The following is a 68,664-nucleotide window of genomic DNA, read 5'->3' on the forward strand; positions in this document are numbered from 1 at the left end:
GTCAAGAATTGTGAAACTTAATTTAAATGTATTTGGCTAAAACTCCGACTTCAACTGTGTGTGTGTGTGTGTGTGTATTTATTTATGTTAAATCGCATTTTTATTTGGCGTACCCCCATACCCCAGTTTGGGAATACCTGGCATAGACTGATTCACCAAGGAGATTTGAAGACCCTCAAAAGCACATGCAATGCAGGTGAAGTAAACATGCGGCTCCAGAGTGGCCTAAGGCACTGCATCTCAGTGCTAGAGGCATCACTACAGACCCTGGTTTTATTCCAGGCTGTATGACAACCGTCCGTGATTGGGAGTCCCATAGGGCAGCGCACAATTGGCCCAGCATCGTCCGGGTTTGGTCGGGGAAGGCAGTCATTGAAAATAAGTATTTGTTCTTAACTGACATGCCTAGTTAAATAAAAAAGGTAAAAAAATATATAAAACATGCTTTTATATCCTTACACTAATCAGACACTTGCTCTAGATTAAAAAATATATATATAATTTAATGCAATTGCTCCACCAATAATCCAAATTAGTGAGTGCATAAACTCAAATTGAAAATAATATCCAATACTGTAGTTTCTTTTATACATTTATTTCAACACCAGTGAATAATTAGTTCTCATCCACATTGACCGTCTGCAGACCTGTAGAGAAAAGAAAACAATCAGAATCAGTGACATCTTCAACAGGCAATTGAGGAACAGCACAGGACTAGCTCTGAGCTTGGGTTGGAGCATTTACAGGTCCTCCACTTTGTATTACCATTTGCATGCAGAAGATCTGAAAATAAGCCTGCCACAATTTGTTCATTAAGGTCACCCACGGGGGTATTTTGCACCCAGTGGGTGACATACAAGTATTGCTCATTTCATATACGCCAGATCACCAACCTCAGGAATGCAAGTACACTTGTGGATACTATTCAGCAGTGAGCACAGCACACAGCCAAGCAAATGTTGGACTTACCTTTGTATGTTGTGACAGGAACGTATGTGACGAGGGTGTACAGTTTGTTGGGAGAGTCCTCGTCTTCATTGCGTTTCCTTGACAGGCGCACGCGCATACGGTATGGGACATTCCTGAAATAACGTACAAAATATCAGTTAACATGGAGAAATGTGCTCAGTTTTAGTGCATGGCATTGTGGAAAACTTTACACGCCTCAACTTGTATTAATTGCGCCAACTCTACACCCATCGCCAAGCATAACAGGATATTACTTCGCTCTGAAGCCAGCACTGATGCTGGCTCGGTCAAAGTGGATATCCGCCCGGGCTAACTAGCCTCTACTCCTTGATATCAGAACAACACTGCATGAAGCAGATAGGACAGGGGCGAGTGTGATTTTTTCTGCTGAGAGAGGGATGGGGGGAGAGGGAAAAATAGAGATGAAATAGAGACTGGGAGAGAATCTGATTTTCAACTTTCAATTCAATTAGGCGTAATGGACAGACAATGTGCATCACTGAAATCAACTATCAATTGTCATTAGCACAAATTTATCCCCAACATTCATGGAAAATGAATGCGAGGCCCATGAACTAGTTTCACTATGGCAGCCATTTTGGCCAGTGCAGTCCATTGCAGAGGAAGCACTGAATTTGACAAGGCTGCACAGGAAATGTAGAATTCAATACAGTACAGTTCATACTACGGTTAAGTGCATATCATCCCAAAACTTATTTCACTTCAAGCATTAACTGTATTATACTGTACCCTCAACTCAGTGTCACTCAGATTTGCTAGGATGACAGTTTCAAGTATCAGTTTCGAAATATATCAGTCAACCAAGATAAGCTCATAACCTTTTCTGTACCAGTGACCAGCAGGCTAAGGCCTCTGTCGCAAGAAACACAAGCGTTTTCTTACCTCACACCCTTGGTCCATACAGCCTTGTTCAGGCGAGTGTCGATGCGTACATCAGGGGTTCCCATCTCCTTCATGGCGAACTTGCGGATCTCCTTGAGAGCACGAGGTGCCCTCCTCTTGAAGGACCTGACAGGATAGAGCAAGAAGCAACGTTAATTACAGGCACAGGATTATCAGAGGTTGATAAAATCACATTTGTCAGAGCAAGCCATGTCTGTTTTTCTAAGCAATATAACAACGGAAACCGTTAACCTTTAAGTCTTTACTGAAGACTCATCTCTTCAGTGGGTCATATGATTGAGTGTAGTCTGGCCCAGGAGTGTAAAGGTGAACGTAAAGGCTCTGGAGCAACGAACCGCCCTTGCTGTCTCTGCTTGGCCGGTTCCCCTCTCTCCACTGGGATTCTCTGCCTCTAAACCTATTACAAGGGCTGAGTCACTGGTTTACTGGTGCTCTTCCATGCCGTCCCTAGGAGAGGTGCGTCACTCGAGTAGGTTCAGTCACTGACGTGATCTTCCTGTCTGGGCTGCCCCACCCCTCCTGCATCAGCCTCCAGTATTTATGCTGCAGTAGTTTGTGTGTCGGGGGGCTAGGGTCAGTTTGTTATATCTGGAGTACTTCTCCTGTCTCATCTAGTGTCCTGTGTGAATTTAAGTATGCTCTCTCTAATTCTCTCTTTCTCGGAGGACCTGAGCCCTAGGACTACCTGGCATGATGACTCCTTGCTGTCCCCAGACCACCTGGCCGTGCTGCTGCTCCAGTCTCAACTGTTCTGCCTGCCTGTTCACCGGACGTGCTACCTGTCCCTCAACTGCTGTTTTCAACTCTCTAGAGACAGCAGGAGCGGTAGAGATACTCTTAATGATCAGCTATGAAAAGCCAACCGACATTTACTCCTGAGGTGCTGACTTGCTGCACCCGACAATTACTGTGATTATTATTATTATTTGACCATGCTGGTAATTTATGAACATCTTGGCCATGTTCTGTTATAATCAATTTGTAAGTCGCTCTGGATAAGAGCGTCTGCTAAATGACTTAAATGTAAATGTAATCTCCACCCAGCACAGCCAGAAGAGGACTGGCCACCCCTCATATCCTGATTCCCCTCTAGGTTTCTTCCTAGGTTTTGGCCTTTCTAGGGAGTTTTTCCCAGCCACTGTGCTTCTACACCTGCATTGCTTGCTGTTTGGGGTTTTAGGCTGGGTTTCTGTACAATACTGAGATATCAGCTGATGTAAGAAGTGCTATATAAATCAATTTGATTTGAAACAGTGTGTAGATCGCACATATCCATAACTCTACAGCAGCAGACTCAGTGCCATGCCCCCAGACAGTGTACTCACACGCCATGTATGCGCTTGTGGATGTTGACGGTGTACTCCCTGGTCACAACCTCGTTGATGGCAGAACGCCCCTTCTTTTTCTCACCGCCCTTCTTGTTTGGCGCCATCTAAGAAAAGACATCACATAAAACATTGACTAACCTTTAGCTCATAACCAGAGACAAGACATGCAATCTTCAAGTGTCCACTGTTTATTCAGTTAAAAGGAGAGTGGCCCCCTACAAAGTCAGCACTGAGCTTAAAATGGAACTGACAACATTTTAGCAACATTAAATCTGATTAAAATCTGTTCATATAGACCATTGTAAATAAATAAATAAAATTGTAAAATCTGTCTAGTCCAGGGCCAGAGTCTACGCAGAGTGGTTCACCATGGACAACCAGAGATACAGTAGGCATTTTGTACATCATTCACTTTGAACTAGACTGTGTGTTTACCAGCCGTTACAACAGTGTGACTTTAAGTCATTAGAACGCATTCGCCAAAAAATAAACCTGAATGGAGTTCTGCAAATATGTCATCTTACATATGGGAACTTTAGTCTTATTTATCAAACAACCCTGAAAAGGTATGCTCCCTCCCTCAGTTCTGCACATCAACAACTAATGCTAGCCAGAGCAAGATGAGCTAAAACCCCATCAACCGAACATTAGACAAAACCTCTCAAACTTTAAACTAGTTGGCCCTAAAAATTGCACTGATACACTACATCCTGACAACCTAACTGACTTGCCTAGTTAAATAAAGGTAAAATAAATAAATCATTCTGCAGCTTGCCTACAAACAAGCACCCAAGTTAAATTAATCAAGTTGGCTAGCTAGCTACTTCCAGGCACAAATTAAATTTGAGAACACCGCACTGACCATCTTTACTCGCCCTAGCAGAGCTGGTTAGCTAGTCTGTTTACATGTTATCCAGAGCATTCATGACTAACTATAAAAATGTTTTGCCTACGTTTACCGACACCAGTCATATTCAGCCGGTGTTGTGCCTTCAGTAAATTCATCAGTTATTCTACGCTCTGGTAGACTGGACACATTACATTTTTAACAACGCTTTTTATATATAAAAAAAAAACCTAGTTCATTGCATCCGCTGTGGAGTCCAGTTTCATAATATGACCATATTTCCCAGCTGCTTGCCGTCATTTAGAAGTAATCACGAAAAAGCAGGCCTAATTTTACTTCTATTGAGCACCGTGGCACCAACTTGCCTTCCGAATGTTCTATTCCCAGCTTATTTAGTCTACGTTACAATGTCTGCTTCACTATTCTTGGCAATGAGACCTGCTCACGTCATTTATAGTTAAAGTGTAAACAAAAAATTACTCACGAAACCTGGGGTGGCAGGTAGCTTAGAGCGTTGGGTTAGTAACCGAAAGGTTGCCAGATCGAATCCCCGAACCGACGAAGTAGAAATCTGTCTTTCGGCCCCTGAACAAGGCAGTTAACTAGGCACTGTTGCTAGGCCGTCATTGTAAATAAGAAATTGTTCTAACTGACCTGCCTAGTTAAAATACTTTTTTACAAATCTTGAGGTCGTCCCATTGATTCCTATAGGGGAAATATAGACATGTCTGTCTATTTCACCAAATATCTCACAATGTGTATATTTAGATTTTTTTTAAATCAGGAGAATCTCCTCTTTGTAATTATGTAAGTCTGGGTAGCGAGCTTGTTTGTCATCGAGCACTAAACCAGAAATAATCAGAAGTTCTCATGTTTTCTTTACTTTCTCATTACGCACACAATCGAGGTGTGGATGTTCACTTTCTACACGAGTAGTTTTTTCCCCCAGTTTCGTCAGAGGAACAGATTGTGGTAAAAGTAAAAAAGTAATATATTTTTTTGTTCCAAATGAAATTCTAAGCATCACTCCAGTCAAAACAGGCTCTGCTAACGTTCGATTCCATTCATTTGCCATGGGCTAGCGCTCCAGTTTAGCCAACGCTCTTTTCAGCCTTGGGTGAACGTTTACTCGTTCTATTGTCCAGCCTAGCTCTGGCACACTCGGAGGAGAGTGATCTGAAATCGGAGTAATTAGCCAGAGTGAATTTGTGAACGCAAGAGCTATGCAAACTGTACAACAGTCGTTCAAGTTCTTGCTAGATAACCAAATTACACCTGCCACCGAAAAATGAGGGAAAAAGTCAGTCACCTACTCCTCCAATGACATCCTCCTAGCAGCTAGCGAATGATACTCTAGCCCAATCAAATGGCTACCCATACTATTTGCACCCCCCCCCCACGCTGCTGCTACTATTGTGTTATTTATGCATAGCCACTTTAATAACTCTACCTACATGTACATATTACCTCAATACCGGTATTTACTGCTGCTCTTTAATTATTTGTTACTAATCTTGTTTTATTTGAGGTATTTTCTTCAAACTACATTGTTGGTTAAGCGCTTGTTAAGTAAGCATTTCACTGTAAGGTCTACACCGGTTGTATTCAGCGCATGTGACAAATACAAATTCATTTGGCAGATGTGATTATTGCCCTGCTAGTTTGATTGGATTGACAATTACAGCCTTGGTTACATTCGTTCATTTTGGTCCAAAATAAGAGTAATTGAAACTGAAACAGTGCATCCCGAATGGAAGCAGCAAACAATTTACCAGGCCATCTGTGAATGTATTGGCGAATTATATTAATCATGAGTTGAACTGCGTAAGTATATTCAACAAACAATGCCTTCGTGTACGTGACGTCATGAAATGTTAAATCAAATATAAACAATTTTTAAAACTCTTATAAAGTTGGTTTTGTAACAAACTGTTAATTTGATAGTTGAATGGTATGATTGTCTGTTTTATAACGGCAAAATAGTGAGAAGGCTGTCAGTTCCACTTAAAGCCTGCTTTCATTGACATGAACGTAAACAATCCCACGTGAAGTTTCATTAGTGATAAATTAGAACGTTGTAGAAAATACATTTCATGGGTTTACAATGCCATTAACTTTCACCATCTGGATACATGTTTGTGGGGCATAAACAATGTATACATAATTTGGCATACATCTGGCTGCTGACGCCAGGCAATATAGCCGGCTAGCTAATGACAATGGTATAGATCTGGATTGCTAGTTTAACTAGCGAGCTACAACAATTGGTTTCTGACTAACTTTACATCAGTAACAATGGAATGTTGTGAAACAGAAATTGGGGATCCCAGACAGACAGACCTAAACAAAGGACTAATACGCTTTACAACCGAGACATTTATGACACAATAGTTCCGTTTAGCTGACTACTGGTTGTAGACGTGTGTTAGCAGAGACTGCTTAGTGACTGACGTTACACGTTTCTATTTAAAAACGCACAATTGATAATTTGGGAATATTCAACCACAATTGAATTGTTTAGGGAGATCAGTGTTTCCTCTTGCAATTACGTAATTAAAACATTGGACTATATTAACACACGGTAAGGATGACGTTAGATAAATAACACGCATTTGTGAAAGCAGTACTCACTCTACCCGAGAAATGTCGGAAAGGAAGTTGCAAAGACTTGTGGGTACTAAAAGGCAACGGAAAATGGTTCACATCCGGGTCGTTCTAAACGCACGAAAGAAATATTGGTGGATACAATTTCAATTTAAGGGCTTTATTGGTATGGGAAACATATGTTTACATTGCCAAAACAAGATAAATAGATAAACACTTAGTGAAATAAACAATACAAAATTAACTGTAAACATTACACTTACAAAATAATAAAGACGTTTCAAATGTATGTACAGAATGTACAAATGTACAGTGTTGTAATGATGTACAAATAGTTAATGTACAAAAGGGAAAATAAATAACATAAATATAGGTTGTATTTACAATTGTGTAGCAAGGCTATACTCACTGAGTCTGTTCATAGTCAAAGATTTCCTTAATTTTGAGTCAGTCACAGTGGTCAGGTATGCTGCCACTGAGTACTCTCCGTTTAGGGCCAAATAGCATTCTAGTTTGCTCGTTTTTTTGTCAATTCTTTCCAATGTGTCAAGTAATTATCTTTTTGTTTTCTCATGATTTGGTTGAGTCTATTTGTGTTGCTGTCCTGGGGCTCTGTGGGGTCTGTTTGTGTTTGTGAACAGAGCCCCAGGACCAGTTTGCTTAGTGGGTTCTTCTCCAGGTTCATTTCTCTGTGGGTGATGGCTTTGTAATGGAAGGTTTGGGAATTGCTTCCTTTTGTGTGGTTGTATAATTTAACAATTATTTTCTGGATTTTTATAATTAGCGGATATCGGCCTAATTCTGCTCTGCATAGATTATTTGGTGTTTTATGTTGTACACAGAGGATACATCTCATTATTGTAATCCTTTCTTGAATATTCGATGTGGGTTGTTGACGTCAACCACCTGTATTTAATGGAAAGAGACGTTATGCTACTAGCCTCAGACATGAATATGCATAGCCATCTCAAGGCTATGACTACGATATAAAGTGCTTTTTCTCAAACTTGCCAGGATGTCACTACTTCTACCAGTATACTTTTTATAAATTCAGCATCAAGAAATGTCAATTTGATCAAAATAAAACCCACGTAGCAAACAAGCCATTCATTTTTTTGGGTGACCAAATTCGACACTCCTTAACATCCATACAAAAAATCCTTGCTTGATCGGGGCAACAAAAACCGCCACCTACTGGAGGGCAACAGATTTTCCGCCGAGTTGGGCCTCTCGGTTCCTCTTCCTCTCTGAGTTTACTCAGGCAAATAATATCTATTATATTGACAAGATAGGGGAGTGACCGCTCTAACAATGTAAATACAACCGTTAATACATGTCCTCAAAACACACTGGATTGGTCCACCCACACAGACAGCGTCGCGAAGAAGGCACAGCAGCACCTCTTCAACCTCAGGAGGCTGAAGAAATTCAGCTTGTCACTAAAAGCACTCACAAACTTCTACAGATGCACAATCGAGAGTATCCTGTTGGGCTGTATCACCGCCTGGTACGGCAACTGCTCCGCCCACAACCGTAAGGCTCTCCAGAGGGTAGTGAGGTCTGCACAACGCATCACCGGGGGCAAACTACCTGCCCTCCAGGACACCTACACCACCCGATGTCACAGGAAGGCCATAAAGATCATCAAGGACAACAACCACCCGAGCCACTGCCTGTTCACCCCGCTATCATCCAGAAGGCGAGGTCAGTACAGGTGCATTAAAGCAGGGACCGAGAGACTGAAAAACAGCTTCTATCTCAAGGCCATCAGACTGTTAAACAGCCACCACTAACATTGAATGGCTGCTGCCAACACACTGACAACTCCAGCCACTTTAATAATGGGAATTGATGGAAACTGATGTAAAATATATCACTAGCCACTTTAAACAATGCTACTTAATATAATGTTTACATACCCTACATTACTCATCTCATACGTATATGTATATACTGTACTCTATCATCTACTGCATCTTTATGTAATACATGTATCACTAGCCACTAAACTATGCCACTTTGTTTACATACCCTACATTACTCATCTCATATGTATATACTGTACTCGATACCATCTACTGCATCTTGCCTATGCCGTTCTGCACCATCACTCATTCATATATCTTTATGTACATATTCTTAATCCCTTTACACTTGTGTGTGTATAAGGTAGTAGTTTCGGAATTGTTAGGTTAGATTATTCGTTGGTAATTACTGCATTGTCGGAACTAGAAGCACAAGCATTTCGCTACACTCGCATTAACATCTGCTAACCATGTGTATGTGACAAATACATTTGATTTGATTTTCAATGATTGAAAGCAGGGAAGATCAGGTAGGACCATTCAAACCAATGATACGCGTGCGCACCAAGTAGTTTTTCTCAAAGTTGACAGAATGCCACATGCATGCATCCACTTATCAGCACATTTGTAACAGTCTAAGCATTACGAAACGTATAGTCGATCAAATCAGCCTCACGTAATTCGACACTCTCTCATAGACCTCCATACAAAAAAAGGCTTCCCTCACATGGACGCCTCTTCCTCTCTCTTTGTTCAGGCCGTTTAAAACATGGTCAGTTCCGGTCTACTTGACGGTGGCTCTCCCGTAGAAACCAATGCGATAGAAACTGGGTCTGGTCTGCTTTGTTTATCGACTTGTATGCGAACCAGAAATAAAACAGCGAGTGGGATGTCTCGCTTCCTCTTCCGTCTCTGACACGAAATACTTTTTTTGCAGTGCATTTCCAAAACAATAAATCAATTACACCACATTTTTAAGTAATGTGTTATCTGTTATTTGTAGAAAATGTTTGTTGTGTCCACGAGAATACCAGAGCAAGCAGAAATAAACACATAATCTTCTTTACTACATCTCCCGAAATGCACGGTGTTACCGGGGTCGAGTCAAAGGTCAAAACTCAACGCTGCAATGTTGTGAACGAAGTGGAAACTGATGGGAGAACAGCTGAGAAAAGCTAACTTACTTCTTATTAAACATTTGATTATAATTACATTCATGCTTTTACGACCAGTAAGTCTGGTATGCATTTTTTTAGTTGATCAAGGTCGAATTTGTTTAGCTGTATAACTTACTTTTACAATGACTTTGGTGACAAGCTAGCTAGTAAGCTAACTAGCATTTTCTAATTTATCTAGCTGCCCATATCTGCACTCCTGTGGAGTTTGTGGAAATGTATCTAGCTTCGTTTTAAGTATGAACTGAATAACGCGACCTACGTACAATTATAAAATACTCCTTGCAAGCAGTGATTTATCATTTTGGCCACATAGCTAAAAGCTAGCTATCAACAACATAGGTACAATGACACTTGCCCCGAAGGAGCTCTCCAACCTCTTGGGAATCATCTCAGAGGAAGCTTGCACCAACACTTTCGAAAGTCTATCATCCGCTTTTCATCATTACTTCGCGAAGGCCGAACATTTCCGAGTGGGATCGGTTTTGGTGATGCTACTGCAACAGCCGGACCTTCTGCCAAGCTCTGCACAGCGCCTGACTGCCCTCTACCTCCTCTGGGAGATGTACCGCACAGAGCCACTGGCCGCCAATCCCTTTGCCGCTGTCTTTGCGCACCTGCTGAACCCCTCCCCAGTTGGGGATGAGCAGGAGAAACAACTGTCTGGTGAGTGTCTGCTAAAATATCAAATGTATTCCATTTGGATAGTAAGAAGTATTGTCCAAAGTTTTTAACAGCAGTGTGTTGCTGTCATCATATCAACTCAAGTATATCCTGATCATGTGACTGTTCATAGGATTCCTGCCACCCATTACACAGCCCGAGAAGTTCTTCCTCTCCCAGCTAATGCTGGCGCCTCCGAGGGAACTCTTCAAGAAGACCCCCAGACAGGTGTCCTGCATGGACGTGGGGAACATGCCACAGTCCATAGACATTAGTGGGCTGCAGTTGGCATTGGCAGGTACAGTACCTGAATGTATGCACTTCGCATGTATCTTGTATGCAGGATGGTTATTGAATCTCAAGAATTTTAGACAACCCAAAAATAGTTACGTATGATGGGGAATTGTACATTTCTTGGTTAGGAATCCACCTATTGAGATTTGCTTGTGTTGAGACATAAAACCTCTCATAATCTTACTGTAGTACAACAGACAGTTCTTTACACTTTACTATGCAGCAATTCTAACGCTTCATATATAAACTCTTATTCCTCTCTCTCCCCTTTAACCTGCAGAGCGCCAGTCAGAACTACCCACCCAGAGTAAGGCCAGCTTCCCCAGCATCCTCAACGACCCGGATCCAGATTCTTCCAACTCTGGGTTCGACAGCTCAGTGGCCAATCAGATCACAGAGTCTCTGGTCACTGGGCCTCGACCTCCACTGGAGAGTAAGTGGAGCATTTCATCATTCAGTTTGTTATTAGGCTGTCTGTTATGTTTATGGATGACATAAGTAAAGTGTATGTTGACACAAAAACATACACTATATGCAGTTGAAGTAGGAAGTTTACATACACTTAGGTTGGAGTCATTAAAACTCGTTTTTCAAACACTCCACAAATTTATTGTTAATAACAAGCTATAGTTTTGGCAAGTCGGTTAGGACATCTACTTTGTGCAATTTTTCCAACAATTGTTTACAGACTGAATTATACGTGAAATAATCTCTGTGTCACAATTCCAGTATTGTCAGAGGTTTACATGCACTAAATTGACTGTGCTTTTAAACAGCTTGGAAATTTCCAGAAAATTATGTCATGGCTTTAGATGCTTCTGATAGGCTAATTGGTATCTTTTGAGTATATTGGAGTAGGTGTACCTGCGGATGTATTTCAAGGCCTACCTTTAAACTCTGTGCCTCTTTTCTTGACATCATGGGGAAATCAAAATCAGCCAAGACCTCAGAATTTTTTTTTTTAGACTTCCACAAGTCTGGTTCATCCTTGGGAGCAATTTCCAAACGCCTGAAGGTACTACGTTCATCTGTACAAACAATAGTACACAAGTATAAACACCATGGGACCACGCAGCCATCATACTGCTCAGGAAGGAGACACATTCTGTCTCCTAGAGATGAATGTACTTTGGTGCGAAAAGTGCAAATCAATTCCAGAACAACAGCAAAGGACCTTGTGAAGATGTTGGAGGAAACAGGTACAAAAGTACCTATATCCAAAGTAAAACGAGTCCTATATCGACATAACCTGAAAGGCCACTCGGCAAGGAAGAAGCCACTGGTCCAAAACCGCCACAAAAACGCCAGACTACGGTTTGCAACTGCACATGGGGACAAAGGTTGTACTTTTTGGAGAAATGTCCCCTGGTCTGATGAAACAAAAATAGAACTGTTTGGCCATAATGACCATCGTTATGTTTGGAGGAAAAGGGGGAGGCTTGCAAGCTGAAGAACATCATCCCAACCGTGATGCACGGGGTGGCAGCATCATGTTGTGGGGGTGCTTTGCTGCAGGAGGGACTGGTGCACTTCACAAAATAGATGGCATCATGAGGTAGGAAAATTATGTGGATATATTGAAGCAACATCTCAAGACATCAGTCAGGAAGTTAAAGCTTGGTCGCAAATGGGTCTTCCAAATGGACAATGACCCCAGGCATACTTCCAAAGTTGTGGCAAAATGGCTTAAGGACAACAAAGTCAAGGTGTTGGAGTGGCCATCACAAAGCCCTGACCTCAATCCCATAGAACATTTGTGGGCAAAACTGAAAAAGCGTGTGCGAGCAAGGAGGCCTACAATCCTGACTCAGTTACACCAGCTCTGTCAGGAGAAATGGGCCACAATTCACCCAATTTATTGTGGGAAGCTTGTGGAAGGCTACCTGAAATGTTTGACCCAAGTTAAATAATTTAAAGGCAATGATACACTCAATTACTACTTGGTATGTAAACTTCTGACCTACTGGGAATGTGATTAAAGAAAAAAAAGCTGAAATAAATCATTCTCTCTACTATGATTCTGACATTTCCCATTCTTAAAATAAAATGGTGATCCTAACTGACCTAAGACAGGGAGGTTTTACTAGGATTAAATGTCAGGAAGTGAAAAACTGAGTTTAAATGTATTTGGCTAAGGTGTATGTAAACTTCCGACTTCAACTGTAGACAAAAGTGTGTGAACACCGCTTCACATGAGTGGATTTGGCTATATACTGAACACTCATTGCTGACAGGTGTATAAAATTGAGCACACCGCCATGCAATCTCCATAGACAAACATTGGCAGTAGAATGGCCTTACTGAAGATCTGTGACTTTCATTTACATTACATTTAAGTCATTTAGCAGACGCTCTTATCCAGAGCGACTTACAAATTGGTGCATTCACCTTATGACATCCAGTGGAACAGCCACTTTACAATAGTGCATTTAAATATTTTAAGGGGGGAAGGGGGGGTGAGAAGGATTACTTTATCCTATCCTAAGTATTCCTTAAAGAGGTGGGGTTTCAGGTGTCTCCGGAAGGTGGTGATTGACTCCGCTGTCCTGGCGTCGTGAGGGAGTTTGTTCCACCATTGGGGAGCCAGAGCAGCGAACAGTTTTGACTGGGCTGAGCGGGAACTGTACTTCCTCAGTGGTAGGGAGACTTTCAATGTGGCATAGGATGTCACCATTCCATCAAGTCAGTTAGACAAATGTCTGCCTTGCTAGAGCTGCCCCTTCAACAGTAAGTGCTGTTGTTGTGAAGTGGAAACGTCTAGGAGCAGCAACAACTCAGCCGTGAAGTGGTAGGCCACACAAACTAATAGAACGGGACTGCCATGTGCTGAAGCACATAGCGCATAAAAATTGTCTGTCCTCTGTTGCAACACTCACTACCGAGTTCCAAACTGCCTCTGGACGGAACGTCAGCACAGTAACTGTTTGTTGGGAGCTTCATGAAATGGGTTTCCATGGCTGAGCAGCCGCACACAAGCCTAAGATCATCATGTGCAATGTCAAGCGGCGGATGGATGGAGCAATGGAAACGCGTTCTCTGGAGTGAAGAATCACGCTTCACCATTTGGCAGTCCGATGGACAAATCTGGCTTTGGCAGCTGCCAGGAGAATGCTACCTGCTCGAATGCATAGAGCCAACTGTGAAGTTTGGTGGAGGAGAAATAGGCCCCTGAGTTCCAGTGAATGGAAATCTTAATGCTACATACAATGACATTTCAGACAATTCTGTGCTTTCAACTTTGTGGCAATAGTTTGGGGAAAGCCCTTTCCTGTTTCAGCATGACAATGCCTCCTCTTGTCGTAGCAAAGGGAGGGGACCAACTCCATATTAATGCCCTTGATTTTGGAATGAGATGCTCAACGAACAGGTGTCCACATACTTCTGGTCATGTGGGGTATGTCTTTTCATTAGCTTGGTATTGTAATGACACAGGAATGATACTATGAAGTATATACCATGTCCCAAGTATCACTTAAGACAAGCCACATAGCCAGCCTGTAATATCTCCCTGTGACCCTACCTCCCCCAGGTCACTTTCGTCCAGAGTTCATCCGGCCGCCTCCTCCCTTGCACGTGTGTGAGGATGAGCTGGCTTGGCTAAACCCCACGGAGCCCGACCACCGTGTGCAGTGGGACCGCTCCATGTGCGTGAAGAACAGCACGGGTGTGGAGATCAAACGCATCATGGCCAAGGCCTTCAAGAGCCCACTGTCTGCCCAGCAGCAGTCACAGGTGAGTAGACAGGTACACTGTCTACTCAACTGTATTTTATATATTTCAAACATGACCTTTGCTTGGGAGTTCAACCTGAATGTCTCTCTAAATATTGCTCTCTCCCTATAGCTCCTGAGTGAGCTGGAGAAGGATCCGAAGCTGGTGTACCACATCGGTCTGACCCCGGCCAAGCTGCCTGACTTGGTGGAAAACAACCCTCTGGTGGCCATCGAGATGCTTCTCAAACTGATGCAGTCCAGCCAGATCACGGAGTACTTCTCCGTCCTGGTCAACATGGACATGTCTCTGCACTCTATGGAGGTGGTCAATAGGTGTGGACTTTGGATATAATTTGATTTATACAATTCAGTTGTCTACAATCCGTTTTAAAATGTGTTTATTTTTCTGTTTATTTATGTGACGTTATTCTTTGTGTGCACAGGCTGACAACTGCTGTGGACCTCCCTCCAGAGTTCATTCACCTGTACATCTCCAACTGTATCTCCACATGTGAACAGATCAAAGACAAGTACATGCAGGTAAGGAGGACTGTGGAAGGGCCTTGACAAGAGCCTGTAGCTTACTGTTAGGCCTTTCAGTAACATTGAAATGCTTGTCTTACCAGAGGATGCATGCCACTTTCTTTCACAGACATTTGTAACAGGAAGTTCATTTGTGGGTTGTCCCTGCTCAAGATGATTGTTTCTTTTACTAACGTTAGTCCGTGCTCCACTGTGTTAGTCAGTGGTCCAGATGTTTATGTAAAACCTCTGTTTCCATTTGCAGAACCGCCTGGTGCGCCTGGTGTGTGTGTTCCTTCAGTCTCTGATCCGGAACAAGATCATAAACGTACAGGACCTGTTCATCGAAGTGCAGGCCTTTTGCATTGAGTTCAGCCGCATACGGGAAGCAGCTGGCCTCTTCCGCCTCCTCAAAACCCTGGATACAGGAGAAATCCCCCCAGAGGTCAAACCTGCCAAATAATGCTTTCATAGTACATAGAACGTGGCAGTAGCCTGTTGTGCCAAATAACACCCCCCAGGTAGTAAGCCCACAGAGGCACAACCCGCTAAATAGCGCCCCAACCAAGAGAAACTGACCAAGGCTGTATAACCACCCAGACAATCCTCACGATCTCACCAATACCTGCTTGGAGTCCAGCTTTGAACTCAGTTACTGTTTTTCGTCTCTCTTTTCTGGACAAAGATGGACATATTTTGAAAATAGATTTTGAAACTGTTTTTTTCCCTCCATAGATTGATGCTTGTTGGTTTTGTTTCATTAAATGGATATGTAATGAACCATCTGGGTTGTTGGATTGTATTTTCTACTGAACATGGTGAGACATACAGTACATGCAGATACAGGAATGTTGGATTCTGTTTTGAATGGGGGAACTAGATGATTTATGACATGAATAGGTTCTCAAGGCAGAATAACTATTTGTAAGGGAACTGCTCATACAGGTGTAGAGCATTATAATACATGTGAACAAAACCAAGACACACAACATTCGTTTTCAATTATTTATATAAAAATCTGTTTCCCTGATATCTTTTCACAAATGTTAGTCTGAAAGCAAAATGGTCACAATTTGAAATGAATAGCATCAAGTAAAGAAGTTTCTATGTTAAAAAAGAGCTAAATCTTATATCAAAATAAGATGCTACATTTAAAAAATATATTTAGTATATTTCCAGTATAACTCCAGGTACAGTATTATTATTTGTTTTCTGCTCTTCATTATTAGCCCTGAGTTTTGAATCACAGATTTCCAGACATACTAGCTACATTACTGAATTAGTATTGACCTAGTGAGCTAATATCTTCTATAACCTGATTATGGTTGTTATACTGATCACCTCTTCATGTGATGTGTTCTGTGGGGTTGTGACCCCTACACCCTCTTCATGCCCCGGGCCATCAGGCAGGCGAACACTGTCATCACCATCTTAGGTTTCACCTCCACCAGGTCTTCAGGCAGGGCGTACACCCGCGCTCCGATCTTCCTGGCCATGGAGATGGCATACCTGACGACAGGCAGGATTTAGGGGACATCTTAGCTGTTGTCCTGAACATGTCATCTCTTTCATCAAGCTAGTACTCAAATGTTGTCATCATATGGTACGTACTTGGCGTTATTGAGCTTCTCTTCCTCAGTCAGGTCCTCCACCTTGATTAGGTCATAGCGGATGGAGCCTGGCTGGATGGCATCAATCAGGTCCAGGACTGGCATACTGGTGGCTATGGACCCATCCTACAGAGGTACACACACACACTGAGCTATTGCTGTGGTGGATGCTTTATTTTTTTACTTATTCTACTTGGAAAAGTAGAATGAAGTCTAGTACTTCAAAAAAAGGTACCATGGTCAGAAAATGTTAAACAGCAGAGTTACAGCCTACCTTGAATCCAGAGATGGTGCCTTTGCCAGCCTGTGTGAGTGTGTCGTTGACCCAGGTGATGATGGTGTCGTCATTCACCTTCTGCCCGTCACCAAGCTCCTCCAGAATGTTCAGCGTGTACCTGAGAGAAAGAGATGGATCCTTCTAAATGTGGAATTATGGAGTAGGCACTGAGCCTGCTTATGAGTATTTCCTGATCACATGACCTGAACAGGGGAAAAAATATCTAAAGCATTTTTAAGAATGTTCTGTTGCATTACCTCCTCATCAGCTGCCACAGCAGGGCCTGGGTGAGTTTTCGGTTGCCCTCGTTCAGGTCCTGTCCAGCAATTCCTACCAGGGAGAACTTAGCCTCATTCTTCCCCAGCTCCACTGCATAGTTACAGTTCTCCAACTGGCACAGACAAATGCATAATAAATCAATGAATAATAATTCAATCAATCGATCAGTTTAATCATGATCTCACTGTGGGCGAACACTTATTGTTCATAGTCTCACCTTCTTCATGTTGCTGCCCAGTTTGGAGTAAGGGGGTTTGTTTACTCTGTCCCAATCCACTGGCACATTGATCTTCTCATAGAGCTGGAAGATGACCAAAGCATCATCTATGTCCCTGTAAAACATGCACACACATTACATTTGTGTGGTTTCCAAATGATTGGAAATGGTGTATAATAAGATGGAGTGACCTGTACTGTACTTACACATAGAGGTGGTTGACACGAGGGTTGACCCCCAGGGAGTTCATCCAGTTCCTGAAGGTGCGCTCCTCTCTGGTCTCACCTGTAAGTGACATAACATTACACACTGATTCAGGCCTTGTACTGTATATATGGTTTATATTATTTTATCAGGAAGAGGGGATGCTCAAGAACTAGGTTATGGTTTGGGATGGTCCCAACACTGACCCTCGATGGAGCTCCAGTCAATGTCCTGGTTCTCTGGCTTCTTCAGGGCAGGATACTTATTAAACAGGTTGGCAATGTACGCCAAGTTCAGCTTGGGGTTGCCGCGGACTACATCGGTTGCTGTAACAAACTGTCGGCAGCCAAGACGGTCAGCCTGCTCCAACATGCACTCTGCTCTCTTTATGTCCTCTTTCTCCTGCAGGGGGCGGTAGGGAGAGATTTAACAGCAACATCTACTGTATCTATGATGCATCACTCATTGATAATACGGTCAATTTAGAAGGCACTTTTAACCAAAAAAGGAGAACGGCACTGTCTGTTGACCAGATTGCCTAAAATGGAATTGTAATGGATGATGTTTTATAGGGTGGGATGACCATGTACCCTTATCCCTGAAATGTCGATGGCAATCAGAGGGATTCCCTCCTCATCTCCCTTAGGGGCCACTTGGTTCAGGATGTTGTAGTAGGCCTTGGAATCCTGTTATGCAAAACAAAAAATGTATACAATCACAAATGCACAAAAAGATCCCGGACCGACACAGTCATATGACAATCCAGTACCAACACAGTCATATGACGATTCAGGATAGACATGGTGCGTATGACCCACCTTGATGTCAGAGCTGAAGTTGTTGATCTTGGAGCAGCCGGCCTCCTCCAGGTGGTAGTTGGCCCAACGCAGCAGCAGCTCCTCTGGGGAAAGCTTCATCAGGTCCTCCAGGCTCTCCCCATCCCTCAGAAGGGCTATCAGAGCTGCACACACACATCATTGAAATAACACACTCTTTAACATACATAGCTACAGAGATCAAGTGATGTACAGTACTGTAGATATACATACACACTCACATGTTATAAAGTTATAAAACACACCAAAACATTGAAAATCCATATTCAAATAAACATGTAACACACACACCTTCGTTTCTGCTGATCTCAATGTCTGCGAACAAGCCGATCTTGATGACCTGCCAGAGCAGGCCTAGAACCAGATGCTGCCTGCCTTCCTTCAGGTCCTCTGCTCCGATGTTTACCACGTGGCAGCCGATGGCCGACGCAGAGTTAAGAGCCAGGTTCAGATTCTCCTGTTAGAGCACACAAAACAGTATAGATACCTGTGCATGGCATACAGTATATACTGTATATAATGACAAAGAAATGGCTGTCAATGGGTTATACAAAGCTGCAGTCCTCTGAGTCAGCTGGTGTTGAACAGTCTGTAAAAGGTTACCTGGATGGTGAAGGGTGTGAGTTTCTTCTTGTTGATGGTTCTCTCATCGATGGTGTCCGGAACAGACTGATTGATCATCTTACTACCAGGTGAAGGAGAAGTGCATAGGTTGATACCAATGGAATATTTCCGTAGGGATTGATTTATATCATCAAGGTTGCACATACTCTAAAGTAAGTCCATGAGACCAGTTAGAAAGTACCATAGAACGATCCCATCTCCGACAGCGGTGAACAGGTCGTTAGTGGTGGGGTCCATGGGGAGGACATGCTTGCAGTCTGGGTCTTTCTCCAATGCCTTATTCACCCAGTTCACAAAAGCCACCTTCTCCTCCTCTGTCAGTGGAGAAATGTGTGGGCATGGGGGGAATGCACAACATTAAATATGTAGGAGTATTTGTATTTATGGAGAAATATTTGTATACATTGGTCAATCAGAGACGTATAGATGTGTAACTTCACAGACCAGGAAGTCTTGTTGTACTAATGGATTTTTCCACATATAGAGATAGATGTGGTTCTGTATGCCTCATTTGAATGATAAGTGCTTTCTGTGTGATGTTGGCTACAGATGTATCTAGACAGACCGAAGTAGATATCTTGGGGGTATTCTCAGCCAGTGAAACAAGTAGGGACAGTCACCTGAGTAGGAGTGCTGTGTGCCTGAGCTGGACTGCTCTGAGGTTCCTGCTACAGCATAGATGCCCTCCTTCTTGTTGATAGCTTTCTTGAAGGTTTTAGCCACCTCTGTGCTCTTCAGTCCATGGACCACCTTAGTGAACGAGAAGAGATGAGACCATGTATTTCTGGTGTCATGTCAAGATGTCTCAAGGTGTGGTCTGCTCTTCTTTGACATTGACTTTCTGTAACTGTCATGTATTTTGACCTATTGACCTCTGAGCTTACATTGGCAAACTCGTTGAAGGTGACTTTGCCGTCATGCAGGTCTCCTGTCTTGGTAAGATCCTGGATGATCTCTCTGACTCTGTATCCTGGCAATGGCAGGTTGGCAGCTTTGAACAGGTCATTGAGCTCATCTGTGCCAATGTGGCCGTGAGAATCAACATCTGGAATAAGAAATATAGGTCAAAGGTCACATAGAATGTAGCCTTGTTGAATGCAAAAATAATCAGGGACCCAGGATAAGAGTGAGAGAGTGAAGTGAGTCTACAATGAATTTCCCTGTCAGGCTCTCACCGATCTTAGCAAAGGCTTCTCTCAGTTCCTCCAACTCATCCTGAGAGATCTGTGCTGGAGCAGCCATCTTGTGGAATCTGAAACCAGTTACACATAACTTCACCTTTTTTTCACTAAACCATACGGTACTGAACATACTCAACAGGGAGGAACTAGAATAAATATTCAATTTTAGCATTTTGTCATTGTGATAATTAAAAAAAATGTGCTCTACCCAGAGGTTCTGGGCTCTGATGTCTATTTCTTTGTGAAACATCCTGCTTCTAGCAAGCTACTTCCTTCCTACTTCTGCTAAAGTGGTGAGGTCATTTACACGATTCATATCTTTATTCATGTCTTTATTTCATCTGTCATAGGACTGAGTATACATTTCAGGCCCCAGTCTGAGTTGAGAGGGGAGTAGATGTAGCTGTAGTGATAACAGACAGGAAGAATGGCTGCCATTCACTGTGCGGTTTCAATGAGGCTGCTAAAGCTGTATACCACAGATACAGCGAGAGATAAAAGGTCATGTTAGAGACAGAGACCTACTTCAAACTAGGTCTGCTCTGCTTGCCTCAGAGGTGTGAAGTTTGGAGATGAGTAACACATGTTTCTCTTTCCATTGTCACCCAAGACAAATCAGCTTGGCTCCTAGAGATTGTATCGATGGTTTTCTAAACCTATAGTGTGGAGAAGGGTCTAGAGACCATTATTCATTTATATTCAACAATGTACCCACTGGACACAGACATCATTTCAACGTCTAGTTTTGATTTAATTTCAGTTGAGTTTCTGTGACTTCAATGTGAAATCAACAAAAATGTCATCATGCCATTGGATTTAGGTTCAAAGTTGGGGTGACTTTGCAAATCCAATTAGTTTTCCACGTTGATTCAACATCATAACATTACAATTTTTTGTTGAAATTATGTGGAAAAAAAGTTGATTCAACCACGTTTTGCCCAGTGGGTATGTAGTAGCACAGTTTTGAATGCTCAAATAAGTCAAAACAAGGAAATCGGGGTTTTGTTCCCTTTCTCACACTATAGCTATAGAGGTTTGTAAGTCGCTCTGGATAAGAGCGTCTGCTAAATGACTTAAATGTAAATGTAAATGTAAGTGAAACTGATGTATTTACACACCATGGCTCAGAATGACCAGCTTTGTAACTTTGTAAGCACTACAGTCCAATCAGCACTGAAACACTCTATGATTATTCAATTAACCACACACTGGATGGCACAGTGTAATGTTCACTAATCTAACAATATGATATTACTGCCTTTTTAAGGCTGACCTTTACCCAGGCTTTACTTTAAAAAATAAAAAATAATAGTGAACCTTTATTTAACTAGGCAAGTCAGCTAAGAACAAATTCTTATTTACAATGATGGCCTACCGGGGAACAGTAGGTTAACTGCCTTGCTAAGGGGCAGAACTACAGAGATTCGATACAGCAACCTTTCAGTTACTGGCCCAACACTCTAACCACTAGGCCACCTGCCTTTTAGATGATGAAGTAAATGTGTCTTTGCAACTTGATCATGAGGGGTGTTATCTTTCATCAAGCAAATCCAGTTCCTTGATTTGAAATCCTTAAAACCATCATCAATCATCAAGGATTCCCTGTGGTCTCAGCCACTAAAATCATCAAGGGCCTCTACGGAAGTAAAACTGCAATACCCACAAACATCAGTCATGGTACCGCGGATTTCACATGCAAATCTTGGTCTCTTTTAATAAACAGACAGGTTATTCATTACGTACTAAGAAAATAATCAAATGAAAAGGTACGTTTGCATGGATTAGTTAGAGAAATAGAGATTTACTGGAACAATATTATGATGTGGACATTTATCAAAGCCAATCTGTCTGTCACTCAAATGAATCTCCATACATCAATTAATTGTGCTCACTCAGTTTCTCTCATTTGTTCTGTATGACAAAGCCCACTCCTTTAAAGCCCCCATGCAGTCTGTAATTTTATTTGTAAATCATGACTGTTTATTTAACGAAAATAACGCCCAAATATATTTGTTATCATTTATTTCCCTGAGCCTCCTTTGGCCCTTGAAATGCTCAGTCTGATCATGTGGATGTTAGGAAACACATTTTAAGATATTTACATGCACAGCCCTGATTGGCTGATAGGATGGTCTAGAGCCCACCACCTTACCCAGATGAACACTCACTGATCTATTATAATCACGATGTGGGCCAAAAGATTTGCACCACCTAAACAGGCTGAAATTTCAGGCTTTTTTTTAAACAGCTCTTACACAAAAAGGGCATTATCATCTTTTGCACAATTTAAGAGTGTTATTTTCGACCTCATATTTTGTTAAAATCATTAAAAAAAGGAAAATGAAGTTAACAGCACTGCCCCTTTAAGTACAGTGTGTTATTAATTATTCAAGCACTATTGAAAGACAACATATAGTATGTGTTATTTATTGTTCATCATTTCTAAATGACTACAGCAGTGGCGAGTTGAAGATTACAGATGTGTATGTGCCAGCAAATTCTACATGCTTAACGTTATTGGATGAATAGTGATGATATGTTGGAAACTTTTAGAAAATGTAAATGTTTCACTAAGTTACTGTTGGCTTCACATGTTAGAATTTTCAGCAGTTGCAGCAAGGCTAACCACAACCCAACTAACTTCCTGTTTAAACACTATGCTATGATTTACACTACTTCTGCTCTCTGCCACCATGCTGATACTAAAACTAAAGTCATGACATGGCAATGCTTCTCCTGTGAACATCAGAATTCACTTAGGGCTATATAACAATTTTGGTAATACTGTATCAATGTATTATGTGACTGTGTAACAACAGTCCTTGGATGATAAAGTAGCAAGAGAATACTGTTAGGCTACTGTAAATCAACACAAGCTACAGATGGTGCCCTCAGATCCAGGAAGACACCATCTATTAACACACAGGACCACCTATGAACACTTGTGGACTGTTAAAGCAACAGAAACTCATCATCCTTATCATCATCATTCATCTTCATCCTCATCAAAATCAACATGCAGTCACAGACCATACTCCCAGTAGATTCAATGAAATACTGACACATGCAGAGGCACACACAGACACGGACACAGAGAGGCCCCAAGGTCAGGAGATTGAATTACCTTAGGGAGGTGAGTTGACTGGAAGTCCTGTCTGTGTGGTCTCTGACTCACTCTCCTTCCTTCAGTGTGTTGGCTGCTCTCACTGCTTCACAGGCAGTGCACTGTCTCTCCCTCAGAATCAACTGACAACGAATGTACTTGGAAGGAAGTGACATGCAACCCAGGACAACTTCACTAAGAGAAATGAAAGACGTTGTGTCTTTATATGGCAATATGCTGCCTGCCACGGAGTTATCAAGGTGGGAGCAAGTTGGGCCTGCTCTGAGGTTGCCCCAATGAAAAAAAGAAACGGCAAAATATTCCACTAGCCTAAAACTGTTTTTTTTGGTTCCTCCACATTGCTTATGTGAAAGATAGACAATTTATGGCATTTATGGCAGTCGTGCAAGTTGAGCCTGCTCTGAGAATTTATTTGACTCATAACTACCTAAGACTGATCTTTCTGGTTCCTCCTCATTGTTTAAGTGAAAAAATGACAAATTATGGCATTTATGGCAGTTGGGCGAGCAACTCCAGCACCTGCAAAAATGGACCTGTATGTGCATATGTTCTTCAGGCTTTGTCGGGCAAGTTGAGCTAAGAATATATTTTACTGATAAAAGACAATACTTATTTTTCACACTTCATGTAACATTGTCATACATACCTTTTCTGCCATGTTTGCATTGGCATGCTCTCAGGGTTGGGGAGTAATGCATTACATGTACATGTTTACAAAAAACAGTAACTGTAATCCGTTACATTACCAGCAAAAATATTGTAATCAGATTACAGAAACTTTTGAAAAACTATATTATTACTTTGAGGATTACTTTTAAATTCAGAAAGAATGTTTGCGAAAAAAATCTTTGACACTTCTCGGTTTTCTTAAAGACATTCATATCAGCATTGAGAAAAAGGGCAAGTTTAAGTTTGTTCCACCTGAATGAGTCTGACCACAAGTCAGAGACCACTATGATGACACACCAAATGTGTTCGATGGATCGCGGGAAAAGAGCAGGAATAGGCTTTTGTAGGCTATAGTCCAAGCTATGGCTTCCAATGGTGCAACTGCTGTCGGCATCCAAAGATTATCCAACTTGAATAAACGCTTGGAGGTAAGGATGACAGCAGTGTCACACACCCTGACCTTAGAGAGCTTGTTTATGTTTATGTTTCTATTTGTTTGGTCAGGGTGTGGTTTGGGTGGGCATTCTATGTTCTTTATTTCTTTGTTTCTGGACGAGTGTGGTTCCCAATCAGAGTCAGCTGTCTATCGTTGTCTCTGATTGGGGATCATACTTAGGCAGCCCTTTTTACCCACCTGTGATTGTGGGTAGTTGTCTATGTATAGTGGTCTGCGAGCACTACGTAGCTTTATGTTTGTTATTTCTTGTTTTGTTGGCAACATTATAAATAAAGTAAAATGTATGCTCACAATGCAGCGCCTAGGTCCATTCCTTTCGACGAGCGTGACAAGCAGTGTAGTCAATGGCGATACGGATATCACCTGTTATTGATATCTACATAGCGCATTGATGTGAATCACACCTCTGCTCTCACATCAGCAACATCATGCCAGAAACCCTAGATCCACTCCAATTCACATACCACCCCAACATATCCACAGATGATCTCAATCGCACTCCACACTGCCCTATCCCACCTGGAGAAAAGGAACACTATGTGAGAAGGGTGCTTATTGACTACAGCTCAGCGTTCAACACCCTAGTTCCCACAAAGCTCATCACTAAGCTTCACTAAGGACCCTGGGACTAAACACCTCCCTCTGCAACTGGATCCTGGACTTCCTGACAGGCCACCCCCAGGTGGTAAGGGTAGGCAACAACACATCTGCCCCGCTGATCCTCAACACTGGGGCCCCTCAGGGGTGCGTGCTTAGTCCCTTCCTGTACTCCCTGTTCACCCACGACTGTGTGGCTAAGCACGACTACAATACCATTAAGTTTGCTGACGACACAACAGTCGTAGACCTGATCCCTAACAACGATGAGACAGCCTACAGGGAGGAGGTCAGAGACCTGGCAGTGTTGTGCCAGGACAACAACCTCTCTCTCAATGTGAGCAAGACAAAGGAGCTGATCATGGACTATTGGAAACGGAGGGCCATACAGGCCACCATTAACATCGACAGGACTGAAGTGGCGCTGGTCGAGAGTTTCAAGTTCCTTAGTGTCCACATCACCAACAAACTATCATGGTCCAAACACACCAAGACAGTTGTGAAGAGGGCACAACAACACATTTTCCCCCTCAGGAGACTGAAAAGATTTGGCATGGGTCCTCAGATCCTCAAAACGTTCTACAGCTGCACCATCGAGAGCATCCCGACTGGTTGCAATACCGCCTGGTATGGCAACTACTCTGCATCTGACCGGAAGGCGCTACAGAGGGTAGTGCGTACGGCCCAGTACATCACTGGGGCCAAGCTTCCTGACATCCAGGATCTATATACTAGGCGGTGTTAGAGAAAAGCCCGAAAAATTGTCAAAAACTCCCGTCATAGACTGTTCCCAAGTCATGGACTGTTCTCTGCTGAACAACTAAACTAAACAAGTGGCCACACGGACTATTTACATTAATGCTACTCGCTGTTTATTATCTATGCAAAGTCACTTTACAAATGACCTCCATTAATCTGTACCCCAGCACATTGACTAGGTACCCGTACCCCCTTTATATAGTCTTGTTAATGTTATGTACATTTCGTGTGTTGCCTATTGATTGATTCGATTTTATTTACTTTAGTTTATTTAGTAAATATTTTATTAACTCTATTTCTTGAACTGCATTGTTGGTTAAGGGCTTGTAAGTAAACATTTCATGGTAAGGTATCCACAAATAAAATAAAATGTTATTGGTCACATACACATTGGTTAGCAGATGTTATTGCGAGTGTAGTGAAATGCTTGTGCTTCTAGTTCCGACAGTGCTGCAATATCTAACAAGTAATCTAACAATTCCACAACAACTACCTAATCCACACAAAACAAGGAAAGTGATGGAATAAGAATATGTACATATAAATATATGGATGATCAATGACCGAGCGGCATAGGCAAAATGCAATAGATTGTATAAAATACAGTATATACATATGGGTTGAGTAATGCAAGATATATAAACATTCTTAAAGTAGCATTATTAAAGTAACTAGTGATCCATTTATTAAAGTAGCCAACTATTTCAAGTCTGTGTGTAGGCAGAAGCCTCTCTGTGTTAGTGATGTTCTGTTTAACAGTCTGATGGCCTTGAGATAGAAGCTATTTTTCAGTCTCTCGGTCCCAGCTTTTATGCCTCTATACTGACCTCGCCTTCTGAACAGGCAGTGGCTCGGGTGGTTGTTGTCCTTGATGATCTTTTTGGTCTTCCTGTGACATCGGGTGCTGTAGGTGTGCTGGAGGGCAGGTAGTTTGCCCCTGGTGATGAGTTGTGCAGACTGCAAAATCCTCTGGAGAGGCCTGCGGTTGCGGGCGGTGCAGTTGTCATACCAGGCAGTGATACAGCCCGACAGGATGCTCTCAATTGTGCATCTGTAAAAGTTTGTGAGGGTTCTAGGTGACAAGCCACATTTCTTCAGCCTCCTGATGGGACAGGGCAGTGTGCAGTGTGATGTTGATTGCATTGTCTGTGGACCTATTGGGGCGGTATGAAAATTACAGTGGGTCTAGGGTGACAGGTAAGATAGAGGTGATATGATCCTTGACTAGTCTCTCAAAGCACTTCATGATGATAAAAGTGACTGCTACGAGGCGATAGTCATTTAGTTCAGTTACCTTTTCCTTCTTGGGAACAGGAACAATGGTGGCCATCTTGAAGCATGTGGGGACAGCAGAATGGGATAGGGAGTGATTGAATATGTCCGTAAACACACCAGCCAGCTGGTCTGTGCATGGTCTGAGGACGCGGCTAGGGATGCCGTCTGGGCTGTAGCCTTGCAAGGGTTAACAGATTTAAATGTCTTACTCATGTCGGCCACAGAGAAGGAGAGCCCACAGTCCTTGGTAGTGGGCGACGTCGGTGGCACTGTATTATCCTCAAAGCAGGCAAAGAAGGTGTTTAGTTAGTCTGGAAGCAAGACGTCTGTGTCTGTGATGTGCCTTTTGTTTCTTTTTGTAGTCCGTGATTGTCTGTAGACCCTGCCACATTCGTCCACATACACCTGTTGTATTCAGTGCATGTGACAAATAAAAATGGATTTGATTTAGCTATTTGCGCCTTACGGATTTGGGTTGTTGTGGATGACTGTTCACAAATCTAAATGTGTATTTGAATCCAATAATGGTTGAATTCAAGAAGTTTAAGCTGCCTATCAATCATAGTTTTTGAAACCAGTGGACAGCCAGTGAAATATGCGCTCTTGCAACAAAGGCATAGTGCGGATCCCAGCATATAGAATAAAAGTGAGGCTTTTATTGGTTACATTTCTCCAGGCCCATCCCTCAGCTTTTTACTAAACCAGGCGGGGTGACCGTTTTGTTATTGTTTCATCTGTAGATTTGCCACTTAAACAGCTGCCCGCAAGATATCAAAGTGTCACCAACAAAAAGGTCAACAATAGGCCTATAGCAAATACAGCACATGGCATTATTTTTTCACATGTAAATAGCACTTTTCAGTAGTGCTCAAAGCATGCCATTCCATGAGCACAGCATTTATTTTTCAACTCAAATCAATGAGCCCAATCTGTCCTCCATGACAACAAAATCATAAACAACAGAGTAGGGCTGGCTAATAAGTCCTTAGTTTTCTGGTTATGCTCAGGTAAAACAATTTGGCTCATCTATACTTTCATATTTCCAAGTCCTATTCTTGAAGATCAAGGGGTATCATATTTTTTGGAATGACTGGAATTCTGATAGACTTTTGTTTTTAATGTAAAATTACAATTTAATCATATTATTAAATGTAGTAAAAAAGCGATGGGTTAGAAGAAGCCTACATAACCATAAAGTAAAATATAACATCCATATACTGCCAGCTATGTAAACTTTAACATAAATTTATCCTGCAGTAGATGTCGTTCAATTGGTAACATGCATTGTTGTTGTCACGTCCTGACCTTAGTTCCTTTTTCCGTCTCTATTTTAGTTTGGTCAGGGCGTGAATTGGGGTTGGCATTCTATGTGTTGTTCTATGTTTTTGAATTAGTGTTTGGTCTGGTATGGTTCCCAATCAGAGGCAGCTGTTTAGCTTTGTCTCTGATTGAGAACCATACATAGGCAGCCTGTTTTCCCACTATGATTTGTGGGTAGTTGTTTTATGTCTCTGTGTCTGCACCAGACAAAACTGTTTCGTTTTCGTTCGTTCTCTTGTTATTTTGGTTTTGTGTTCAGTTTAAATAAATATTAACATGCACACGTACCACGCTGCATATTGGTCCGATCCTTTCTACTGAAAACCGTTAGTTGTCTTCTTCTTCTTAAGGGGAAAGTCATTTAAAAAGTAACTGAATATAATCCGATTACATTACTGAGTTTGGGTAATCCAAAAATTACGTTACTGATTACAATTTTGGACAGGTAAGTAGTAACTGTAACGGATAACATTTAGAAAGTAACCTACTCTACCTTGCATACTCTAGTGTAGTAGACAATCAAGCATACATATAGATCATATTAAATTACTATTTTCATTCTTAACGGAATTATATGCATGCACCCAATTTGACTCAGACTATTTAAAACAAAAAAAATCTTTAAATGTTTTTTGACTCAGACTCTTGATTTGTTTGACGGTTGTTATGGCGGTTGCCAAGGGCTCTGCTGAATCGGGAGGTCGACTCTCCACCACTTACATAGAGGCCAGGGAAATCTCAGCGGTAAGTTTGCCTCCAAAAAGGGACAATATGATGTAGCTAAACGAGCTAGTTAACTAAATGTGAAATTAAGAATGTGATGTTTATATTGAACGTGTTTCAAATGTCATTATTTGGTAGATTCATGGCTACTGGTTGCTATTATTATATGACTGGTTGTTTGTGGTTGCCAACAACTAGGCTTGCCAGTTTTGCTCCCTCTGATTAGCCTGCAGCCTCCCCATGAACATCAATGTCATTGTCAGACATTTATGCAACTGTAAATGTATACAGTAAACTTAGCTACTGTACTTTTTTGCCAGGAAATAGAAGCTTTCACCGTGGAGTCGCTATGCCATCAGAACGTGCACGGCTTCTTCGGAGGCCTTTGCCCCCTAAAAAGAATCCCCCCATTGTGAAATCACTTCCTTCGCCTATACTTTCAGGTAGGTTACAAGGATTGTAATACAGGGATTGCCCTATTGCCTGGGACAAGTGATTTGAGCAGTCCCACAAGTTCAGCTTGCTCGGGGGTTGCCCCATTGGACGATACAAAAAAGCGAAACTGAAAAGTCATTCCAGCAGCTTAAAACGGATCTTTCTGCCCAGTTGACAATTCTAGGGAGAGGGAACGTATTTGTAATGTTACCCCCAATGTTCCCCTAATGTTTGAGTGTCCAGTTTTCTGTTAGTTAGGGGAACCGCATTCTATCTATGTTAGCAAAAAACTTCTTAGAACCTTTTTAGAATGTTTTGGTGTTAAAGTTAGGAGAATGTTCCTTTAATGTCAAGCATAACTTATCTAGAACTTGGTTACAATGTTCTGAGAATATACACTGAACAAAAATCTAAAAGCAACATGCAACAAGTTCAGATTTTACTGAGTTAGAGTTCATATACGCTCCTTATCTAGGGATTTCATATGCTTGGGAATACGGATATGTATGTGTTGGTCACAGATACTTTTGATCAGAAAACCAGTCAGTGTCTGGTGTGACCACGATTTGCCTCATGCAGCGCAACACATTTCCTTCGCATAGAGTTGATCAGGCTGTTGATTGTGGCCTGTGGAATGTTGTCCCACTTCTCTTCAATGTCTATGCGAATTTGTTGAATATTGGCAGAACTGGAACACGCTGTCATACACGTCGATCCAGAGCATCACAAACATGCTCAATGGGTGATATGTCTGGTGAGTATGCAGGCCATGGAAGAACTGGGACATTTTCAGCTACCAGGAATTGTGTACAGATCCTTGCGACATGGGACTGTGCATTATCATGCTGAAACATGAGGTAATTGTGGTGGATGAATGGCATGACAATGGCCCTCAGGATATTTTGATGGTATCTCTGTGCATTGAAATTGCCATCAATAAAATGCAATTGTGTTCGTTGTCCGTAGCTTATGCCTGCCGATACAATAACCCCACCGCCACCATGGGGCACTCTGTTCACGACGTTGACATCAGAAAACCGCTCGCCCACACAACTGCCCAGTACAGTTGAAACCGAGATTAATCCATGAAGAGCACACTTCTCCAGCGTGCCAGTGGCCATCGAATGTGAGCATTTGCCCACTGAAGTCTGTTACGACGCCCAACTGCAGTCAGGTAAAGACCCTGGTGAGGATGACAAGCACGCAGATGAGCTTCCCTGAGACGGTTTCTGACAGTTTGTGCAGACATTCTTCGGTTGTGCAATTCCACAGTTTCATCAGCTGTCCGGTGGCTGGTCTCAGATGATCCCGCAGGTGAAGAAGCCGGATGTAGAGGTCCTGGGTTGGCGTGGTTACACATGGTCTGCGGTTGACGCCTGTTGGATGTGCTGCCACATTCTCTAAAATGACATTGGAGGCGGCTTATGCGAGAGAAATAAACATGAAATTATCTGTTAACAGCTCTAGTGGACATTCCTGCAGTCACCTCACATTTTAGAGTCCCCTTTTATTGTCCCCAGCACAACATTAAAGAGAAATTAGCTTTTTGTGCGTGTGGAACATTTCTGGGATCTTTTATTTCAGCCCATGAAACATGGTACCAACACTTTACATGTTGCGTTTATATATTTGTTTATTTATATATTTGTTCAGTATACAACATTAATGTTCTTGATGCCTTTCATGGAACGTTGCAAGAACATTCATGTGCCCAGTTTTTTTCAGGGTAGAAGAATATTTCATCAACGTCCCACCAAACATACACAGGACATGGTTGCCATGTTCTCAGAATATACAATATTAATGTTCTAGACACGTTTTATGAGAAAATTGCAAGAACATTCCAAAAGGCAGACAATTTATGTCAGTCGGGCAAATTGAGCCTCCTCTGAGAACAACCAAAATACAAAGAATTACGGAACTGATCTTTCTTATTTCTCCCCAATGTGTAGGTGAAAGGAAGGCAATATATGACACTTATGCATGTAAAATTACTGCATAGAACTTATTACCCATTTGTTCACATTACTTTATGTTAATAAAATATTTCAGTTGTGTCAAATCACATGTTTTCACTGCTGCCTATGCTTTCTGACAAAATCACTATTTTGTAGTTCTTCAAAGTAAATAAGGCATACTGTTATCTCTGCTGAATACCAACTATTAATCACTTAGATCATGTATTTTCAGGTAGAGATACCTTGCGAACAACTACTGCTCTCAATATCCCCTCACAATTGTGCATTTGTAAAAGAAACACAGACTGGACAAGCAGATGCACAATGGATTATGGTCATTGTAGTTAATTACCACATTTATGAGCTAAGCTATGGAGAATATTGGCCTGTTCAAAACTACAACTCCGTACAACATCACACAGTTCAGGCTGGATCTGATTTATCTGTAGAGAGACTGCAATGTGTGCATTGAGCTCACAGAATAAAAATGAATGAAATGGAATTCAAATAATTGAACTGTTGGTCAATTAGTTGTTTAAAAAATGAAAAATGACACAAATGTTGGTCAGCACTATCTACGTTTGATCCAACTGTTAAAGTGCCATGGGAAACTTGCATTTGTTTCTTCCAGGTACAATCATAGACTCATTGCCCTCAACAGAGAGAAGGGATCTGAAGGACAGTGCCACCGGGCGGAGTGAGTCAAGCTGCCACATGCTTCCTCTTTGGGACTATGACCCTGCAGCCTTTAGGGTGGCTCCCACTCCTCTGACCTCGGTCCCATCCATGCTAATACCTGAAATAATTGAGGGATTCCCCTGTAAACCTCCACGCACTCTCCCAAAAATCCCCCTCCTCGACCTCCTCAAGACAGACCCCAGATACATCCCCTTTCCCCCTAGTTTTAGCTTCAATGACTTTCTGCGGGACCCTAACGGCGGCTGTGGGGCTCAGTCACTAGAGGGCCTGAAGAAAGTGGCACTGTCTCGCTGCAACTACAGGAAGCTGGTTGGGCTTTTCCTGATGGAGCTGCACAAAGGGCAGCAGACTGAGGTGTCCAAGCAGCTGATGTCCACTGAGAAATTGCCAGAGGCCAAGAGCAGGATCCCACAGAAGCAAATCATATGCGGTACATACTGTATATAATATGTTAAAAGATTACCTACCATTGTAGTAGGCTATAATCCAGATTGTGGTGTGTTCATTATGCACCAGTACTAGTGTATTATTTAGTGAGTATTGTGTGACAAGGATGCTTGCTTGTGTAAGTTACAGTGGTGTACTGTTTCTTCATGCGTATTGTGTGTGTTGTTAGCATTTGTTGTGTGTTATCTGATAAGAGCTGGCAGCATTGATCCGTATGGAGGTGCAAACTCAGATGATGTGTCGGCGGAGCTGTTTGGGAGATGGGACCTGGAGGTCTGAACAGAAGTCTGTGGAGATATGGGTACCCCCAGGGGAAAGACAAGCTGTTCAGAAGCAGGAAAATCTATACCTAGGCAAGAACATGTTTTCCTTCTAACTTACTGTAACAAAACTAACACTATTGAGTTGTTTGTACAAAGCCAAGTTCTGTTTTTCTTGTAGCAAATAAATACATTTTTCCTTTGAGCAGGAACGGAGGTGATCCTGAACTCTGTGACTACCAAGCACTTCCAGGGCTCTCGGCGGACCCACTCCCCGTTCAGGCACTCTGGAGAGGGCATCAACCCATCTGAGCTGGCCATACTGGACTGTCTGACAGAGGGGGGCAAGGCACTCACCCTAAAGGTGCTGTGTGTTGTCTGTGTTGTTACTGTGTTGTGTGTTTGTGTGGGTGTGTGTGTGTCAAATTCTACAAGTCTCTTGTTTGCCAATTATTTGTGTATCCTTTTCTTATTGTTTTATCATTTATTCCTTATGTATTAAAAACATTTGTTCTCAGACTCTTTGCAGCATTACTGAGAGCGACAGAAACACAGACATCACTTATTCTGACTAACATTAAAAGGAAATGAAACGACTGTCTCAAACTTAGCATAACAGGAAGTTGAAGAGGAATATGCAAGCTAGAGCTTCCCTTTTTCTCTGAACCTTGACTGTGTGTTTGATTTACTGTGCGTTTTCTCAGGCCCACTTCATTGCCCTGCTTCCTGATCTGCCTCCTCTGGCCCAGAGCCTGCTCTACCTCAACCTGTCCTTCAATGACTTCACTATCTTCCCAGTGGAGGTGAGATGCCTTTTGAACTGAGGCAAACCATGAGCATGTCTTACCAATATACTGGGGTTGTTTTAGAGCAGTGATCATCAACTAGATATTTGACTAAAACGAATCATTTCAAACCTTGCTTACATTTGTATGCGATCACATACAGTATATCTCTCTATTATGTTTCAGGAATACTTTGAAACATATTTCCAAAATTAAAATCACGTGGAGCTGATTTGCTGGTGTTGTTACAGTCTTTTATGTCCAACAATAAAATAAAAAAATAAAATGCTCCGAAAAGTTGGGGGGCCAAATAAAATCCCCCGTGGGCCAAATTAGGCCCGCAGGCCGCCAGTTGGGGAACCCTGTTTTAGAGCCTATTTATCTGAAAAGGGGGTTCTGATCATGTTGCAAAATGTCATTGCAATTCCATGGCAAGACAACTTCCAAATATATCTTCTCTCTCTCTTTAAACAGGTGTATGAGCTCACACAGTTGGAGGTGCTGAAGATGAGAGACAACCCCATAGAGGAGATTCCTACCGGCATCCACAGACTCACCAGGCTCAAAACCTTTGTCATCTCCTTCTGCAAGATCACCTCCCTGCCGTCAGAGTAAGCCACAAGGGGGCGCTACAGGGTTGGGAACTTGTTATACCACAGTGTTATAAACCTACACTGCTGTTAGAAGTCTCTGTCGGTCTCCCAGATCTGAGTCCTGTGTTGTTGGTCCTACCTACAGGCTGTACCAGCTGCCCAACCTGCAGTTTCTAGATGTATCCTACAACCTTCTCTCATCCCTAACAAATGACATCAGAAAACTCAGGTACAGTCTAGAGTAGGCAGTAAGTCTGCAAAGACCATGATATGGAGCTTTTTCCAAGGTCTTATATTGTATGGGGGTAACTCACCTACCCCCACCACCTTTGTAAAGTACCCACTTTGTGTTATTATTTAAATATAACAGAACACCTCTGTCTGCAGGACTCTGGAGTACCTGAATGTGGAGGGGAACCAGCTGCCTGGCCTGCCCTGTGGGGCCCTGCGCCTCTCCCTCACCCAGCTCAGGATCTCCAACAACTACATGCACCCCTACTTTTGGAAGAGCTGCAGCTGGAACTCTCCCCAGGATCTGCAACACTCAGCCACTATGATCCTCTCTCTCACAGACACCTGTCTGCGCTACGCCAGCCTTCCCCCTGAGGCACAGATGGCCCTTAGCAGGTAGCCTATTTACATGACCCTGATCAGATTAAACTAAATAAATACACAGTATAAAGGATGAACTCCATGTTTGTTTGTTTTAAGGTAAAAGAGATGACTGTTTCATTGATGGTGTGTGTGTTTTTTTGTGTCCCCAGGGTGGGTGTGTGTGACTGCTGTAGGGGTCCTATGTACGGACCTGGACTCAAGGTAATCCGGCCCTGCTACAATATCTTCGGACTACACAGAGTGCCCTTCATCTTCTATGCCTGCACCCCAGCATGCCACTGGAACTTCAAGATCCAGACCAAGAGTCTCTCCAGTCTTCTGTATGGAGAAGACACAACTCACAATAGTGAACAACTAACATGACTATGAAGGAACCAATACTGAGGCTACTATATCTTGGCCTTAATAGCCAAAGACCTCTGAATATCTATCTCATCAGCTCTACTAATCTTGTGCCAAATTGTAACAATTGTAGGCTAATGTCTACTGATGTCACTGTCTTTATATAGCCTTGAGTAGTTGTCTGCAAAACATGTATTTTGCACAGCAAGTGCATGTGAAAACTCCCATAATTATGGCACTTTAATTGTCTTTAAATTTTCCATTGACCTCCAATTAAAATAAAGTATTTCTGAATACTAGTTGTGTTTAACTATTTCAGCCTCAAGTAGTGTGTATTGCTTTAAGCCTGACTTCTTATTTAAACAAATGAAATGTGGACCAATGACAGCACCTCAACAGAGCTTGACAAATAGTTTTTTGAATGACTGAAGGAGTTAGACAAGTTTTGTAACTTTTTTATTAGTAGTGTAATGGCATTTTAAAAACATTTTTTTTTTACCCCCGTCCAGGTGGTGGCGGCGGCAACACAACATTAGTTGTAGTATGCTATAAAACATTAGAAGAAAAAGAGAAGATGATGTATAGTTGAGGGATGAAGCCAAAGTAATGGCAAATAAGTCTGGCTGCACAACTGATTGACAAACACTGCAAATTGAGAAGTCATGTGACTAAACTGAATAAAAAGAAGAAACTACACTATGAAACAAAGATAAATGATAAAGAATGATAGGAAAAAGTTTTGGAGCACCTTCAATGAAATTTTGGGCAAAAAGGCAAACTGCTCCATCATTCATTGAATCATATGGCTCATTCATCACAAAACCCACTGGTATTGCTTCATTGGCAAGATTAGCAAATTTAGGCATAACATGCCAGCAACAACTGCTGACTACCCATCCAAGTACAGTGGGGCAAAAACGTATTTAGTCAGCCACCAATTGTGCAAGTTCTCCCACTTAAAAAGATGAGAGAGGCCTGTAATTTTCATCATATGTACACTTCAACTATGACAGACAAAATGAGGGAAAAAAATACAGAAAATCACATTGTAGGATTTTTTATGAATTTATTTGCAAATTATAGTGGAAAATAAGTATTTGGTCACCTACAAACAAGCAAGATTTCTGGCTCTCACAGACCTGTAATTTCTTCTTTAAGAGGCTCCTCTGTCTTCCACTTGTTACCTGTATTAATGGCACCTGTTTTAACTTGTTATCAGTATAAAAGACACCTGTCCACAACCTCAAACTGTCACACTCCAAACTCCACTATGGCCAAGACCAAAGAGCTGTCAAAGGACACCAGAAACAAAATTGTAGACCAGCACCAGGCTGGGAAGACTGAATCTGCAATAGGTAAGCAGCTTGGTTTGAAGAAATCAACTGGGAGCAATTATTAGGAAATGGAAGACATACAAGACCACTGATAATCTCCCTCGATCTGGGGCTCCACGCAAGATCTCACCCCGTGGGGTCAAAATGATCACAAGAATGGTGAGCAAAAATCCCAGAACCACACGGGGGACCTAGTGAATGACCTGCAGAGAGCTGGGACCAAAGTAACAAAGCCTACCATCAGTAACACACTACGCCGCCAGGGACTCAAATCCTGCAGTGCCAGACGTGTCCCCCTGCTTAAGCCAGTACATGTCCAGGCCCGTCTGAAGTTTGCTAGAGAGCATTTGGAGGATCCAGAAGAAGATTGGGAGAATGTCATATGGTCAGATGAAACCAAAATATAACTTTTTGGTAAAAAAAAGTGTTTGGAGGACAAAGAATACTGAATTGCATCCAAAGAACACCATACCTACTGTGAAGCATGGGGGTGGAAACATCATGCTTTGGGGCTGTTTTTCTGCAAAGGGACCAGGATTACTGATCTGTGTAAAGGAAAGAATGAATGGGGCCATGTATCGTGAGATTTTGAGTGAAAACCTCCTTCCATCAGCAAGGGCATTGAAGATGAAACGTGGCTGGGTCTTTCAGCATGACAATGATCCCAAACACACCGCCCGGGCAACGAAGGAGTGGCTTCGTAAGAATCATTTCAAGGTCCTGGAGTGGCCTAGCCAGTCTCCAGATCTCAACCCCATAGAAAATCTTTGGAGGGAGTTGAAAGTCCGTGTTGCCCAGCAACAGCCCCAAAACATCACTGCTCCAGAGGAGATCTGCATGGAGGAATGGGCCAAAATACCAGCAACAGTGTGTGAAAACCTTGTGGAGACATACAGAAAATGTTTGACCTCTGTCATTGCCAACAAAGGGTATATAACAAAGTATTGAGATAAACTTTTGTTATTGACCAAATACTTATTTTCCACCACAATTTGCAAATAAATTCATAAAAAATCCTACAATGTGATTTTCTGGATCTTTTTTTCTCATTTTGTCTATCATAGTTGAAGTGTACCTATGATGAAAATTATAGGCCTCTCTCATCTTTTTAAGTGGGAGAACTTGCACAACTGGTGGCTGACTAAATACTTTTCTGCCCCACTGTATATCTGACCAAATTATGAGAGAGAAGTATTGTAGTTTTGAATTCCGTAAAGTGAGTGTGGAAGAGGTGAAAAAAATGTTGTCTATCAACAATGACAAGCCACCGGGGTCTGACAATTTGGATGGAAAATTACTGCGGATCATATTACCACTCCTGTTTACCATGTATTCAATTTAAGCCTACTAGAAAGTGTGAGTCCTCAGGCCTGGAGGGAAGCAAAAGTTATTCCTGTACCTAAGAATAGTAAAGCCCCCTTTACTGGCTCAAATTGCCAACCTGTTACCAACCCCTAGAAAACTTTTGGAAAAAAATTGTGTTTGACCAGATACAATGCTATTTTATAGTAAACAAATTTACTACAGACTTTCAGCATGCTTATAGGGAAGGACATTCAACAAGCACAACACTTACACAAATGACTGATGATTGGCTGAGAGAAATTGATAATACAAATATTGTGGGGGTTGTCTTGTTAGAATTCAGTGCAGCTTTCGACATTATCGATCATAGTCTGCTGCTGGAAAAACGTATGTGCTATGGCCTTACACCCCACTGCAATATTTTGGATAAAGAGTTACTAACAGAACACAGAGGGTGTTCTTTAATGGAAGCCGATCCTACATCATCCAGATAGAATCAGGAATTCCCCAGGGCAGCTGTCTAGACCCCTTACTTTTAAAAATCTTTACTAACAACATGCCACTTACTTTGAGTAAAGCCAGTGTGCCTATGTATGAGGATGACTCAACACTATACACCTCAGCTACTACAGCAACTGAAATGACTGCAATACTCAACAAAGTGAATGGGAGGCAAGGAATAAGTTAGTCATAAATTTCAAAAACTAAAAGCATTCACTAAACCTCAACTAAATCTTAATATATAATATAATAATATAATAATATAAATCTTGTAATGAATAATGTGGAAATTGAGCACATTGAGGTGACTAAACTGCTTGGAGAAACCCTGGATTATAAATTTTCATGGTCAAAACATATTGATACAACAGTAGCTAAGATAGGGAGGTCTGTCCATAATAAAGCACTTCTCTGCCTTCTTAACAGCAAGGCACGTTTTACAGGCCCTAGTTTTGTCGCACATGGACTACTGTTCAATCGTGTGGTGAGGTACCACAAAGAGGGACTTAGGAAAATTGCAATTGGCTCAGAACAGGGCAGCAAGGCTGGCCCTTAGATGTACACAGAGAGCTAACATTAATAATATGCATGTAAATCTCTCCTGGTTCAAAGTGGAGGAGAGATTGGCTTCATCACTACTTGTATTTGTGAGAGGTATTGACATGTTGAACTACTGGCACACAGCTCAGACACCCATGCATACCCCACAAGACATGCCACCAGAGGACTCTTCACAGTCCCTAAGTCCAGAACAGACTATGGGAGGCGCACAGTGCTACATAGAGCCACGACTACATGGAACTCTATTCCACATCAAGTAACTCATGCAAGCAGTAAAATTAGATTGAATACAACAGATAACAATGCACCTTATGGAACAGCAGGGACTGTGAAGCAACACAAACATATTTACAGACACATGCATACAAACACACGATAACATACGCACTGTACACCCACGTACACATGGATTTTGTAGATATATTGTAGATATGTGGTAATAGATTAGTGGCCTGAGGGCACACACTTAATGTGTTGTGAAATCTGTTGTGAATGTATTGTAATGTTTGTATAATTGTATAACAGTCTTAATTTTGCTGGACCCCAGGAATCCATGACAAATACAAATATAAAAATCTAGTGAATTCACACTCCAGAACAGTAGACAGACACAGCCCACACAGTAGGTGGAGGCATGCACCGCTATCTTACGAGTATGTTTTCAGACCGCCATAATACCATAGAAGAAGAGGAGGAGCAGACAGCTACAGGAAAAGACGAACATCTTTGGGTTATCACTAACGTTACCTACCACAGCGGCAAAGTCAGAATGTGCTATATCGTATAAATTCTTGAAAATTAACATTTGCTTTTTGGTCTTACTTTAAGGTTAGCAGTGTGGTTAAGGTTGGTGTTCGGTTTCAAATCACATTTTAAGAATATTAATTGTAGAAAAAGTGTAGAAGTTTATGACGGTGGCTGAAACGACATATTTTTGAGAAAGCTTTACAAGCACTTCCGGTGTCAAAGTTTGTGTTGTGTTGTGTTGTGTTGTCAAGATGGCTGGCCATGATCATCATCGTGACCATCTGTCTCTGTGCTTATGTGACTTAATCAGGTAATAATCAATTAATAAAGGATGCTGCTTTGTTTCTGATACCTGTCTAACCTTACAATTCTCGCCAACAGAAACTGGATATGAATAAAGAATGAAGTGACCGTCATAGCTACCTAACGTTAGTTAGTAGCCATATCTATGAAGAGAAGACATTTTACAATCGGAGTAATTTGTATAGACAAACCATTGTCAAAAACTAGTTAAATTCCTAGTTGGCTAGCTACTCAGAACCAGTCAGCCAGCCACCATGGTGTTATAATTAGTAGTATAACCTTTATTATTTTTTGTCTTGAAAACAGATTACTATGGTCCATGGTGTTGCCATGCGTGTATCTGAGCTTGGTGCTGGCGCTGCTCCTGTTTCTACTCGTCATGGGTGTCCGAATATGGCTGCAGAGGAGTCGGAAAGCCCGCCTGGCTCAGAACAGTTCCCCAACTGTGGCCTTCTTCCACCCCTACTGCAATGCAGGAGGGGGCGGGGAGCGGGTGCTCTGGTGTGCCCTCAGAGCGCTTCAGAATAGGTAGGTTTACGCAGTCTGAGCCTATAGTTAGATTTTAATGCATTAGTGGAGTGCTCATGAGCTTAATAACCTATCTTCTTGATATGTTATGTCTCTTCTGTGTCTTCCCTCCTGTAGATACCCAAACGTTTCATTCGTTGTGTACACCGGTGACCATGGGGTGACAGGGGAGCAGATCCTCGAGGGCGCCCAACAACGCTTCAACGTCAGGCTGCCTCATCCAGTGACTTTCATATTCCTGAAGAACCGTCTCCTGGTGGAGGCTAGCTCCTACCCCCACTTCACCCTGCTGGGGCAGAGCATGGGCTCAATGTTCCTGGGCTGGGAGGCCCTCACTGCCTTTGTACCAGACCTTTATATGGACTCCATGGGCTATGCCTTCACTCTGCCCATCTTCCGCTACCTGGGAGGATGCAGGGTGGGCAGCTATGTGCACTACCCCACCGTCAGTACTGACATGCTGTCTGTGGTGAGAGAGAGAAACCCAAGGTCGGAACTGTTTATTTTAATTGCATAAAGCATGTTGATATGGTTATTTATTGTGACACAGATAATGTATTCGTTAATAGTTTGGTTGATGTTTTTGTTATCAAACTTGTAATTTGCCTCTTCAGTATTTGTGATTATACACTCCCTCCTATAATCCCAACAGGTTCAACAATGCAGACTACATCTCCGCTAACCCTCTTCTTAGTATGGCCAAGGTGATGTACTACTGTGCCTTTGCTCTGATCTACGGCCTAGCTGGCTCCTGCAGCGACGTCGTCATGGTCAACTCTACCTGGACACTGGGCCATATCCTGGCCCTGTGGCGCGCACCCAGCCGCACCGGTGTGGTCTACCCTCCCTGTGACGTCCGCTCCTTCCTCAACATCCCATTGGAGGATGAGGTGGAAGGGGAGGGGCTCGATGACAGGAAGTGCCATTCGATAGTGTCCGTGGGTCAGTTCCGACCAGAGAAAGACCACCGGCTGCAGATTAGGGCCTTCCGGAAGCTTCTGGACAGGAAAGGGGTAGGTCCAGGAGGGCGGGATTCTCTGAGGCTGGTGTTGATTGGTGGCTGCCGTAACCAGGAGGATGATGATAGAGTGCTGATGCTGAGGGGGTTGTGCCAGGAGCTGGGTGTGACAGAAAGAGTTGAGTTTAAACTTAACGTTCCCTTTGATGAGTTAAAGAGGGAGCTGGTGGATGCCACCATTGGTCTGCACACCATGTGGAATGAGCATTTTGGCATAGGTATTCATTTTTATCTATACCATCTTATTGTCTTCTGTTTTTAAGAGAAGTGTTATACATTCCAAACATATTAATCTGATCCCAGTTCCTACTCTGCATCCTCTCTCTCCTGTCTCAGGTGTGGTAGAATGTATGGCTGCAGGGACAGTCATTCTGGCTCACAAGTCCGGCGGCCCCAAGCTGGACATTGTGGTTCCCTATGAGGGCGGGCAGACTGGCTTCCTGGCCGACAGCGAGGACAGCTACGCTACTGCCATGGAGACCATCCTGGCACTGTCGCCGTCGGCACGGCTGGAGATCCGGCGCAATGCTCGACGGTCTGTAGACCGTTTCTCCGACCAGGAGTTTGACGCCAGCTTCCTGTCTTCCATGGAATCTCTGATGGGAAAGCTGGAGTGATGAGGGAAAACCAATCACTCCCTCCTCAGACTGAAACCCTTCCTCTCTGCTGCACTCACAGGCCTGATTGGCTGGGAAACTGATGGTCTATGAGACCTTTGCTGGCTTTATTCATAGGAATAAGTAAGGATGCTTGTCTAACTTGCTCTGTCTTGCTAGAGTTCCAGTGAAGGGATTTGCTGGAAATTCTATTGATGTTTACACTCAAAAAGCACTTGGTCCTTATATCTAGTCCAATACGGCAGAGGGATCAAACATTGTGCTTTTTTTTCTCACTGTGATTTTTTTTCTTGCTCTGTTATGGGACTATGGTTCAGAATTGTAGATATTATACAAACAATGCTTAAAAAAAAGGAAATGTATGGTTAATTTGTCTGAATCTTAAACGTAAACTTGTTGTATTTTGTATATAATTTTTATTTACTCTTTAAAGTCCCTCCAAGCAACAACGATACCGAAACATTTTCAATGCCCAAATAATTTACATCTTGTCAATGCTTGCTTATGTTATACTTTAACCTGTGGCAAGAATAGATAGCCCTTGGTCAAAACTTTAACCTGCAGTTTAGAAAAATGCAAGATGCATCTGTACTTAAAATAAATAAATAAATATATTTAACCAGGTAGGCAAGTTGAGAACAAGTTCTCATTTACAATTGCGACCTGGTCGAAGATAAAGCAAAGCAGTTCGACACATACAACAACACAGAGTTACACATGGAGTAAAAAAAACATACAGTCAATAATACAATAGAAAAATAAGTCTATATACAATGTGAGCAAATGAGGTGAGATAAGGGAGGTAAAGGCAAAAAAAAGTCCATGGTGGCGAAGTAAATACAATATAGTAAGTAAAACACTGGAATTGTAGATTTGCAGTGGAAGAATGCGCAAAGAAGAAGTAATGGGGTGCAAAATAAATACAGTAGGGGAAGAGGTAGTTGTTTGGGCTAAATTATAGATGGGCTATGTACAGGTGCAGTAATCTGTGAGCTGCTCTGACATCTGGTGCTTAAAGCTAGTGAGGGAGATAAGTGTTTCCAGTTTCAGAGATTGTTTTTGTTTGTTCCAGTCATTGGTAGCAGAGAACTGGGAGGAGAGGCGGCCAAAGGAACAATTGGTTTTGGCGGTGACCAGAGAGATATACTTGCTGGAGCGCGTGCAACAGGTGGGTGCTGCTATGGTGACCAGCGAGCTAAGATAAGGGGGGACTTTACCTAGCAGGGTCTTGTAGATGACCTGTAGCCAGTGGGTTTGGCGACTAGTATGAAGCGAGGGCCAGCCAATGAGAGTGTACAGATCGCAGTGGTGGGTAGTATATGGGGCTTTGGTGACAAAACAGATGGCACTGATAGACTGCATCCAATTTATTGAGTAGGGTATTGGAGGCTATTTTGTAAATGACATCGCCAAAGTCGAGGATCGGTAGGATGGTCAGTTTTACGAGGGTATGTTTGGCAGCATGAGTGAAGGATGCTTTGTTTGCGAAATAGGAAGCCTATTCTAGATTTGCCTTTGGATTTGGAGATGTTTGATAGGAGTCTGGAAAGAGAGTTTACAGTCTAACCAGACACCTAGGTATTTGTAGTTGTCCACATATTCTAATTCAGAACCGTCCAGAGGAGTGATGCTGGACGGGCGGGCAGGTGCAGGCAGCGATCGATTGATAAGCATGCATTTAAGAGCAGTTGGAAGCCACGGAAGGAGAGTTGTATGGCATTGAAGCTCATCTGGAGGGTTGTTAACACAGTGTCCAAAGAAGGGCCAGAAGTATACAGAATTGTGTCGTCTGCGTAGAGGTGGATCAGAGACTCACCAGCAGCAAGAGCGACATCATTGATGTATACAGAGAAGAGTCGGCCCAAGAATTTAACCCTGTGATACCCCCATAGAGACTGCCAGAGGCCCGGACAACAGGCCCTCCGATTTGACACACTGAACTCTATCAGAGAAATAGTTGGTAAACCAGGCGAGGCAATCATTTGAGAAACCAAGGCTATTGAGTCTGCCGATGAGGATGTGGTGATTGACAGTCGAAAGCCTTGGCCAGGTCAATGAATACGGCTGCACAGTATTGTTTCTTATCGATGGCGGTTAAGATATTGTTTAGGATCTTGAGCGTGGCTGAGGTGCACCCATGACCAGCTCTGAAACCAGATTGCATAGCAGAGAATGTGCGGTTGGGATTCGAAATATTCGGTGATCTGTTTGTTGACTTGGCTTTCGAAGACCTTAGAAAGGCAGGGTAGGATAGATATAGGTCTGTAGCAGTTTGGGACTAGAGTGTGTCCCCCTTTTGAAGAGGGGGATGACCGCAGCTGCTTTCCAATCTTTGGGAATCTCAGATGACACAAAAGAGAGGTTGAACAAGCTAGTATTCGGGGTTGCAACAATTTCGGCAGATAGTTTTAGAAAGAAAGGGTCCAGATTGTCTAGCCTGGCTGATTTGTAGGGGTCCAGATTTTGAAGCTCTTTCAGCTGACTGGATTTGGGAGAAGGAGAAATGGGGAAGGCGTGGGCGAGTTGCTGTGGGGGGTGCAGTGCTGTTGACCGGGGTAGGGGTAGCCAGGTGGCAAGCATGGCCAGCTGTAGAAAAACGCTTATTGAAATTCTCAATTATAGTGGATTTATCGATGGTGACAGAGTTTCCTATCCTCAGTGCAGTGGGCAGCTGGGAGGAGGTGTTCTTATTCTCCATGGACTTTACAGTGCCCCAGAACATTTGAGTGTGTGTTGCAAGAAGCAAATTCCTGCTTGAAAAAGCTAGCCTTGGCTTTTCTAACTGCATGTGTATATTGGTTTCTAACTTCCCTGAAAAGTTGCATATCACGGGGGCTGTTCGATGCTAATGCAGAACGCCATAGGATGTTTTTGTGTTGGTTAAGGGCAGTCGGGTCTGGAGAGAACCAAGGGCTAAATCTGTTCCTGGTTCTACATGTCTTGAATGGGGCATGCTTATTTAAGATGGTGAGGAAGGCGTTTAAAAAACAAACAAAAAACAGGCATCTTCTACTGACGGGATGAGTTCAATATCCTTCCAGGATACCCCGGCCAGGTTGATTAGAAAGGCCTGCTCGCTGAAGTGTTTCAGGGAGCGTTTGACAGTGATGAGTGGAGGTCGTTTGACCGCTGACCCATTACGGATGCAGGCAATGAGGCAGTGATCGCTGAGATCTTGGTTGAAAACAGTAGAGGTGTATTTAGTGGGCAAGTTGGTTAGGATGATACAGTGGGGCAAAAAAGTATTTAGTCAGCCACCAATTGTGCAAGTTCTCTCACTTAAAAATATGAGAGGTCTGTAATTTTCATCATAGGTACACTTCAACTATGACAGACAAAATTAGAAAAAAAATCCAGAAAAATCACATTGTAGGATTTTTAATGAATTTATTTGAAAATTATGGTGGAAGACATTTCAGTTGAATGCATTCAGTTGTACAACTGACTACGTATCTTCCCTTTCCTTTCTTGTCTTTGTGCTCTGTAGTTCTTTCCTCTTCCGACTGTTCACCTGAATGATCTGTCTCAAGGTTCCTTCAATATCCTAAATGTTGCAGATAGAAATCTAATATATAGAGCTGAAATGGTAATTTATTGTGCATGACATGTCTTTTCTACACAATACATTTCTATGTGAAAGTAAGGCATTAAGAGCCTGGTCTTACCTGGGCAGGTTGGGGTGTCTCTGTCTGGTGGCTCTATATGTCTGTTCTGTTAATATCAATAACCACGTTTCCATGCGTGCAAAGTCATACTGTATAAAACAAATCACTACAGCTGTAATGGAAACAGTTTCGGGTATAATTGTATAAATAATGACAGATAATTTGTTCGTTTGGCATGGTGGGATCTTTTTATCTCTTAAAATTAATTATGCGAGAAATGGTGGCGGAAAAGCATGTATGCGCAAATATTGATATAAATACCATATCGAAGTAAACTTGGAATCACAATGATATGTGTGTTGTCCTCCCACTACGACTCGGAAAACCATGCAATTGAGGACAGGTGCCAAGATGGCGGCTTGAACAGATGCTTTTTTACCGAGCTCCGTGCCAAACTTCAGAAAGATTGTAAAAAAAGTTTAGTCATTACTATTTTTATTTGTTCAAGATATAAGACCTTTCCTGTGACTGGAATAATAATTGGATAATTTATTTCGGCATGTCCAGGCAAAGTCGTGACAAAAAAAGAAAGGAAGAAGTTAGCTGTTCTATTGCTAATCAACAAGAGAGAAACGTGCTTATAGACAGCTGCCATAACTACGCTTGCCCTATGGATAATATCAAGCTGTTGAAGATGACGAATTCCCCGGTTACTCCGTGCAAACGTCCACCCTCCAAAAAAACCAACATGAACTCTGACATCGTGGCTACCCTCTCCTTACTCATCAACTCCAGGTGTGACGCCATTGAGAAAATGGTAGGTGCGAACACCATGGTTATCGAAGGCTTGAAAAAGACTGGAGTTTGCATGTGGTGAAATCAAGGATGTGAAAACGAGTGTCAAAAGTTTTAAAAAGTGTGGAAAAGAATAACTATGTCCACCATAGACGTCTCACTGATCTGGAACAATACACAATAAGATGGAACCTGAGACTCTACGGCTTGCCAGAGGTGGAGAATGAAGATGTGCAAGGAGAGGCTATCCGCATCTGCCAAGAAGTTATGCCTGCAGAGAAGAACAAAGTTGGTGATACCATCGACGTTGTGCATCGCATCGGCAAGAAGCAACAGCAAAACGATTCAAGATCTAGGGGTATCATCATCCTCTTCACTGCCAGATTCTACAGGGATGCTGTCTGGAAAGCTGCTAGGAAGAACGCCTTCCTTCAGAGCCATGGTATGCGTTTCGCCGAGCATCTCAGCCCGGAGGACATAGAAAGAAGGAACCAGTTGTGGCCAACGATCAAGATAACACGAAATGAGGGAAAGGCCGCTTACTTCGTCGGGGGACGAGGCTTCATCAACGGTTCAGAAATCCATATTCCTCCCTAAAAGGAACAGGTTGATGGTTTCAGCCATGGTATTCTCATTGTCCTTATGTTGTTTACCTAACAAGCATCAGGTGACTATTTTTCAGGAATACTCAGGTTCTTCAATTCATTAGTTTGTTCTTGTATGACCAGAAGACAGACCTATTTTGTTTACAAACTTCCGAAGAAGATTGAAATCTGTATTTAATTTGGATGTATACAGTAACTAAGATACTGTTTTAAAGGGCATACAGGTCTGCTCTGACTTTACACAGTTATTGTTCTATTTAGTTATTAATACTTATTTCCAAAAAAGGTCTTCGGAACGTTTATATGTAAAAAAATATATATATTTTATGATCAGTTTTCATATGCACTTAAAATAGTAGGTACTCTTTTATTTATTTAAATTGTTATTTTGTATTTTATTTCTCAGAATAGTTCCTGATTACACTAAAGAGGGTTTTTAGTCTCTCATACTACAAGAACCCTTGGTTTGGTCTTGAACATAATTTTCAGTTGAGTTGAATTTCAAAGCCGGATAACGTCTAGCTCAAAGGTTATGGAATAAGCTATTTCCACTTTAAATTGACTTAAATGGTGCAGATATCAGTTCCTTATCGTTTACGTTCACTGCTCCTACGTCTCTTACTACAGTTTATACTTTTATATAATATTTGTTGTTTTGTCTTTGTCTATAGTTTCTCTTAATGTGACACAGTGGGGCAACGATATTTGGCTTTCCCATGGATCTGAACGCTCCGCCGGTGTCACTACAATGAAAAATACATTTGGTGGTAATATTCTACACTCGGACTGTGACCCCTTTGGTCACTTTATTTGTCTTGTGATCAGTTACAATGACATTACGCTCATTACTGTATACTTCTACGGGTACAACACCAAACATGAGAATGATGAGTTGCTTGAATCTATAGAGAAACATAGGATCCAATCCTAGTTGTTGAGAAAAGTCTCTCCACACTGCTTGATGTCATTGGAAGTGTGACAATGATCATTAACAGAGAGTTTATATTAGGGAAGATATCATCAGGGCAGCTGTCAAGTACACTCATTATGGAGGAAAAATCACTCTTTCCCATGATCATTTTGCAACTCAACTGCTGAATAAAAACAGTGAATTCAGCATCCTCAATTGATATTGCATAATGATCCCATGTGGTCTTTGGCTGCTCTTTAAGGCTGCAGGTTTGGGATTCTTTGGAAAGGGAGGCTGCCGCTTGCATGATCCCATGTGTGTCTTTTTGAAATCTTGAGTTTAACGCAGTAATCTGTCTGTCTAGAATATTGTTCCAAAATTGCCGCAGGTCACTGTCACTCTTGATGCTGGATGTTTTCCCTAATGAAGTTGTGACTACACTGTCTGCCAATTTTACAAGTAGTTTTCGCTGCCGTGATGTGCTCACATCCCATTTACTAATATCATGCTTAATCATCATCTCTTCAGTTAGCCTGAGATCTTTATCAATGTCTCCCGCTGAGTTATCTCTGAATGTAAAAAGCAGCTTTTGAGGATTTCAATTAAACCAATACAGTCCATCACAGATAATGTAGAGCTTTGTAATCCCTTTGTAGCAAAATCACTAGTGTCAAACAATTTACTAAACGTGACTAACAGGAATAAAAACTTATTGTTCTGGATTTGTTGTAAGAGGGCATCGGCTTCTAATTTGGTTTGTTCACAAGCCTCTGAAAAATCTGCAAGAACTTCTAAAATGACATCTATCAGTAAAAGCACTTTACTCACAGACCCTGATTTTGAACTCCAACGTACATCTGTGGATCTTTCTAGCTCGATACATGGTCTATTAGGATGCAACTCTTTCTGTACTTCTATGAATCAAGCATGTCTGTGGGATCCACTCATAAATGTGTAGCTGGTTTACTGTGTAAAAAAAGGTCCTGACATGTCCCAACACTTTTGCCGTGGCACACAGAACCAAATTCAAACAGTGAGAGTTGCAATGCACATATACCGCATGCACCCCCCTCTGTTCCCTGACATGACTGAAGCTCCATCGAAACAAAAACCCACACACAGAGTGGGATCCAACTCCAGGGGTTGCAACACTTCAAGTATTTCCTGAGAAATTCCTTATGCAGACAAATCAGTGGTTTCCATAAATCCAACAGCTCTTTCTTTAATCAGTCCAGCATGAATGTATTGGATGCACACAGTAATAAGTTCTTGTTTAGATTGTTCTTTATATTCATCTGCTAGTATGGCAAAATAGGTGGAAGGCGCATAATGAACTTCATCTTTTATCCTGCACAGTAACAATGATGCTGCACACTCCAGCAACTCGTTCTGAACTTCGGGGCTCATAAGAGTGGCATTGCGAAGTAGCTCATTAAGCCTGTTTTTTGTATTTCTGAGTCATACTTTGAGGTGAAATTAGAGATTTCTAAAAAGTGACCTTTTGTATTTGACCTCTTTGGTTGCTCTATGCCCTCTGAGTGGAATATCCTGCTTTGCACACATTAGAAATATATCTATGACCACTTTAACATGTACACGGTTTCTTTCTATAAAATCCATGTTTGCATCATCATGTATTTGGTTCAACACAGTCCCACGACTTCTAGGCCCATGGGTCGCCTTGTAGGATTCACATTTTGTAAGGGCACTAGCATGTCATTTGCTATTCTCGTGTTTGCAGCAAGCATTTCTTGTGAGTATCCAGTTTTTAAATCCATCTCGTACAAATCTGAATTCGACATTTGCCCAAGGAAAGTGCCCACAAAATGTACAATAAATTGCATATTTTGCTTTACTATACTCAATCCACACGTACTGGTCATACCACCTTGAAGAAAAGCAACGTGATTAACCATTTATCATACTTGAAGGGAACTTTACTAGCTTTGGTTGACAGGCTGGTTCATCAACGGCAGACAAATCTGTCGGTGGATCTACTGCAAGTTCACCACCGCCCACAGCATCAAGAACGAGAGGAGACGGTGGAGTAGGCAAGCATGCCTGGCTCAATGTGGCATTAGCGGTTGTTTCTATCCTGGCACCACCTGTTAATGTCTCATTCTGGAAGCTATCGGTAGATTGATCCACATTATTTTCTGGCACACTATTTTTCCTCCATACGTCTTTGAAAAACCGAGCGATCGACATTTGGTTTGCCATTGCTAGAACTACTAAATTGACTTAGCTGGTGAGTCAATTCCAGTAAACTAGCGCACCTTTATGATTTTTCTTTTTAATGTAACCAAAAGTCGACAACTTGATTGTCGCGGACTTTCTTTGTTACATTATATTAAAATTGCCCAATAGAAAATGAATATCACATGCATTTCTTTTAAAAATGTAATAAAATAAATACAAATAAAACTGTATATTGAAAAATAAGAACTTTTTGGGGGTAGGCCTGAGATCGTTTCCTTTTTTTTTTTTTAACAACAAATCAATACATAAAGCACGTGAGGGAACAATGCCAAAAAAGATGCAACACTGTTTCTGGGTGGTCATTACAAAAGGAGCAATTTGAGTTGATGTTTTCCTTAAACTTCTTCATATAGTGGTTGGCAGGATAATATTTATGAATAATTTTAAAGGAAACTTCCTTAATTTTTGTTAACAAGTAGGTATGTGTAGCAACATCCAAACCTTTTTCCAACAGATATTATCAATAAATGCATTCCAATAAGGCATGACATAAGGTATATAGATACAACATCCTGCTGAAACAGGGTTTGTATCGCTCTGTTGTTGAATGGACCAAAAGAGAAACAAATCTTTCCTACTGATGAGTCAACAGGGTCAATAGAAGGTAGGCTCTGAGGGTCAGGTCTTGACACGTTCCTGAATAACATAGCAACACCTGAGGGAATGGCATCTAAAACAATTGCAAAATCTTTAGGTGTTACAGGGACCTTGTAAAGCGATAGGAATTCCTTATAACTGAGTAAAAGACCCTCTGCATTTACCAGTTGGCTCACCGACAGGATATTATTTCAGAATCAATATTCTAAAAACAAAGAAGTATTTTTATACAATATATCCCGTTTATTCCATATATAATAACTGTGTGGAGAAAAATTGTGTTTATAAATGAAGGACTATGATAAGAAAACCTGCCGATGAAAAGCAGAAAGTTTCACTGGAACTTTGTCAATATTATAATTGCAAAACAACATGAAGTTAAGGCCACCAAAAGTAGAGAAGGCTTAGTAGAGATGTCAGCACTGGCATGCTTCCATAGAGAATGACAACAGTCTAATGATATTCACCTGATGATTGTACTCTGAGATTGAGAGATATGGCTGACGTAATTTACATTTCATGCCCAGGAATCTTTGAAATGGGCTCACATTTCAGTTTGGTGTAACTGGTTTTGATGCCAAAAAGCTAGAGCGAATGGAATCTGATGAGGATCTTCAGATAATGGAGAGCAAGCTATGATACTGACCACCAGGTGGTGCTACTGTCAACATTTCCCCACAGCTACTGTGAAGCCAAACCTACTGAATGCAAGAAGGAAACTATATGTTGGGTACTGTGTGGCTGAAACTAAGCAGATAAAAGCTAATGGTTCTGATAAGGGGAGGTTTGAACACAGATCTTTTAGCGTTATGTCCCTAATGTGTGTGTATCTGGGGTCTGTGCTGGAGCGGCCCCCACTCTAGCCTGTGGGCCTACAGCAGCTCTCTCTGTGCAACATCATGTGGCTGAACTCCTCCTCAATCACCTAGAAACATCCAGAACAGAGTGAGGAAACAGCACAATACCCTGAAGTGAACACGCACCCACAGGCATCTAATTATATCTGTTCTTAACAAGAAGTCACAAGACTTCTGCAAAGTGTGAGGAGTTAGCACATTTGGCTTGTGCAAGTTTTGTTTAACTCTTTCAACCAGAAAATATTTGAATGTTAATTTCTGTAAGAAGAAAGTCACCTCACTGTTTATGATGAGCTCATATCACTGAGTCTACCTATCAGAGGAGGAAACAGAGAAATACCAGAGATACAGTACATTCAGAAAGTATGGACCTTTTACACATTTTGTTGTTACAGTCTGAATTAAAGATAGATTAAATTGAGATTGTGTCGCTTGCCTACATACAATATCCCGTAATGTCAGTGAAAATATGTTTTTCTAAATGCCTTGCAAAGAAAGGCAACTATTGGTGGATGGGTAAAACATTTGAAAAGTAGACATTGAATATCCATTTGAGCATGGTAAAGTTAATAATTACTCTTTAGATGGTGTGTCAATACACCCAGTCGCCACAAAGATACAGGAAGGAAGGAAGGAAATCGCTCAGGGATTTCACTGAGGCCAATGGTCACTTTAAAACAGAGTTTAGTGGCTTTGATAGGAGAAAACTGAGGACGGATCAACAACATTGTAGTTACTCCACAATAATAACCTACTGTAAATTACAGCGCGAAAAGGAAGCCTGTACAGAATAAAAATATTCAAAAACATGCATGGTGTTTGCTATAAGGCACTAAAGTAAAACTGCAAAACATGTGGCAAAGAAATTAACTTAATGTCCTGAATACAAAGTGTTATGTTTGGGGCAAATAACATTTACATTTACATTTAAGTCATTTAGCAGACGCTCTTATCCAGAGCGACTTACAAATTGGTGCATTCACCTTATGACATCCAGTGGAACAGCCACTTTACAATAGTGCAACTAAATCTTTTAAGGGGGGGTGAGAAGGATTACTTTATCCTATCCTAGGTATTCCTTAAAGAGGTGGGGTTTCAGGTGTCTCCGGAAGGTGGTGATTGACTCCGCTGTCCTGGCGTCGTGAGGGAGTTTGTTCCACCATTGGGGGGCCAGAGCAGCGAACAGTTTTGACTGGGCTGAGCGGGAACTGTACTTCCTCAGTGGTAGGGAGGCGAGCAGGCCAGAGGTGGATGAACGCAGTGCCCTTGTTTGGGTGTAGGGCCTGATCAGAGCCTGGAGGTACTGAGGTGCCGTTCCCCTCACAGCTCCGTAGGCAAGCACCATGGTCTTGTAGCGGATGCGAGCTTCAACTGGAAGCCAGTGGAGAGAGCGGAGGAGCGGGGTGACGTGAGAGAACTTGGGAAGGTTGAACACCAGACATCACTGAGTACCACTTTTCGTATACTTGTCATCAGCAAGGAATACAGAGTTTTTTTAAAGATAAAAATAAACGGAATAGAGCTAAGCACAGTCAAAATCCTTGAGGAAAACCAGATACTGGGATATAAATTCACATTTCAGCAGGACAATAACCTAAAACACAAGGCCAAATATACACTGGAGATGCTTTTCAAGATTACATTGAATGTTCCTGATTGGACTGGTTACAGTTTTGACTTAAACCACCGTAAAGATCTATGGCAAGACTTATAAATGGCTGTCAAGAAATAAGCAACAACCAACTTGACAGAGATTGAATAATTTCAAAAAGAATAATGTGCAAATATTGTACAATCCAGGTGTGCAAATCTCTTAGACTTACCGCGAAAGACTCACAATATACTAACGTGTATTGACTCAGGGGTGTGAATACTTACAGTATGTAGATTAGACATCTCTGTATTTCATTTTCATTTAAATTTGCTACAATTGAAAAAACAACATGTTTTAACTTTGTCAATATGGGGTAGTTGTGTGAATTTTTAAAATATTTTTAAATACATTTTGAATTCAGGCTGTAAAAACAAAATGTGGAATAAGGCAAGGGGTATGACTTACTTACTTACTTACTTATAAACAAACAAACAATTGTCTACCTGGAGCCAAATACCACGAGTGTCGTATTTCAACGGCCCAATTATTTGAGGGTTATTTAGATTTTATGGCAATGTTACACTTCTTTCAATGGAATATTCTGGCCATGTTGAATCAAATGTTTAGCATTTGTGCAAAATTACCAAATTAAAGCACAGTTCATTTCTGAGATAGATGAAGTAACAGGAGCCCATCCAAACGATTGGTGTCAAACTCAAAGAGCCTAAAATTAGTCAAAAAAATATATTGTGTTTTCAGTTATTATTACATGGTTAATGAGAGACAAATGTATTGCAATAAAATGGTATACGCCACAACATAAATATCAATACATACCTTGACGACATGGCTGAATCAATGATTGATGGAATGTACAGTACAGTACGGAGTGTAGAAAACATTAGGAACACCTGCTCTTTCCATGACTTAGACTGACCAGGTGAATTCAAGTGAAAGCTATGATCCCGTATTGATGTCACTTGTTAAATCCACTTCAATTAGTGTAGATGAAGGGAAGTAGACGGTTTAAAGAAGTACAGTACATATACAGTAAGTATGTGGACACCCATTCAAATTAGTGGATTCGGCTATTTCATCCATACCCGTTGCTGACAGGTGTATAAAATTGAGCACACAGCCATGCAATCTCAATAGATAAACATTAGCAGTAGAATGGCCTTACTGAAGAGCTCAGTGACTTTCAACGTGGCACTGTCAAATGATGCCACCTTTCCAACAGTTGGTCAAATTTCTGCCCTGCTAGAGCTGCCTCGGTCAACTGTAAGTGTTTATTGTGAAGTGGAAACTTTTAGGAGCAACAATGGCTCAGCCGCGAATTGGTAGGCTTATTCTATCTTAGGTCAAGGGGTATGAATATTTTCTGAAGGCACTGTGTGTGCTTGTGTGTACGCTTGCATGGCAGTGTTTACTGGATGTCATGGTAAAGAGCTCCCTGAGCAACAGAAAGAACCAGTATTATATGAAAATGCACAAGGAGTAAAATACTGTATGTTTGTGGTGTATTTGATGTTGCGGCAGGTAGCCTAGTGGTTAGAACGTTGGGCCAGTAACCAAAAGGTTGCTGGATCAAATCCCTGAACTGACTAGGTAAAACTCTGTCATTCTGCCCCTGAAGCCATTGTTCCCCGGTAGTCTGTCCATTGTAAATAAGAATGTGTTCTTAACTGACTTGCCTAGTTAAATAAATGAACCAATAGAAATGTGCTAATAGAAGGGAAATGGCAAAAAACACATAGCATTACACTGTGGGTGTTGGTGACAGTGAAACTCTGTAACCACAGCTAGTATCAAAACAGCCCAGTCCTGGAGAGCAGAACAAAGGTTTGATGTAGCTACAGCCAAATAGTTGATTGATCAGACCGCTAGCTAATGCTCTACAGTCCCTCCTGCCCACACAACAATCAGGTAAAATATCACCACCTACTGATCTTAGACACACAGCGTATACTTTTTAGGTTGTCTAAACATATAACAGAATAACATGTTATTTTTATTTCACCTTTATTTAACCAGGTAGCCTATTAGAGAACAAGTTCTCATTTACAACTGCGACCTGATAGAGCAAAGCAGTGCGACACAAGCAAGAACACAGTGTTACACATGGAAAAAACAAACATACAGTCAATAACACAATAGGGGGAAAAAGTCTATATACAGTGTGTGCAAATGGCGTGAGGAGGTAAGGCAATAAATAGGCCATAGTAGCGGAGTAATTACAATTTAGCAAATTAACACTGGAATGATAGATGAGCAAATGATGATGTGCAAGTAGAAATACTGGTGTGCAAAAGAGCAGAAAAGTAAATAAAAACAATATGGGGATGAGGTAGGTAGATTGGGTGGGCTATTTACAGGTGGGCTATGTACAGCTGCAGCGATCAGTTAGCTGCTCAGATAGCTGATGTTTAAAGTTGGTGAGGGAAATAGGTCTCCAGCTTCAGTGATTTTTGCAATTCGTTCCAATCATTGGCAGCAGAGAACTGGAAGGAAAGGCGGCCAAAGTAGGTGTTGGCTTAGGGGATGATCAGTGACATATACCTGCTGGAGTGCGTACTACGGGTGTGTGTTGTTATCGTGACCAGTGAGCTGAGATAAGGCGGAGCTTTACCTAGCATAGACTTATAGATGACCTGGAGCCAGTGGGTCTGGCGACGAATATGTAGCGAGGGCCAGCCAACTAAAGCATACATGTGGGCGTGCCAGGTAGACCCTCCATAGTTCACTTCACTAAAACACTGACATTTTGGCTTTCACTTTGTAGGCCTAGACACAGAGAGAAAAAAGAGGGGAGGATGATACAGTACATATGTTTTGTTGTTGTACGGTCTATTCTCACAGATCTCAGGATAAAGGTAATTTTGCTTCCCACACAGGTCCTGGCTAGCTCCATGGTACTAACCAATCACAATCAAACAAACTTGGACTCACTAGCCAACAGTTTAATCTAAAAAGATATAAAAGTGATATAGTGATCCAGACTCATTATTTGCACACCAATGTTCTGTTCTCACATTATAACAATATAACTGTATGGTTGTACAGGCTGTAAAATGTTAATAGCATTTTTCAACCATGTTGCAGCTCTCGTTTTTAAAGTGATTTTTTCAATTTATTTTTTTTTTTCGTGACTTAAAAAGGTTACCCCGGACATGCCGAATTGGAAAGGACCCCAAAAATAATTTTAAACCATTTTCACAAAAAGTGATTTTTTAAATTTATTTTTTCACAAAAAAAGTGATTTTTTAAATTTATTTTTTCGTGACCAATTCGGCATGTCCGGGGTCACCGTTTTTAAGTCACGAAAACATTTATTTAAAAAATCACTTTTTTGTGAAAAAAATTAATTAATAATTAATTAATAAATCATTTTAAACCATTTTCACAAAAAAGTGATTTTTTAAATTTAGGGGGTCCTTTCCAGAATGTCGCCAATTCAGCATGTCCAGGGTCACCGTTTATAAGTTACTATCATAGTAACTCACTAGTTTAACATTCTTGCGATGCCAAAGTCTCCCAGCTTGGCATTCATCCCACTCTTGGCAAGGAATATATTCTATAAAGCAATACAGAAACAAAACAATGATTAGTGTAGATCAAGTTGTTATAAGCTGCATCTGTGCTTATGTGGCTTTTAACTGAATATGAGAGCAGTTTAATACCTGTGCTTTCATGTCGCTGTGCAAAATCTTCCTGTTGTGGATGTGCTTCAGTCAGAGAGATCTGTACGAACCAATCCACTATCTGAGAGTGGAAACAAAATAGTTTACATGAGTCTGTGTGTTTGGTTTTACTATCCTTGTGGGCACCAGAAGTCCTCACAAGGATAGTAAAACAAGGAAAATTCAGACAAGTGGGAACATCAACAAACTGCGCTTGTTGAAGCCACCGTGCTGACAACTTGGCACTCCCCCACCGACGTAAAAAAATATTTTGAAAGGTATAGAAATTAATTAATTATTTTCTACATTCGTTTTTGGCACATTTATCATTTATTTTATTTTTTAAACCCCAATTTCGTGGTATCCAATTGTTAGTAGTTACTATCTTGTCTCATCGCTACAACCCCCGTACGGGCTCAGGAGAGACGAAAGTCGAAAGCCATGCGTCCTCCGAAACACAACCCAACCAAGCTGCACTGCTTCTTAACACAGCGCGCATCCAACCCGGAAGCCAGCACCAATGTGTCGGAGGAAACACCATGCACCTGGTGACCTGGTTAGCGTGCACTGTGCCCGGCCCACCACTTGCAGATGGTAGCGTTACGAAGGTCACAGTAAGCACCTGGCTCCCTGCAGAATCTCGAAGGCTGATGACATAAGGGGAAGCTAACGAGGAGTCGCTAGTGCGCGATGAGACAGGGATATCCCTACCGGACAAACCCTCCCTAACCCAGACGACGCTAGGCTAATTGTGCGTCGGCCTATGGACCTCCCGGGCGCGGCCGGCTGCGACAGAGCCTGGGCGCGAACCCAGAGTCTCTGGTGGCACAGCTAGCACTGCGCCACCCAGGAGGCCATGGCACATTTATTCTACTACAGATATCTTAGTGCATACTTGGAAAAAACGTGAGCTAAACAAAAAATTTAATATACTTTTTTGAGATTACTATTGTTACTGTCCCCACCACAACAAAAACAAAAAATACTTAAATCCATGTTACTTGGTCATCTAAACATTTATTGGAAATACTGTAGAATTCCATTCATTCCTAAAGAGGACTGCTCCTACTGGGGAGTGCCAGTATGGCCGACCGGTGGCTTGAAAGCCTCAACTGCCAATACATTGTAAATAGCAATCCAGGTTTCATATACATCATTGTCCAAAACGCCAGGCCCACACAAGCCTAGTCTAGAGACTAGATGTACTAGACAGCTAGCTAGCTAGCTTGCAACTTTTTTGGTGCAATATTGGGTTTTTCTAAACATTTAAAACAAACAAAAAAATGCTCTAAAAAGCCTTCCAAATACATATTGGAGGGAACACTGTGGCGATGTGTCAAGAACTGCAACGCTGCTGGGTTTTTCCATGCTCAGTTTCCCCATCTGTATCAAGAATGGTCCACCGCCCAAAGGACATCCAGTCAACTTGGCACAACTGTGGGCCAGCATCCATGTGGAACGCTTTCGACACCTTGTAGAGTCCATGTGAATTGATGCTGTTCTGAGGGCCAAAGGGCACTCTGAGGGAATTCCTAAAATATTAGGAATGTGTTTCTAATGTTTAGTACACTCAGTGTATATTAATAATGCAATTATTTTTCTATCTCTAATTTATCTTTGACTGGTAATCTGGTATGAGCATGGTGGGAAATACATTTTTGGGTCCACCAGCCACTGTGGCAAGTATATACCAGTCAAAATATATACATTTTTGCCCTAATTACACACACACACAAAGTTGGATAAGCATGCTTTTAAAATGTCTCTAAAACAAGGTATTGCTAGTAAGAAGTCATGGGGCATATTTCTCAATTTCAGCGTCTTTTAACCAATTTATGTTAAAATTAATAATTTAGATAAAAACACAAGTTCTACAACTGAACATCAAGAATCAACAAAGTGCCTGCCCTGCCACAAAATGCTGAGTGATATGGCTTATTTATTATTATAGTTCAGGACACTACACTGACATTTTTTAACAAGGAGTAGAAGTGTTGCTTATTAGAAATGTAGAATTACACAAATAAATCTGGGAGAATAATTAAAATATTTTAGTGTTAAATGATACAAAATGACAAAGTTCATTAATATAGGTGGTCTTCGCTCAATCAAGTACAATCATTAAGTGAGATGAATGTTCAGCTGCGACTTTAACTTCTTATGGCTGGGGGGCAGTATTGAGTAGCTTGGATGAATAAGGTGCCCAGAGTAAACTGACTGCTACTCAGTCCCAGAAGCTAAGATATGCAAATTATTATTTGGATAGAAAACACTCTGAAGTTTCTAAAACGGTTTGAATGATGTCTGTGGGTATAACAGAAATCATATGGCAGGCAAAAACCTGAAGAAAAATCCAACCAGGAAGTGGGAAATCTGAGGTTTGTAGGTTTAAGTCTTTGCCTATCCAAGATACAGTGTAAATTTGGTCCAATTGCACTTCCTAAGGCTTCCACTAGATGTCAACAGTCTTTAGAACCTTGTTTCAGGCTTCTACTGTGAAGGGGGAGCGAATAAGAGCTGTTTGACTAAGGGGTCTGGCAGAATGCCATGAGCTAAATCACGTGCGTGGCCGTGAGAGCGAGCTGCGTTCCCGTTCATTTCTAAAGACAACGGAATTTGAATATTATTGAAGATTTATGGTAAAAACATCCTAAAGATTGATTCTATACATCGTTGACATGTTTCTACGCTAGTGCTCGCGCCTTGTGAATTTGGATTTGTGAACTAACCACGCGAACAAAAAGGAGGTATTTGGACATAAATGATGGACTTTATCGAACAAAACAAACATTTATGGTGGAACTGGGATTCCTGGGAGTGCATTCCGATGAAGATCATCAAAGGTAAGTGAATATTTATAATGCTATTTCTGACTTCTGTTGACTCCACAACATGGCGGGTATCAATAATGGCTTGTTTTGATCTCTGAGTGCTGTACTCAGATTATTCCATGGTGTGCTTTCGCTGTCAAACTTTTTGAAATCTGACACAGCAGTTGCATTAATAAGGAGAAGTTTAATTCCATGCATAACACTTGTATTGTCATCAACAGTTATTGTGATGAGTATTTCTGTAAATTGATGTGGCTCTCTGCAAAATCACCGGATGTTTTGGAAGCAAAACATTACTGAACATAACGCGCCAATGTAAACTAAGATTGTTGGATATAAATTTGAACTTTACCGAACAAATGGCAATTAAGTCTGGCAGCCCAACTGATTGGCAAATGTGCTGCAAATTAAGAAATCATGTGACTGAACTAAATGAAAAGAAAAAAACTACACTATGAAACAAAGAAACAAAAAGAATGATAGTATATATATACAGAATGATAGTAAAAAGCTTTTGGGCACCTTCATTCATTGAATCAGATGGCTCATTCATTCCAAAGCCCAATGATAAACTACTTTAATGACTTTTTCATTGGCAAGATAAGCAAACTTAGGGATGACATGCCAGCAACAAACGCTGACACTACACATCCAAGTATATCGGAGCCAATTATCAAAGACAAGAATTGTACTTTTGAATTCCATAAAGTCAGTGTGGAAGAGGTGAAAAAATTGTTGGCTATCAACAATGACAAGCCACTGGGGTATGACAATCTGGATGGAAAATTACAGAGGATAATAGCAGACGATATTGCCACTCATATTTGCCACATCTTCAATTGAAGCCTACTAGAGAGTGTGTTCCCTCAGGCCTGGAGGGAAGATAAAGTCATTCCGCTACACAAGAATAGTAAAGCTCCCTTTACTGGCTCAAATAGCCGACCAATCAGCCTGTTACCAACCCTTAGTAAACTTTTGGAAAAAAAATTGTGTTTGACCAGATACAATGCTATTTTACAGTAAACGAGTTGACAACATAATTTCAGCATGCTTATAGGGAACTGCAACTGTAAACCAATAACATAGATTTCTAAATGTATTTTGCTACGCGAGCGGTGTGGTCAGGCTGTTAGATGAGAAGTCTGTCTATAATAAAGCGATGCTCTGCCTTCTTAACAACACTATTTATTTATTGCATTTATTTATTTCACCTTTATTTAACCAGGTAGGCAAGTTGAGAACAAGTTCTCATTTACAATTGCGACCTGCCCAAGATAAAGCAAAGCAGTTCGACACATACAACGACACAGAGTTACACGTGGAGTAAAACAAACATACAATCAATAATACAGTATAAACAAGTCTATATACGATGTGAGCAAATGAGGTGAGATAAGGGAGGTAAAGGCAAAAAAAGGCCATGGTGGCAAAGTAAATACAATATAGCAAGTAAAACACTGGAATGGTAGATTTGCACTGGAAGAATGTGCAAAGTAGAAATAAAAATAATGGGGTGCAAAGGAGCAAAATAAATAAATACAGTAGGGAAAGAGGTAGTTGTTTGGGCTAAATTATAGGTGGGCTATGTACAGGTGCAGTAATCTGTGAGCTGCTCTGACAGTTGGTGCTTAAAGCTAGTGAGGGAGATAAGTGTTTCCAGTTTCAGAGATTTTTGTAGTTCGTTCCAGTCATTGGCAGCAGAGAACTGGAAGGAGTGGCGGCCAAAGAAAGAATTGGTTTTTGGGGTGACCAGAGAGATATACCTGCTGGAGCGCGTGGTACAGGTGAGTGATCCTATGGTGACCAGCGAGCTGAGATAAGGGGGGACTTTACCTAGCAGGGTATCAACAAGGCAGGTCCCACAGGCCCTAGATTTGTCGCACCTTGACTACTGTTTAGTCTTGTGGTTACGTGCCACAAAAAAGGACTTAGGAAAATTGCAATTGGCTCAGAACAGGGCAGCACGGCTGGCCTTTGGCTGTACACAGAGAGCTAATATTAATAATATGCATTTCAATCTCTCCTGGCTGAAAGTGGAGGAGAGATTGACTTCTTCACTACTTTTATTTATGAGAGGTATTGACATGTTGAATGCACCGAGCTGTCTGTCTGAACTACTGGCACACAGCTCAGACACCCATGCATACCCCACAAGACATGCCACAACAGGTCACTTCACAGAGATGGGAGGCACACAGTACTACATAGAGCCATGACTACATAGAACTCTATTCCACATCAAGTAACTGATGCAAGCAGTAAAATTAGATTTATAAAACAGAAAAATACACAGCGGCGACTGTGAAGCAACACAAACATTGGCAGACACGCATACACACGCACTATACATACACCTGGATTTAGTACTGTAGATATGTGGTAGTGGTGGAGTAGGGGCCTGAGGGCACACAGTGTGTTGTGAAATCTGTGAATGTATTGATATGGTAGCTGAATTGAGGCTTATTCAAGACTTAGGGATCAATATTGCTGTTACAAGATCAGCCGATATCACATCCAAAGTTTAAATGCAAGGCTGTGTGTGTGCCAGACGTCAGTGAATAAAGCGCAGCATGACCAACTAATTTTTTTTATTTTTTATTTTTTTATTTCACCTTTATTTAACCAGGTAGGCTAGTTGAGAACAAGTTCTCATTTGCAACTGCGACCTGGCCAAGATAAAGCATAGCAGTGTGAACATACAACACAGAGTTACACATGGAGTAAACAATTAACAAGTCAATAACGCAATAGAAAAAAATGGGCAGTCTATATACAATGTGTGCAAAAGGCATGAGGAGGTAGGCGAATAATACAATTTTGCAGATTAACACTGGAGTGATAAATGATCAGATGGTCATGTACAGGTAGAGATATTTTGTGTGCAAAAACGCAGAAAAGTAAATAAATAAAAAACAGTATAAAAACAGTATGGGAATGAGGTAGGTGAAAATGGGTGGGCTATTTACCAATAGACTATGTACAGCTGCAGCGATCGGTTAGCTGCTCGGATAGCTGATGTTTGAAGTTGGTGAGGGAGATAAAAGTTTCCAACTTCAGCGATTTTTGCAGTTCGTTCCAGTCACAGGCAGCAGAGTACTGGAACGAAAGGCGGCCAAATGAGGTGTTGGCTTTAGGGATGATCAGTGAGATACACCTGCTGGAGCGCGTGCTACGGATGGGTGTTGCCATCGTGACCAGTGAACTGAGATAAGGCGGAGCTTTACCTAGCATGGACTTGTAGATGACCTGGAGCCAGTGGGTCTGGCGACGAATATGTAGTGAGGGCCAGCCGACTAGAGCATACAAGTCGCAGTGGTGGGTGGTATAAGGTGCTTTAGTGACAAAACGGATGGCACTGTGATAGACTGCATCCAGTTTGCTGAGTAGTGTTGGAAGCCATTTTGTAGATGACATCGCCGAAGTCGAGGATCGGTAGGATAGTCAGTTTTACTAGGGTAAGCTTGGCGGCGTGAGTGAAGGAGGCTTTGTTGCGGAATAGAAAGCCGACTCTTGATTTGATTTTCGATTGGAGATGTTTGATGTGAGTCTGGAAGGAGAGTTTGCAGTCTAGCCAGACACCTAGGTACTTATAGATGTCCTCATATTCAAGGTCGGAACCATCCAGGGTGGTGATGCTAGTCGGGCATGCGGGTGCAGGCAGCGATCGGTTGAAAAGCATGCATTTGGTTTTACTCGCGTTTAAGAGCAGTTGGAGGCCACGGAAGGAGTGCTGTATGGCATTGAAGCTCGTTTGGAGGTTAGATAGCACAGTGTCCAATGACGGGCCGAAAGTATATAGAATGGTGTCGTCTGCGTAGAGGTGGATCAGGGAATCGCCCGCAGCAAGAGCAACATCATTGATATATACAGAGAAAAGAGTCGGCCCGAGAATTGAACCCTGTGGCACCCCCATAGAGACTGCCAGAGGACCGGACAGCATGCCCTCCGATTTGACACACTGAACTCTGTCTGCAAAGTAATTGGTGAACCAGGCAAGGCAGTCATCCGAAAAACCGAGGCTATTGAGTCTGCCGATAAGAATATGGTGATTGACAGAGTCGAAAGCCTTGGCGAGGTCGATGAAGACGGCTGCACAGTACTGTCTTTTATCGATGGCGGTTATGATATCGTTTAGTACCTTGAGTGGGGCTGAGGTGCACCCGTGACCGGTTCGGAAACCAGATTGCACAGCGGAGAAGGTACGGTGGGATTCGAGATGGTCAGTGACCTGTTTGTTGACTTGGCTTTCGAAGACCTTAGATAGGCAGGGCAGGATGGATATAGGTCTATAACAGTTTGGGTCCAGGGTGTCTCCCCGTTTGAAGAGGGGGATGACTGCGGCAGCTTTCCAATCCTTGGGGATCTCAGACGATATGAAAGAGAGGTTGAACAGGCTGGTAATAGGGGTTGCGACAATGGCAGCAGATAGTTTCAGAAATAGAGGGTCCAGATTGTCAAGCCCAGCTGATTTGTACGGGTTCAGGTTTTGCAGCTCTTTCAGAACATCTGCTATCTGGATTTGGGTAAAGGAGAACCTGGAGAGGCTTGGGCGAGGAGCTGCGGGGGGGGGCGGAGCTGTTGGCCGAGGTTGGAGTAGCCAGGCGGAAGGCATGGCCAGCCGTTGAGAAGTGCTTATTGAAGTTTTCGATAATCATGGATTTATCGGTGGAGACCGTGTTACCTAGCCTCAGTGCAGTGGGCAGCTGGGAGGAGGTGCTCTTGTTCTCCATGGACTTCACAGTGTCCCAGAACTTTTTGGAGTTGGAGCTACAGGATGCAAACTTCTGCCTGAAGAAGCTGGCCTTAGCTTTCCTGACTGACTGCGTGTATTGGTTCCTGACTTCCCTGAACAGTTGCATATCACGGGGGCTATTCGATGCTATTGCAGTCCGCCACAGGATGTTTTTGTGCTGGTCGAGGGCAGTCAGGTCTGGAGTGAACCAAGGGCTGTATCTGTTCTTGGTTCTGCATTTTTTGAACGGAGCATGCTTATCTAAAATGGTGAGGAAGTTACTTTTAAAGAATGACCAGGCATCCTCAACTGACGGGATGAGGTCAATGTCCTTCCAGGATACCCGGGCCAGGTCGATTAGAAAGGCCTGCTCACAGAAGTGTTTTAGGGAGCGTTTGACAGTGATGAGGGGTGGTCGTTTGACTGCGGCTCTGTGGCGGATACAGGCAATGAGGCAGTGATCGCTGAGATCCTGGTTGAAGACAGTGGAGGTGTATTTGGAGGGCCAGTTGGTCAGAATGACGTCTATGAGGGTGCCTTGTTTACAGAGTTAGGGTTGTACCTGGTGGGTTCCTTGATGATTTGAGTGAGATTGAGGGCATCTAGCTTAGATTGTAGGACTGCCGGGGTGTTAAGCATATCCCAGTTTAGGTCACCTAACAGAACAAACTCTGAAGCTAGATGGGGGGCGATCAATTCACAAATGGTGTCCAGGGCACAGCTGGGAGCTGAGGGTGGTCGGTAGCAGGCGGAGACAGTGAGAGACTTATTTCTGGAGAGAGTAATTTTCAAAATTAGTAGTTCAAACTGTTTGGGTATGGACCTGGAAAGTATGACATTACTTTGCAGGCTATCTCTGCAGTAGACTGCGACTCCGCCCCCTTTGGCAGTTCTATCTTGACGGAAGATGTTATAGTTGGGTATGGAAATCTCTGAATTTTTGGTGGCCTTCCTGAGCCAGGATTCAGACACAGCAAGGACATCAGGGTTAGCAGAGTGTGCTAAAGCAGTGAGTAAAACAAACTTAGGGAGGAGGCTTCTGATGTTGACATGCATAAAACCAAGGCTTTTTCGATCACAGAAGTCAACAAATGAGGGTACCTGGGGACATGCAGGGCCTGGGTTTATCACATCACCCGCGGAACAGAGAAGGAGTAGTATGAGGGTGCGGCTAAAGGCTATCAAAACTGGTCGCCTAGAGCGTTGGGGGCAGAGGATAAGAGGAGCAGGTTTCTGGGCATGGTAAAATATATTCAGGGCATAATGCGCAGACAGGGGTATGGTGGGGTGCGGGTACAGCGGAGGTAAGCCCAGGCACTGGGTGATGATGAGAGAGGTTGTATCTCTGGACATGCTGGTTGTAATGGGTGAGGTCACCGCATGTGTGGGAGGTGGGACAAAGGAGGTAACAGGGGTAAGCAGAGTGGATCTAGGGGCTCCATTGTGAACTAAAACAATGATAACTAACCTGAACAACAGTATACAAGGCATATTGACATTTGGGAGAGACATACAGCGAGGCATACAGTAATCACAGGTGTTGAATTGGGAAAGCTAGCTAAAAACAGTAGGCGAGGCTAATCAGCTAGCACAACAAACAGCAGGTAAAATGGCGTTGACTAGGCAACTGGGCCGACAGATAAAACAAACAAGCAGAATGGAGTACCGTGATTAATGGACAGTCCAGCGTGCGTCAGCTATGTAGCTAGGAGATCAGTGTCCAGGGGGCAGCGGTGGATGGGCAGGGAAGCTGGACTGGCGAGTGTTATCCAGGTTAAAAAAAAAAAAAAAAAAACTAACAATGACTAAATAGCTTGTAGCTAGTTAGCTGGTTAGCGTCTGGAGGTTCTTGAGTGAGTCATAAAAATAAAATTAAAATTAAAAGTAACAGCGATTCCGTATTACAGTGGGTGAGGCAGATTTCCGGAAGGTATAAACAAAATAAAAATCAAAAAGAGATAGAAAGTACATGGGTTCAGAGTGTGTTTGGGACGCGGTGATTCAGACGGTTAGCAGGCCTGTGCTAACAAGCTAACAGTTCGTAGGCCCGGGCTAGACAAGGTAGCGGACCGGAGCTAGACAAGCTAGCCGTTAGCAGGCCGAATTAGCAAGCAGGGAGATAGCGAGGGCTAGAGAGTTAACCTTTGGGGGACGTCGCGATGGGGTGAAGTCTGTTTATTCCTCTTCATGCGGCGACATCGACAGACCGGTCGTGGGCCCGGGTAATTGTAGCCCAGGAGTATGCTACAGGTGCTCTAGTACGCTAGGTGAGCTGGAGACACAGCGTTTCAGAAAGCTCGCGGGCCTTGGCCAGCAGATGGATCTTTGGCAATGTCGCAACGGAAAAGCCTGTTGAAACCACCTCGGACGATTATTTCGGCGGACCAGTCGTGATGGATCGGCGGGGCTCCGTGTCGGCAGTAAAGGGTCTAGGCCAATTGGCAAAAGAGGTATTGTTGGACCTCTTCGGCTAGTCGGGAGATGGGCTTAGCTCGAGGTTAGCTCAAGGCTAACTGGTGCTTGCTTTAGGACAGAGACGTTAGCCAGGAGTAGCCACTCGGATTGCAGCTAGCTAGTTGCGATGATCCGGTGTAAAGGTTCAGAGCTTGCGGTAGGAATCCGGAGATGTGGTAGAGAAAAAGCAGTCTGATATGCTCTGGGTTGATGTCGCGCTGGTGTCCTAGTTAGCTTTGAAGACCGCTAGCAGTGGCTAACTGAGTACTAGCTAGTAGCTAGTTAGCTGGCTAGCTTCTGATGGGGGTTCCGGTTCTAAAGTATAGAAAAAGCAGATCCGTACCACATTGGGTGATGCGGGTTGCAGGAGAGTATATTCAGCCTATAGTTGGAAAGTGAGATTAAAATATGTACGAAATGTATACAGAAAAAAATGAGGAAAACTATATTTACACCAGACAGGACAGGACGGGACAAGACAAAACACACGTCCGACTGCTACGCCATCAATGTAAGTTAAAGCCTATAGCCCAGGCCTGGGAGCAGAAAGACAGAAGGATGTGCACCAGCTAGCCATAAGGCCTCCATGAGGGATCAGTGACTCTTTACATATCATCAGACTCATTACACTATTTAACAACATGTAATCTCCTCATTACCAGTATCTCTGTGTGGTGCCAAGAGCTCTCCCACAGGGTCAGTGGATGGCTAGCCATCTGTGTATATGCGCTTCATAGATTCCTCTTCTAACTGGGAGCAATGTTCCCACAATGCAAACACACGTCATATTCTAACCTGTACTGTGCCTTTCATAACAGAAATGAGTCATACTGATGTGGTCTTTTAGATATTCTAAACTTCAATCTATTTTGATGTGATCCATATGAATAAATAAACAGGGATGTTCGAGATGAGTCTCAGAATTTCAGTCAGAGAAATGAAAGTAAGGAGGATTGGTTATTCACCAAACATACTAAAAGCATGTACATTATGTACTCTGTAGAAAAACACATTGGCCCCTCATCAATGACTGTGGAGGTGAACCAGCAAAAAACACCTGGCGTCTCTCCCATGACACCCTTCTACAAGCTCCAACTCATCAGGATCTTAATCAGACAGATTTCCAGAGGTGTGGACTCGAGTCACATGACTTGGAATCGAGTCACAAATATGATGACTTGCAACTCGACTTTGACACCAATGACTTGTGACTTGACTTGGACTTGAGCCTTATGACTCGACCTGACTTGATAACCCTCCCCAAGACCAAATATATAAAAATGATGCTATTTAAAAAAGTGTACAGCGCATCAACTCTTCATTTAACGGATTAAAGTTTGAATCGACAGCAGCCAATTAAATTGTGCCAGCTGAGAAAAAGTTGCGTGTGGCTATGCAGAGGAATGTTGGCGGGTGAATTCAGATTGAGCCCTTGGAAAGATGATACCCCAAATTATTATTTTTGTATATACAGACTACGCTGTAGTCAACAAAAGGCAGATTGCAACTTGCAGAACATGCGAGAAGAAAATTACACATGGAGGCCCAACAACTTCCAACTTTGTTCGACATTTGAAGCTGCACAAAGAATGGTAAGTCGTGGCTAATATAGCCGACAGTTATATATAACTTTGCTACTATAGCATGTAGGCTAACATAACATTAAATCAATGAGCCTTCACGCAGTCAGCCAGTGCGGGA

General features: G+C 42.2%; 5 protein-coding genes, 1 long non-coding RNA gene and 1 other non-coding gene across 10 annotated transcripts; 3 read left to right on the plus strand and 4 right to left on the minus strand.

The window, feature by feature from the left end:
* Positions 1–579: 579 nt before the first annotated feature.
* Positions 580–9,312, minus strand: LOC124044044 (60S ribosomal protein L31). Of its 2 annotated transcripts, none has more exons than XM_046363398.1 (5): positions 9,205–9,312; positions 3,219–3,325; positions 1,873–1,998; positions 970–1,082; positions 580–647 (listed from the first exon to the last, which is right to left on the minus strand). In XM_046363398.1, exons 2-5 carry the CDS (start codon positions 3,323–3,325, stop codon positions 616–618), a joined length of 378 nt encoding a protein of 125 aa, XP_046219354.1. In that variant the 5' UTR covers positions 9,205–9,312; the 3' UTR covers positions 580–615. The 2 variants fall into 2 exon arrangements, with proteins under 2 accessions (XP_046219354.1, XP_046219353.1); XM_046363397.1 differs by lacking the exon at positions 9,205–9,312 and adding an exon at positions 6,700–6,780.
* LOC124044795 lies at positions 1,484–1,618 on the minus strand. The gene has a single exon (XR_006840732.1). It is a non-coding gene; the product is annotated as a small nucleolar RNA SNORA5 (small nucleolar RNA).
* A 281-nt stretch (positions 9,313–9,593) lies between the features above and the next one.
* On the plus strand, positions 9,594–15,624 carry cnot11 (CCR4-NOT transcription complex, subunit 11). Of its 2 annotated transcripts, none has more exons than XM_046363400.1 (7): positions 9,594–10,318; positions 10,449–10,613; positions 10,890–11,042; positions 14,139–14,353; positions 14,453–14,655; positions 14,766–14,862; positions 15,110–15,624. In XM_046363400.1, the coding sequence occupies exons 1-7, from the start codon at positions 10,000–10,002 to the stop codon at positions 15,305–15,307; spliced, it is 1,350 nt and encodes a 449-aa protein (XP_046219356.1). In that variant the 5' UTR covers positions 9,594–9,999; the 3' UTR covers positions 15,308–15,624. The 2 variants fall into 2 exon arrangements, with proteins under 2 accessions (XP_046219356.1, XP_046219358.1); XM_046363402.1 differs by having other exon boundaries at positions 14,139–14,341.
* Positions 15,625–15,835: 211 nt separating this feature from the next.
* On the minus strand, positions 15,836–23,353 carry LOC124044046 (plastin-2-like). The gene is made up of 16 exons (XM_046363399.1): positions 23,197–23,353; positions 20,067–20,143; positions 19,776–19,936; positions 19,512–19,641; positions 19,073–19,205; positions 18,871–18,952; positions 18,559–18,724; positions 18,250–18,392; positions 18,022–18,117; positions 17,638–17,833; positions 17,434–17,512; positions 17,228–17,342; positions 16,989–17,122; positions 16,729–16,849; positions 16,456–16,580; positions 15,836–16,353 (listed from the first exon to the last, which is right to left on the minus strand). Exons 2-16 carry the CDS (start codon positions 20,131–20,133, stop codon positions 16,221–16,223), a joined length of 1,881 nt encoding a protein of 626 aa, XP_046219355.1. The 5' UTR covers positions 20,134–20,143; positions 23,197–23,353; the 3' UTR covers positions 15,836–16,220.
* Positions 23,354–28,582: 5,229 nt separating this feature from the next.
* LOC124042948 lies at positions 28,583–35,435 on the plus strand. Of its 2 annotated transcripts, none has more exons than XM_046361099.1 (11): positions 28,583–28,718; positions 28,915–29,017; positions 29,317–29,439; positions 32,021–32,518; positions 32,730–32,888; positions 33,005–33,159; positions 33,500–33,598; positions 34,055–34,191; positions 34,319–34,402; positions 34,561–34,800; positions 34,938–35,435. In XM_046361099.1, the coding sequence occupies exons 3-11, from the start codon at positions 29,346–29,348 to the stop codon at positions 35,149–35,151; spliced, it is 1,680 nt and encodes a 559-aa protein (XP_046217055.1). In that variant the 5' UTR covers positions 28,583–28,718; positions 28,915–29,017; positions 29,317–29,345; the 3' UTR covers positions 35,152–35,435. The 2 variants fall into 2 exon arrangements, with proteins under 2 accessions (XP_046217055.1, XP_046217056.1); XM_046361100.1 differs by having other exon boundaries at positions 28,955–29,017.
* Positions 35,436–39,600: 4,165 nt separating this feature from the next.
* Positions 39,601–42,496, plus strand: LOC124042950 (GDP-Man:Man(3)GlcNAc(2)-PP-Dol alpha-1,2-mannosyltransferase-like). Its single transcript, XM_046361101.1, has 6 exons — positions 39,601–39,677; positions 39,830–39,888; positions 40,188–40,409; positions 40,527–40,898; positions 41,062–41,645; positions 41,764–42,496. Exons 2-6 carry the CDS (start codon positions 39,830–39,832, stop codon positions 42,042–42,044), a joined length of 1,518 nt encoding a protein of 505 aa, XP_046217057.1. The 5' UTR covers positions 39,601–39,677; the 3' UTR covers positions 42,045–42,496.
* A 2,890-nt stretch (positions 42,497–45,386) lies between these two features.
* LOC124042951 lies at positions 45,387–46,404 on the minus strand. The gene is made up of 3 exons (XR_006840229.1): positions 45,971–46,404; positions 45,710–45,798; positions 45,387–45,588 (listed from the first exon to the last, which is right to left on the minus strand). It is a non-coding gene; the product is annotated as an uncharacterized LOC124042951 (long non-coding RNA).
* Between the last annotated feature and the right edge of the window lie 22,260 nt (positions 46,405–68,664).

The sequence above is a fragment of the Oncorhynchus gorbuscha genome, linkage group LG09 (genome assembly GCF_021184085.1).
Source record: "Oncorhynchus gorbuscha isolate QuinsamMale2020 ecotype Even-year linkage group LG09, OgorEven_v1.0, whole genome shotgun sequence".
In the NCBI taxonomy this organism is placed as follows: Eukaryota; Metazoa; Chordata; class Actinopteri; order Salmoniformes; family Salmonidae; genus Oncorhynchus; species Oncorhynchus gorbuscha.

Coding starts and splice junctions, on each gene's coding strand:
- LOC124042950 (XM_046361101.1), top strand. CDS start 39,830: ATGGCTGGCCATGATCATCATCGTGACCATCTGTCTCTGTGCTTATGT. Junction 40,410..40,526: donor CTCAGAGCGCTTCAGAATAG/GTAGGTTTACGC, acceptor TCCCTCCTGTAG/ATACCCAAACGTTTCATTCG. Junction 40,899..41,061: donor GTGAGAGAGAGAAACCCAAG/GTCGGAACTGTT, acceptor TAATCCCAACAG/GTTCAACAATGCAGACTACA.
- cnot11 (XM_046363400.1), top strand. CDS start 10,000: ATGACACTTGCCCCGAAGGAGCTCTCCAACCTCTTGGGAATCATCTCA. Junction 10,614..10,889: donor GCTGCAGTTGGCATTGGCAG/GTACAGTACCTG, acceptor TTTAACCTGCAG/AGCGCCAGTCAGAACTACCC. Junction 14,656..14,765: donor TCTATGGAGGTGGTCAATAG/GTGTGGACTTTG, acceptor TTGTGTGCACAG/GCTGACAACTGCTGTGGACC.
- LOC124042948 (XM_046361099.1), top strand. CDS start 29,346: ATGCCATCAGAACGTGCACGGCTTCTTCGGAGGCCTTTGCCCCCTAAA. Junction 29,440..32,020: donor TCCTTCGCCTATACTTTCAG/GTAGGTTACAAG, acceptor TGTTTCTTCCAG/GTACAATCATAGACTCATTG. Junction 34,801..34,937: donor GCACAGATGGCCCTTAGCAG/GTAGCCTATTTA, acceptor TTGTGTCCCCAG/GGTGGGTGTGTGTGACTGCT.
- LOC124044046 (XM_046363399.1), bottom strand. CDS start 20,133: ATGGCTGCTCCAGCACAGATCTCTCAGGATGAGTTGGAGGAACTGAGA. Junction 19,937..20,066: donor AGAAGCCTTTGCTAAGATCG/GTGAGAGCCTGA, acceptor TTCTTATTCCAG/ATGTTGATTCTCACGGCCAC. Junction 19,642..19,775: donor CCTTCAACGAGTTTGCCAAT/GTAAGCTCAGAG, acceptor TCGTTCACTAAG/GTGGTCCATGGACTGAAGAG.
- LOC124044044 (XM_046363398.1), bottom strand. CDS start 3,325: ATGGCGCCAAACAAGAAGGGCGGTGAGAAAAAGAAGGGGCGTTCTGCC. Junction 1,083..1,872: donor GTATGGACCAAGGGTGTGAG/GTAAGAAAACGC, acceptor ACGTTATTTCAG/GAATGTCCCATACCGTATGC. Junction 648..969: donor TCCTGTCACAACATACAAAG/GTAAGTCCAACA, acceptor TTTTCTCTACAG/GTCTGCAGACGGTCAATGTG.